The sequence below is a fragment of the Triticum aestivum genome, chromosome 5B, assembly GCF_018294505.1.
Source record: "Triticum aestivum cultivar Chinese Spring chromosome 5B, IWGSC CS RefSeq v2.1, whole genome shotgun sequence".
NCBI classification, from domain to species: domain Eukaryota; kingdom Viridiplantae; phylum Streptophyta; class Magnoliopsida; order Poales; family Poaceae; genus Triticum; species Triticum aestivum.
This window is the reverse complement of record NC_057807.1, coordinates 594,954,328-595,026,030: the sequence shown is the minus strand read 5'-3', so window position 1 is coordinate 595,026,030 and position 71,703 is coordinate 594,954,328. Positions and strand designations below refer to the sequence as shown.

Genomic DNA, 71,703 nt, shown 5'->3' with positions numbered 1-71,703 from the left:
CCATATACTCCCTCCGTTCGGAATTACTTGTCTCGGAAATGGATGTAACTAGAACTAAAATACGTCTAGATACATCCATTTTCGCGACAAGTAATTCCGAACGGAGGGAGTATTTAGGAAGAACAAATCCATGACTCATGAATATAACTTGATAACCTGAACCTGAAATAGTACTATGCTTATCAAGTATTCGTTTCCAAAAATATGAGCTGTTATGCTGCCAACAGCAATCTTGCCAATTAGGCATAGCGATGGCTGTTTAGTTCTTATCAGAGGATAAAATTGGCAGTTCCCAGAAAAGCAAACCAGGACTTGAATTATTACTCTCCTTAGTTTTCTGATGAAATGTGGCATTTCCTATATTCGGACATCTCAATTCTGGCATAGACACATGTGCTTGCAAAATACTACTCCCTCCGTTCCTAAATATTTGTCTTTTTAGAGATTCAAATGGACTACCACATACGGATGTATATAGACATATTTTAGAATGTAGATTCACTCATTTTGCTTCGTATGTAGTCACTTGTTGAAATCTCTAGAAAGACAAATAGGAACGGAGGGAGTACAAATATTATGTACTCCTACCTGTGAAGAGCATCAAACTGCTGCGCCAACAATGTCTGGACTATGTTGGGGAGGTCGAGGAGAAGCCTCTCCATGGAGCCAAGCCGCGCGACGAGCACCATGAGAAGCATAAACAGTTTGGCCATATCCAGTTGCGCCTGTCGCACCGAAACAATTCAAAACCCACCAGACTTTCAGTTACCGCTCCCCACAGCACCAAACGCACAGCAAGGAGGACAGAAATAAAATATCGAAATGCGGAGAGGGGGGAACCGGCCTCACCTGGCTAACCATGTGCTCCATCTGGCCGACGGTGACCGCCCTCGCCCTCCTCCTCTCCCTGCGGCGGGCAGGCGCAACCGGTGAGTTCAAATCAAGGAAGGAAGCGAGAGAAGGAGGCTGGGCAGGGGAGGGTACTCACAGCCACATCATGAGGAGCACCGTCCGGCGCAGCCGCTTCCTCGGGGACCGCGGCGCCTCCTGCTCCGGCGGGGCGGCCTCCAGCGGCCGCTTCTGCGCCATCACGCGCTTCCGCGGCGGTTCCGTGTGGCGGGGCGGCAGTGCAGTAGGCAGCAGCGAGTGGGGAATGGCGATGGCGCGGGTGGGTCTGGGGGTTTGGGAGACTTCGGCTGCTTCTATATAGAAAAATGGGAGGGAAGAGGAGGAGCGATCGAGGGCCCGCGGCCCGCTGGGGGCTCGGCTGCGAGACCCGACCGCGTTGCGTGCGAGGGTGGGGGACTGCTCGGGGTGGCCCCCGCGAGGGATTTGAGCACGGCCGGCCCGGCTGCCTCCGCCCCCTCCATCGCCATGGCAACGGAGATTACCAACGCGCTAGCTCCACCAAAAGATTCCACTCAAGTTTATTCTTTCTTTTTCTTTTCGGTTTAATATACTACTAATTGACAAGGACATTTATCTCTCTCTCTCTCTTACTCGTCATTTTGACTTTGTAGACACTGGGTTACTTTACATAGAAACTTCACAGGTCAACTTTAAATTAAATAAAGTCAACCGGATGAATGATACATGAAGGTGTTGTTGAAGATACCGCCTTAGGGAATCTCCAAAGCTAACCCACAAATGGATCCGGTATATCTATGTCTATTTTTATGTCCGGACATGGTTCACGGACATGATGCGAGAGAGAGAGCCATGCAGCGCTTTTTCATAAATTAATTCTTATTTGTCTGGATGGGAGAAAGAGAGGGTAGGAGACGCGGAGAGATAAAAGAGACAAGGACCACGTGATGGCTTTTTGTTGGTCAAGTGGATATCCGGACACTGGTATAACTTCCTCGCGTTTGTCTCGGATTTGCCAGAAACGAACGTCCAGACCACTTCGTGGACTGATGATGTCCCAATTGGATGACAAAAGTCGAAACAAATGGTCCGGACCCCACAATCTAGACATATGCCAGAGCTTTGAGGGTCTCCTTTGGAGATGCCCTTACGAAAAGGGATCAAGGAACAATACAAATAGAAGAAAGCGCGACACACCAACAATGAACCCAACATCACTCCGCTACTAGTTGAAGGCACCGGACACGACTCGTGGGGCATCCCTACGCACCCGATGTGTGATCACAACAAGGGTGCCCACCTGTGGGACCAACCCTCGGTCATCACAAATAGGGGACAACCTTGACATCCAACAAGACTTTATTAAAATGAAGAATCCTTAGAGACTAGATAGGACCCATGTCCTCTAGCTTTAGATCAAGGGAGGGCCAACCATGCCCCACATGCTCAACCTATGAGCCCACCAACCGCCGGTGACTAATAAGGGCTAGGCAGCCACCACTTATCTCCGCGATCACATAAAAGCTTCATTTTGCCATCGACCATAGTCACAAAGAAGCCAAGACAACAAAAAAAATTATGGCCAATGCCTCCAACAAGGACACGACACCGAACCTAGCCATCACCCGAACCACAAAGCAAACCAAGATTTTTCACCTCTAACATGAAGGGGAAAGAGGTCGAACCACGTCATTGCCTCCATGGGAGGAGAGAGGGACGACATTTATGGACGCTGACGGCAGGCATGAGAAGCATCTGGCGGAGTTTTCACTAGACTCCACCACCGTCCCACACCGAGGGAAAGCGGATGTGGCCCCAACTGCAGAGGAGAGTACCACTATGAGCCATATGGCCTCCAAATCTGGATATACACAACGAACATCGTCGTGCCTAAACCTCGCCATGAACTGTAGTTGCCGCCCCAGATGGGAAAATTGTTGCTTCTAAGCCTACATGCGAGTGAGGGCACCTATTGCCACGAGTTGAACGGTGTGTCTTGGAAACTAGAGTCTTCGGCTTGTCCTAGAAGCCCCTAGAGGTATGCATGACCGTTGACATAAAAGAAACAAAGGAAGCATGCGGTCAACCATCTAGAAAAGCCCATGTGATGGGATGGCATTTTATTACAATTTACAAGGTCCAAGCTACACCCCAATCATGTCCTCTGCTATGCCCAACAGACAGCTCATTACCCCTTTGACATTGATCAACCTCTTGACTATGGTCGTTACTACCTCGACGTGCAATCTTCATTTCTCACTCATCCTTCTTTCTTTTCATCCATTTTCTCCTCCCTTTTTCTTCCTCTGCCCTGGTTCCTTCTCCCCTTCATTCGTCTCCTTGCATCGGATACTGTCAAATGGCTCACTTCACAAGACTATGTACCAACTAGTGGCGATTTAAGGGTTTTGTAATAATGTACTTCCTTTTTAGACTATCTGATGGATTTACAATGATGTTTAACCCCAAGTATCCTACTGTAGTGTAATTTCCCTAACTTCTGTACGTCCTTTGTTCTATGATATAATGCATATATATATTCTGGAAAGTCAAACATTACTAACTTTGATCAAATTTATAGAGAAAACTATGCATATCTATAGTATCAAATTTATACAATATGAAAATATGTCATATGATTATCTAATGATATGTATTTGGTATTTTATATGAATATATTTTCTCTATAAACTTGGTCAAACTTTATAAAGTTTGACTTTTCAAAAAATATCCATATGCAATACATTGTGGAACGGAGGAAGTACCAATGTATTGATGTTTGGCACCCCAAATACTTAAGTCCTAGGTCCACCACTAGTATACCAACAAAAGTTTATAGGAAAATGTCATTTTTACTAATATTGGTTATGACACTTAATTAAGCGTAAAAAAGTGCAAACATTGGTTCATGAGCTATGAGACTACATATAGGTCATGGCATTTGAAACGTAATATTTGGACCAGAGCACACTTTTGTTAGTGCACATGGAACTACTACCTCCGTTCATCAATGTATGACGTTTTGGCAATTTAATTTAAAGTTTTAAACTGCCCAAATGTCCTACATTAGTGCACGGATGGTGTAGGTGTCAGATTTTGGTTATTGGCATGAATCCTTCCCACCGGTATATATCTGTTTGTAGAAAATTTGCAGCCCATAATGCCTGAAAATGTTTTTTAGCAACCATTTCCTTTTTCTTTCCTGGACCTCTACTCCCACCCTCCACCATGCATGATTGGTACTAGGTTGGGAGCATCTTCCTCCTCTTTCAAGCCACAACTACCATTGATGAAGTGCCATGAGTGCCATTTGGAATTTTAAACAAAAGGACAATCTCAACAAAGTTAAAAGCCCAAATCACCATGTAAGTTTGGCTATTAGATCTGTTATTCGCTTGCTAAGGCCAATTCCAGATTATCGAACTGTTTTCCATAGCAGGGTCGTCAGCCGTGAGCTCGGCGATCCTCTTGCTCGAGAGAAATCATGCAGTGCTAGAAGCAACTTGTCATGATCAATCATGTATACAATCTCTGTACTCTGTTATATTGCTGGCAGTGGCAGGCCGTCTAATACAATAATGCCCCTGCGTCGAGAAAATGCAGAGGCCGTCAATTAACCAGCATAAGAGCTACAAAATGCATAGGAACTTACAGAAGTAACCAGCTACTGATACGAACCAGGTTGATGCCTCTGAAGCAAACGGCAATGGAATGAGAGGCTGCAGCGTGGGTAAAAAAAAGAAAGAAAAAAAAAAGCAGCTAGCACGCGCGAACATGAAGAAGAGGAGATGGCGGGAGGCCGTCTATATAGCTAGCACAAGCCGCCATTAGCGGAAGAAGTGGTGCGTGTGAAGGATGGAGGCGCTGCGTCGCCCGCGCGCGCGCGTGGATCGGACGCGGTAATCCCTGCGATGCTCCCGTCCGCGAAAACAAAATTCAGGGAAACTAAAGCGAACCGCGTAGGCAGGGAGCGGAGACTTGACTTGGCGGCGTAGGACGGGGTGTTTTTCTGTGCCTTTTCCATCCATTTTCCATGGGGTTTCAGGGGATCTTCTGGGCATTTTGGTCCCACTTTGCAGCACTGCATTTCATCGAGATTACCGGTGGAGCACTAGAACTATAGTCTCCAAATCGCCCTAGGTACGAACACTGCATATGCACTCTGCTTCTTCCTGGAAAGCTGAACGCGGTTTTGAGCGTGTTTTTTTAACGCTCGAGACTTTTCTTCTCTAGCTTGGGCGGATTGTAATACACGAGTTCTCTGCAGCAGTAAAAAATTAATATGCACCTGGATGAATTAGTTTTGTCCGTGCTAATTGCCATAAACAAGTTTCAAGTATAAGTTGTTGAGTAAATAGGCAATTTCTCGATTAAATTAATCCACGAATAAATCACTAGCATGGCATTAACTAAGTTGATGACGTACTGATTTTGATCTAAACATGCACGTACTAAGCAAACAGTAGACAAATCTACACATACTGCTAGTACTGCTAATATGAAAATAATCAGGAGCGGGATAAACGAGTTATACCCTCCAGTAGGCTACGCAGAGGCCGCGGCTTTGGTGGCAGCAGCGGCGTCCTCGGCGGCCTTCTTGTCGGCTTCAGCTTTCTCGGTGGCGGCACGGTCGGCGTCGGTGGACATGGTGATGATGAAGGCGACGCGGACGTAGAGGAAGTAGACGATCGGAAGCGAGCAGTCGCGTAATCGCTGCCCAAAAACCTATTTGCCCCTCACCCCATACAGGAACCAGAAGGGCGTGGTTTCGGAGACCTGCTCTCCCGTCGACCGTGTACGCGGCGGACGGGATGGAGTCACCGGCGGCAGCAGCAGCAAAGGAACGACGGTGGGCGTGCGCGTGAGCAGATGTGATCTGTTCGTGACGGCAAGGGTTAGGGGTAACAACACACTTATATAAACGCAGCCGCGTGGAGAGACGTGGGCTTGACCCACGTCCGAGTCCGTGACAGCCCACGATCCGACGTCTCAGATCCTGGCCCTGCTGTCAGAACCTCTCCGTTAGTGACTGGCAAAAATAAGCGCATAGCTGTGAGCTCGGCTCATTCCCGCGGCGCGTCGTGGCGTGGCGGACGGCGGAGGAGGAGCGCGCGAGGGCCTCTTCTCTTCTCAAACTCCAATAGCATGTAGAAGAGCCACCCTTATAAACCACTCCAACTTCTCTTCCACTAGCATGGTGGGACTAAACTTCCCACCACCTTGCCATGCCACCTACATGGGCCCTTAGAGATCAAATCTGAAATTGTCATATGGGCTCTAGGCCCATCTCACATTTCAACAATCCCCCACCGGATCTCAGGGGCCCACTTTGTCCTTTGTTCCAAACGCTGTTTTGATATACTAGTGTTTCAGTGAAGACCTGTTAAGGTTGAGCTTCACCTAGAGCAAGTGGCTATACTCCTTCACAACTGAACAATGGACTATGCCTTGAATTGTCAGTTTGGCGTAAAGAAGTTTCACCACATGTCTTACTAGTACTGGGCTGCCGAAGGCTGACCCCTCGGGTGGAGCATATAAGTCACACTCCTGGCCTATTCATGAGCTTACTAGAGATCACCCCAATCTCATAGACCGTGACTAGCAGTCGGGCTCACATAGGTATGTTCCTCCAAAGATCGCTCTGTAGGATAGCATCTTGCTTATACATATAAGGCCTGGAACATATTAAGACAATAGTCATCCTTCCATACAGTTTCCGAGAGTATTGCATCTCCAACGGAGTGGGTTAGTAAAGTTACTCTCCTCAGTTCACCACTGGCTTGTTTCCCCAGGTCCTACTTCACGGGATCTCCGATCACATAGGTTGGGTTACCATCATGGTAACTCATGTGGGTCTCATACCCATCTTCCTCGATGCACTATCTATCACTACACGTGATAGCCCTTTCGTAAAGGGATCTGCCAGATTCTTAGCCGTATGGACATAGTCCAACGCTATCACTCCGGAGTTTCTTAATTTTCTGTCAGCTTTTAATCTCATTCTTATGTGTTTGTTGGACTTCATGTTGTCCTTTGAACTCTTCACCTTGGTGATGACAGTCTGATTATCACAGTTCATAAGGATAGCCGGAACCGGTTTATCAACCAGTGGTGAGTCCATCAAAAGATCTCGAAGCCATCCTGCTTCAACACTAGAAGTGTCTAATGCTGTTAATTCTGCTTCAATTGTCGATCTCGTTAAGATCGTTTGCTTGCAAGACTTCCACGAAACAGCGCCACCTCCAAGAGTAAACATATACCCACCCCAGTTGTGGCCTTCATCTCATCAGCATCAGATATCCAATTCGCATCACTATACCCTTCAAGTACCGACGGGTCTCCGGTATAGTGAAGTCCATAGTACATAGTACCTTTCAGATAGCGCATAACTCTTTCAACAGCATGCCAATGTACATCACCCGGTTTGGAAACAAAACGGCTAAGTTTGCTCACAGCAAATGCGATGTCAGGCCTCGTTGCGCTCGCTAGGTACATCAGTGAACCAATGATTTGAGAATATCTCAATTGATCTTTAGCCATGCCTTTGGACTTTCGAATCAACACGCTAGGATCATGTGGTGTTTGAGATGGTGTGCAGTCCGAATATCCAAAACGACTCAACACCTTCTCAACATAATGGGATTGCAGAAGTGTGATCCCACCCTCATTATCTCTCAGTAGCTTGATGTTCAAGATAACATCAGCCACACCAAGATCCTTCATCTCAAAGTTCTGAGACAGAAACGACTTAACCTCCTCAATGACTTTGAGGTTGGTTCCGAATATCAGTATGTCATCAACATACAAGCACAGTATAACTCCTTCGCCCCCACCATGGCGATAGTATACACATTTGTCAGCTTCATTAACAACGAAGCCAACAGATGTCAGAGTTGTATTAAACTTATCATGCCATTGCTTAGGTGCTTGCTTCGGGCCATATAAAGATTTCAGCAACCTACACACCTTTCTTTCCTGACCATCTATCACAAAGCCATCTGGCTGTTGCATGTAGATTTCCTCATTCAGCTCTCCATTCAGAAAAGCCGTCTTAACATCCATTTGATGGACGAGAAGACCATGTGAGGCCGCCAACGAGAGTAATACTCGAATGGTAGTCAGTCTAGCCACAGGTGAATAAGTATCGAAGAAATCTTCCTCTTCTTTCTGGTCATAGCCCTTGGCCACAAGTCTAGCCTTGTACTTTTCAATCGTACCGTCGGGCCTAAGCTTCTTTTTGAACACCCACTTACATCCCAATGGTTTGCAACCATAGGGACGCTCAGTGATCTCCCATGTCCCGTTAGCCATGATGGAATCCATCTTGCTACGGACCGCATCCTTCCAGTAGTCAGCTTCTTGAGAGGCATACGCTTCTGAGATAGAAGTGGGAGTATCATCCACGAGGTACACAAAGAAATCATCACCAAAGGTCTTTGCAGTCCTTTGTCTCTTGCCCCTACCAAGGGTTTCCTTGTCATCCTCCTCAGGATTTTCATCATGTGTTCGTTCATAATATTCCATAGGAATGGCAGGCTTAGGAGTCTCCTCAGATTCCTGTCTAGAAGTGCTTTGCATATCTCTCATGGGAAAAATATCCTCAAAGAATGTAGCATCCTTAGACTCCATAATTGTACCGACCTTCTGGTCAGGTACCTCAGATTTCACTACTAGAAATCTATAGCCAACGCTGTTCTTAGCGTAGCCCAAATTAACGCAGTCCACAGTCTTGGGTCCAAGCTTACGCTTTTTGGGGATCGGCACATTGACTTTCGCCAAACAGCCCCAAGTGCGCAAGTACGAGAGTGTTGTCCTTCTCTTTGCCCATTTCTCATAGGGAGTGATCTCATTATCCTTTGTCGGAACTTTATTCAGGACATGACATGCCGTCAATATAGCCTCCCCCCACCATGCCTTGGATAAACCTGATGTATCTAACATGGCGTTAACCAGATCAGTTAGAGTACGGTTTTTCCGCTCGGCAACCCTGTTTGACTGGGGAGAATAGGGAGGCGTCCTCTCATGAATAATGTCGTGTTCCGCACAGAAGGAATCAAACTCACTCGAGAAGTACTCTCCACCGCGATCTGACCGGATTCGTTTAATTTTCCTTTCAAGTTGATTCTCAACTTCTGCCTTATAGATTTTAAAGTAGTGTAGAGCCTCATCTTTAGTATTTAACAGATATACAGAGCAATATCTAGTGGAATCATCTATCAATGTCATGAAGTATTTCTTTCCGCCTTTTAGTCAACACACCATTCATCTCACAAAGATCAGAATGTATGAGTTCTAATGGTGCCAAGTGCCTCTCCTCCGCGGCCTTGTGAGGCTTGCGAGGTTGCTTAGCTTGCACACATGATAGGCACTTAGAACCTTTGGCTAAAGTGAAACTCGGGATTAAATCCAACTTGGCTAGCCGCGTCATAACACCGAAACTAATGTGACAAAGACGTGAATGCCAAACTTCAGATTCATTAACATTCGAATGAATATGGTTCATGACTTTATTACAAAAATCTGCGAGGGAAAGGCAGAACATCCCTCCGCTCTCATAACCTTTTCCAACAAAGAGTCCATATTTCGTAACAACTAATTTATTAGACTCAAAAACCAACTTAAACCCTTCTCTACATAGAAGGGAGCCACTAACGAGGTTCTTCTTGATGGCGGGGACATGCTGCACGTTCTTCAGCTGCACGATCCTTCCCGAAGTAAACTTCAGATCGACCGTGCCAACACCATGAACAGAAGCACTCGCTCCATTCCCCATCAATACGGACCCGTGACCTGTGACCTGGTAAGAAGTGAACAATTGTAAGGGCATATTTATTCCCCAGTGGTTTTGGTGATTGATGACAATGCTTTTGCGGACTAATCGTGTGCATTAAGTTCTTTCAGAGAATCATCCATTGGCACAAGACGATTTCCTCCCCTCGGTGTTTTATTCAAGACGGTGTAACTCATGCGCTTCGTTGTTGGTCGACTAGTTTCGTAGGAGGCACCGTACTATTAAGAGGGGATCCGCTTTGGTAAGACTAGGGTGGAATCAACACGTACACATCCCTATCACACCTGTCGTCTTCCCTTCGCATCATTGGAGCTGCACTTCTCTTCCGTTATCTGCTTCGCCCTGTGCCAGCGGTAGTACCGCGATCTACAGCGGTAGTACCACCGAAGCCCCACAGCGGTAGTACCGCTCCTCCGAGTGGTAGTACCGCTCCGTTGAGCGGTAGTACCGCTCGAGGGTTCAGCCATAGTACCGCAGTAGTACCGCGCCTACTACCGCCTCGATTCGAGACGGTGTTTTCTCGTGTCGGGTTTTGCGGCACTACAAGCGGTAGTAGAAGCGGTAGTACCGCTCCAAGTGGTAGTACCGCTCCTACTCCCGCGGTACCGCTCTAGGGCCAGTGGCCTGGCTTCCCCCTACCGCGCGGTAGTACCGCTGGGCAGGGAGCGGTAGTACCGCTCTCAGCGGTAGTACCGCCCTGCCCCAGCGGTAGTACCGCTCTCTGCGGGGCTGCTCAGTGGGGTAACGGTTGGATGTGTTCCCCCACTATATAAAGGGGTCTTCTTCCTCCTAGTTGACCTACCTCTTTCCCCCAAAGCTCCATTGTTGCTCAAAGCTTCATTTTCGCCCGATCTCTCTCCCTAGCCAATCAAACTTGTTGATTTGCTCGGGATTGGTTGAGAAGGCCCAGATCTACACTTCCACCAAGAGAAATTTGATTCCCCCCACTTATCCCTTGCGGATCTTGTTACTCTTGGGTGTTGAGCACCCTAGACGGTTGAGGTCACCTCGAAGCCATACTCCATTGTGGTGAAGCTTTGTGGTGTTGTTGTTGTTGTTGGGAGCCTCCGATTGTTGTGGAGATAGCCCCAACCTTGCTTGTAAAGGTTCGGTCGCCGCCTTCAAGGGCACCAATAGTGGAATCACGGCATCTCGCATTGTGTGAGGGCGTGAGGAGAATACGGTGGCCCTAGTGGCTTCTTGGGGAGCATTGTGCCTCCACACCGCTCTAACGGAGACGTACTTCCCTTTAAAAGGAAGGAACTCCGGTAACACATCCTCGTCTCCACCGGCTCCACTCTTGGTTATTTCGCGCCTTTACTCTTGCAAGCTTACTTGTTGTTACATCCCTTGCTTGCTTGTGTACTAGTTGTTATTGCATCATATAGGTTGCTCACCTAGTTGCACATCTAGACAACCTATTTTGTTGCAAAGTTTAATTTGGTAAAGAAAAGGTTAAAAATTGTTAGTTGCCTATTCACCCCCCCCTCTAGTCAACCATATCGATCCTTTCAATTGGTATCAGAGCCTCGTCTCTTTATTAAGGACTTTGCCGTCCGAAGAGTATGGTTGACACCAACGATGGTGCGGAGGAACACTCCGGTGTGAATCCCATCTCGTCTTCGGCCGAAGGGGGAACCTCGGTCTCTCGTGAGGAATTCAATGTGGCTTTAGACACATTGAAAACCTCCATGACGGCCGAGGTTAAAAGCATGTTTAATGATTTCTAGAGGGACTTAAACTATCTACCGCGCCTATGAAAGTGGGTGATCCTACTAACAAGGTGACGGATGCTATCTCCGACAAGGGGGAAGCTAACAATGAAAAGAGTCCTTCTACTAGTGGTAGAAATGGCACCGGCATCTTTGCCCATGTGGAACCCCCGGTTTATGGAGGGCCAATCCCCTCCACTCATTTGAATCATGCCGGTCCACCTCCTAAATATGAGAAACATGAAGATTTTGATAATTGGGTCTATCGCTTTAAGCGTCATTTGAAACATGTGAACACTAACCTTTGGAGAATCATTGAAGAAGGTTTTTATCCTCATGACCCAAGCAACTTCACCCCTCGAGAAGCCGTGGACAATCAATTCAATGAGAGTGCTCTCTTCATCATCCAAGATGCAATCCTTCCCGAAGATCTCCCTCACCTTCGACCCCATGTCGTGGCTAAAGAAGCATGGAAATGTGTCGAGGGTCTCTATCGTGGAAGTGCTAGCATTCAACGCTCCAACTATGAAGTGGTGCAAGATGAAGCCGATGAGTTTGCAATGAAAGAAGATGAAGAACCTCGTGAGCTCTTTCGAAGAGTGACCAAACTCGCGGTGGCACTTCGAGATCATGGAAGCAAGGACACGGATGACAATTGGATCAAGCGGAAGTTCCTCAAGGCCATGATGCCCTACAACAAGGCCATGTCCTCCGTCATTCGTCAACGACCGGACTTCCACACCATGACCTCAAGTGAAGTGTTGGATGAGTTCGTTGCAATGAGCATCTTGGACAAGACCGCCGACAATGCGGTGCTCCGTTCTCAAAGAGCAAAGAAGCCTAACCTTGCTTTGAAGGCCAAGGTTACTATGGAAGAAGAGGAAGAAGTGGAAGATGAGGAAAGCAACCCCGAAGACACCAAGTTTGACTACCATGAGCACATGGCCCTTGCTTCAAGACAATTTTGGAGCAAGAAGAGCTCAAGACCCAACTTCAACAAGAACAACTCAAGTGGCGTCAAGGGCAAGCAACGAGTTAGAACTTGCTTCAACTGTGGCAATGTGAGCCATTTCGTTGCGGATTGTCCTTACGAGAAGCGGGAAGACAATGGTGGCAAGTTCATTCGGAAAGACAAAGCCAAGTCCTTCCCCAACAAGAACAACTTCGCCAAGAAGACTCCCACTCGTGGGTTGGTGGTTCAAGAAGAATACCAAGAGGATGACGATGATGATGAAAATGAAGAAGCAACGGCCATGGCGTCCATTGCCATTGCTACTCCCCGGGTGTCTCTCTTCGAATCACCCAACGAAAACATCACCGCTAGATGCCTCATGGCTAAAGCTTCAAACAAGGTAACCCCCAACATCACAACCACCATCATTACTAATCCCTCCTTGGAGGATTGCATTGATGGACATGTTGAGTCTAATGAGGAAGTGAATGAATTTGAGTCTTTTATGAGTAAGCTCAAGGGAAAGTCCAAGAAGCACTTTGTTGCTCTCTTGGAACAACTTGGTGAGGCCAATGACATGATCGAGGCTCACGAAGAAACCATCTCCAAGATGGAAGGTCATAGTCGTGACTATGCCGATGAGATATCGGATCTCTCTAATGCTCTTGAGGAAGAGCGTGTGCATCGTTTGACTCTTGAGGAGTCACACAATGATGACCATGCTAAGTTAAAGAAAGATCTTGATCATGCTCTTGTCATGTCTCGTGTGCTAACCTCCGAGAAGGCTAAACTTGGGGTTGATCATGCTAGACTCAAAGAGGAGTTTGAGATACTTGACAAGGCCCACAAGGTCTTGAAGGGTACTCATGCTAGTCTCAAAGAGTCTCATGCTCAACTCCAAGTCAAGCTAATCAAGGAAAAGGCCACCTTTCCTCATATGGTATTAATTGATAATGCATGTGCTACTAACCCTTGTTGTGAGCATGTGCATCTTGTGGAGGAAAATGCCAAGTTGAAGGATCAACTTGAGAAAGGCCTTGTGTCTTGCATTCAAGGTGAGAAAAACCTCAACGACCTTTTGAGCAATCAAAAGGAAGTTGTGGCCAAAGAAGGAATTGGGTTTGCACCCAAGTCCAAGAGCAAGAAGAAGAAGAACAACAAGGCCAATCGTCCCCCTCCTCTCAAACAAACGTTCGTGAAAGAGGGAGAGGGTGCTTCTAAGAAGAAGAAGGAGAAAGTGAAGGAAGTTGATGTCCAAAAGGGCAAAGGCATTTCCTCAAACAAAGCCGGCGACTTTAACCCTTCATATGTGTTGTGCCGTGCTAGTGATGGACATGTTTATGCTAGATTTGTTGGTTCTTCTTATGAGTACATTGAATGGTCTATTTGGGTTCCCAAGACCCTTGTTACTAACATCAAAGGACCCATTACTAAATGGGTACCTAAAACCAAGCATTGATCTTGTGTAGGTGTTTGCTTCTGGTGGGGGATCATGGTTGCTCGATAGTGGAGCAACAAATCATATGACCGGGAGCAAGGACTTGGTGGTGGACGTGCAAGAGATTCCATCTATGCCCACCAATGTCGAGTGGGGTGATGCATCACATTCTAAGGTATTGGGCCTCGGCAAGGTTGTCATTTCTCATGATCTAACGATCGAGAAAGTCATGCTTGTTGAGTCCCTTGCATTCAATTTACTTTCCGTTCGTCAACTTGCACTCATGGGCTTTGCTACATTCTTTGATATTGATACCGTGGCCCTCTTGTGGAGCAAGACTCTTAAAGTAGCCTTTGTTGGGCATGTCGAGAACGGTCTCTATGTGGTTAACTTTTCGGAGCGACCCACTAAGACCGCGACATGCCTAATGGCTAAAGTTGACGTGGGATGGCTTTGGCATCGCCGTTTAGCCCACGTCAATATGAGATCTTTGCAAAATCTTCTCAAGGGGGACCATGTTCGTGGACTAACAAATGTTAGTTTTGCCAAAGATCGTGCTTGCAGTGCTTGTATCGAAGGAAAGCTTCATGAAAAGGCTCACCCTCCTTCAACCATCATCTACTCGAAGAGACCCTTGGAGCTCCTTCACATGGATCTCTTCGGGCCTCCATCTTTTGATAGTCTTGGAGGAAGAAAGTATTGCTTGGTGATTGTGGATGATTATTCAAGGTACACTTGGGTATACTTCTTCAAGAGGAAGAGTGGGACTGAACAAACCATCATCGACTTTGCAAATGAATCTCAACGCCAACATGATGCAAAGATCTTGACAATAAGAAGTGACAACGGCACCGAGTTCAAGAACTACACCTTGGATGAGTTTCTTAGTGATGAGGGGATCAAGCATCAATATGCGGCACCTTATACCCCTCAACAAAATGGTGTTGCGGAGAGGAAGAACCGGACGTTGATGGATGCGGCAAGGACCATGATGGCGGAGTTCAAGTCTCCGTACAACTTTTGGGCCGAAGCCATCAACACCGCATGTCATGCATCCAATCGGCTCTATCTTCGCAAAGGCTTGAACAAGACTCCTTATGAGATACTCATCGGCAACAAGCCCAACCTCAAGTACTTCCGGGTGTTCAGTTGTAAGTGTTTCATTCTCAAGAAAGGTGTTCGTTTGTCTAAATTTGAGACTAGAGCTCATGAGGGCATATTTGTTGGTTATGCTACAAACTCTCGTGCTTAGCGTGTCCTCAACAAGTCCACCGGACTCATTGAGGAGACGTGTAACGTGGAGTTTGATGAAAATAACGGCTCCCAAGTGGAGCAAAGTGGTACTTGTGATGTAGGTGATGAAATTCCTCCCCAAGCCATAAGAAGAATGGGTATTGGTCAAATTCTACCCATTGAGGAACCCTTTGTGGCCGAAGGAGAAGGACAATGCTCTACTCAAGTAGAGTCATCACCTCATCAAGACCCACACGCTTCCGAAGAACAAAGTGAAGGCCCTCAACCTTGCGAACAAGACCAAGGGCAAGATCAACCTCAAGATGGTGGAGAACCTCTAAATGATGCCCAAGGTCAAGTTCTCCCCCTCGAGCAAGTTCGAGATCAAGAGCAAACTCAAGATCAAGAACAAGCTCAAGACGGCGCTCAAGATGATCAAGTCAACCCTCCTCCCTCCACATCCGAGGAGGAATTAGAGCGTCACACCGCGAAGATTGCTTCCAAGCTCACCACTCAAGGCCATCTCATGGAAAATGTAGTTGGAAGCCTAAGAAAGGGGGTAAGCACTCGTAGACAAGTAGCAAACTATTGTGAACATCACGCGTTTGTCTCTTGTGTTGAACCCCAAAAGGTCTATGAGGCGCTCGAAGACTCGGATTGGCTCAATGCCATGCATGAAGAACTCAACAACTTCGAGTACAACAAAGTATGGAGATTGGTGCCAAGGCCATCGGGAAACCACAATGTCATTGGAACCAAGTGGATCTTTAAGAACAAGCAAGATGCTCATGGGAACATCATTCGCAACAAGGCAAGATTGGTAGCACAAGGCTACTCCCAAGTCGAGGGTATCGACTACGGTGAAACCTTTGCTCCCGTTGCTCGTCTTGAATCCATACGTTTGTTGATTGCCTATGCTTCTCATCACAACTTTAAGTTGCAACAAATGGATGTGAAAAGTGCTTTTCTTAATGGTCCTATTAATGAGTTGGTTTATGTCAAGCAACCCCCCGGGTTCGAGGATCCCTACTTCCCGGATCATGTGTACCAACTCGATAAGGCACTCTATGGCCTTAAACAAGCCCCACGTGCGTGGTATGACCACCTTACCGAGTTGCTACAAGATCGTGGATTTGAAGTAGGGCTAATCGATCCCACTCTTTTTACTAAGAAGGTCAATGGGGAGTTGTTTGTATGCCAACTATATGTTGATGATATTATCTTTGGTTCTCCTAACAAAGCTTTCAATGAGGAATTTGCCGCTCTCATGACCTCCAAGTTTAAGATGTCATCGATGGGAGAGTTGAAGTTCTTCCTTGGTTTTGACATCAAACAAAGAAGAGAAAGAACCTTCATCAACCAAGCCAAATACACTCAAGACATGCTTAAAAGATTCAAGCTAAGTGATGTCAAGCCGGCATCTACTCCAATGCCTACCAAGTGCCAACTTGACATCGATCCCAATGGTAAAGCGGTGGATCAAAAGGTATATCGCTCCATGATTGGCTCCTTGCTTTACCTTTGTGCATCTAGACCGGATATCATGTTGAGTGTGGGGATGTGTGCACGTTTTCAAGCCGCACCAAAGGAAAGTCACTTTGTGGCGGTCAAGCGAATCTTTCGATATTTGGCTCATACCCCAAACTTTGGCTTATGGTACCCAAGAGGAGCAAACTTCAAGCTTGAAGGTTTCACGGATTCCGATTGGGCGGGAGACAAAGTGGATAGGAAGTCCACTTCCGGAGGGTGCCAATTTCTTGGTTGCTCTTTGGTAAGTTGGTCTTCCAAGAAGCAAAGTTGTGTGTCTCTCTCGTCCACCGAAGCAGAGTATGTGGCGGCCGGTAGTTGTTGTGCTCAACTCCTATGGATGAGGCAAACTTTAAAGGAGTACGGTGTCATTTGTGACAAAGTGCCTCTTTGGTGTGATAATGAAAGTGCCATCAAGATTTCTCTCAACCCGGTGCAACACTTCAAGACGAAGCACATTGAGATTCGGTATCACTTCATCCGGGATCACATTAGGCGAGGGGAGATCGAGCTCAAGTATGTCAACACTCATGATAACCTTGCAGATATTTTCACGAAGCCCTTGGATGAAGCAAGATTTCGCGAGTTAAGGCATGAGCTAAATATCATTGATTTGAGCAATGTGACTTGAACCCGTGCACCCCCACCACACTCAACTTGTTGTCTAGTTTAGATGTAGGCATGGACATAGGGGGAGTGTTGTTCTCTCAATGAACTCTCCCTCCCCCCATTATGCATAAAACGATCAACTCTTTCACATTAGCCATTTTTGATGGTACTTGTGCTTCAAAGACGAGTTTTGGTCATGGGCCCAAGGATAATTCTTCGCGGTGCCATACCAATTGACTCAAACATAGGTGGCTCCGGCCACCGCCCTCTCTTGAGAGAGACCAGAGCCCGCTTCTCTTTTGTTTGGTTGCCTTGAAGGAGTGGGTTCCGGTTCGTTACTCGTGTTTTTGGTATCTTGTTGATCTTTGTTTTTAGTTTCTTTGCTTTCCCGTCTTTTTCGTGCGTCTTTTTGGTCTAGTAGCAGTGTTTGGTTGCTGGCGGTACTACCGCCGCTGGCGAGCGGTACTACCGCTCTAAGCGGTACTACCGCCCGCCAGCGTGGTACTACCGCTGAGAGGCGCGAGCGCGGGTTATATCGGGGGCAGGGGGAGTTTCTTCTCCCCCATACCCATTCGCACGCCCCCTCGCCTGTTTCTTCTCTCTCTGCAGCAACCGGCGCCGCGGGAGGGCTCCAGCGGATCTCCCTCTCCGGGCCGTCCCTCTCCATTCCCTTCGGTGGAAACGATCCCCACCTCGTCCTCTTGCCATGGATGCCGGTATTGCCCCCGTTCTCTTGTTCTTTTTGTCTAGGTTTCCAATCTAGCATCTTAGGGGCAGTAGCAGTTGCATCTTTAGATTTTTGGCCAAATCTAGGCTTGAGTAGGATGGAGAATGCTTCTAGGCAGTGTGGATTGATGTTTGGTTGGAGTATTTTTGAATTTGGTAGGACGGTAGTGCCGGATCTGTCCACGGTAGTAGGAAACTGCTGTTTCCCCGCCCCGAGCGGTACTACCGCCCTCTCCAGGGCGGTACTACCGCTCCCTGTGGAGCGGTACTACCGCTAGCATGTCGCGGTACTACCACCCTCTACCACATTCCACTCCACTTCTACCTTTCATTGATCTTTTGCTCGTGTTTTGTGGCTTATGCTTGTGCTTTGTGGTTGTTTGCGTGTTCTTGTGTGTGGTTCCAGGTGATGAGGTCCCTGAGCATCAGGCTCGTCGTGTCAATCCCGGACGTGCCACGTCCAAGAGCTACCGTACCATCGAGCCTGCCAGAGGATCCTCAAGTGCTGCACCTCCACCTCCACCTCAACTCCAGAAGAAGTCAGGGGTCAAGCCCAAGCCCGGCAAGACTGTGCCAGAGATGCCTCAAAAGGAGTTCTGGGCAAGGCGCCGCCGCAATCCGTATGAAAATGCCCAAGAACCCACTTTGGTCAACCGTCCGTTCTGGTCCAAGTTCCAGTTTGCCATCTTCTTCGATGTTCTCAAAGCCAAGAAGAACTTCTTTGTCAACGTGCACTCCATCGACACTGACCATATGGAGCAAGATCCTGACTACTTTGGTGAAGCTCTTCAGATGTGCACTCAACTGAACATTCTTGGGGTCATGAAATTCAACAAGGACTTTGATGCTGATATTGTGGCCCAATTCTATGCCACGGTTCACCTTGGGACTGATGACGACAGGACTCTCACCTGGATGACCAATGGCAAGTTGCTTTCCGTCAAGTGGAAAGCGTTTATGCAGTTGATTGGGGTGCAAGATCTTGGACTTGAGTCTCCTGTTGGCTTTCGCCCTCACGCCCGCGCCTATTGCACCCACAACCAAGCTCTCTGTCCCTACTGCACTCTGAAGGTCAACCAGGAGACAAAGAAGGAAACCTATGAGCTGCCTGCCTTTCTGGATATCCTTCACCGCATCTTCAGAGAGACTCTTTTCCCTCGCATTGGGAATCTGGACCAGGTTCACTCTTATCTTGTGGACATGCTCCTTTTCTGCCAGCGTGAGAAGGAAAATCCCACCGGAGAGTCTTTGGATATTTCTCATGTGATGTGGTCTGAGCTGTTGTCTGCTATCTCCGAGCGCAAGTGCCCGATCTATGGTCCCTTCATCATGCTGTTGATTGAGCGAGCCTGGGATCATATATATCCTAATGTGCCACTGGAGAAGAAGGATAACTGGGGCACTCATGCTCCTAAGACTGGAGTCCCTTCGTCTGCTGCTGCCATGGAGACAGAGGAGGAGCCTGCAGCTGATGATGATGAGGATGATGACTACATGCCTTCTGAGGCAGAGCCCTCTTGGGCCAAGAAGCTCAAGTCTAAGATGAAGAAGCTGTTCTGCATGGAGGCTCACGGTCAGTACATGACTCATGTGGCTGAGAAGAAGGCTCGAGGTCGTCACAAGGAGCTCATGCGCCAGTTGGGTGCTACTGTCCAGAGTGGATCTGAGGACCAGCTTACTGAGGAGGAGGAGTGGATTCAGCAGCACTGCCCATGGACTGATTCTGAGGCCGAGCACTTCCAGACTGACGACGGTGGTGCCGATGATTCCGCTGGGCTCTGATGCATGTGTTCCTCATTTGCTCTCACCTGGAGCCGTAGCAACACTCCCTCTCCTTTTTGGTGTCTCGTTGCCAAAGGGGGAGAGAGTTTAGGGATTTGCGAGTGTGTCTTTCATCTCCTATTCGTGTCTTGTTCGTGTTTTCCTCGCATTTTCTTTGGTTGGTTTGTCTGTGAGACCTAAGTTCGAGTGAGACTTAAGTTCGAGTCATATGGTGTAAGACATATGCTACCTTCATTTCCAGTATCATTATCTATGTCTATCTAGCTTATGAGTTGCGTACTTATCTTGTTATATCATCTATGCTGCTCTCATACACCATGCTTAGATTATTGGTCTCTAAAATGTAGGGGGAGCTTTGATCCTAGTATGTGTACTGTGCAGTCCAAAGCACTTATCTAAACTAGCACACATCTAGGGGGAGCCCATCTACATGTTAGGACCGTGGGGTTTGTATACTTACTATATATATCGTGTTTATGCAAATCCCGTGTTGTCATCAATCCACCAAAAAGGGGGAGATTGTAAGGGCATATTTATTCCCCAGTGGTTTTGGTGATTGATGACAATGCTTTTGCGGACTAATCGTGTGCGTTAAGTTCTTTCAGAGAATCATCCATTGGCACGAGACGATTTCCTCCCCTCGGTGTTTTATTCGAGACGGTGTAACTCCTGCGCTTCGTTGTTGGTGGACTAGTTTCGTAGGAGTCACCGTACTATTAAGAGGGGATCCGCTTTGGTAAGACTAGGGTGGAATCAACACGTACACATCCCTATCACACCCGTCGTCTTCCCTTCGCATCATTGGAGCTGCACTTCTCTTCCGTTATCTGCTTCGCCCTGTGCCAGCGGTAGTACCGCGATCTACAGCGGTAGTACGGCCGAAGCCCCACAGTGGTAGTACCGCTCCTCCGAGCGGTAGTACCGCTCTCAGCGGTAGCACCGCTCCGTTGAGCGGTAGTACCGCTCGAGGGTTCGGCCGTAGTACCGCAGTAGTACCGCGCCTACTACCGCCTCGATTCGAGACGGTGTTTTCTCGTGTCGGGTTTTGCGGCACTACAAGCGGTAGTAGAAGCGGTAGTACCGCTCCAAGCGCTAGTACCGCTCCTACTCCCGCGGTAGTACCGCTCTAGGGCCAGTGGCCTGGCTTCCCCCTACCGCGCGGTAGTACCGCTGGGCAGGGAGCGGTAGTACCGCTCTCAGCGGTAGTACCGCCCTGCCCCAGCGGTAGTACCGCTCTCTGCGGGGCTGCTCAGTGGGGTAACGGTTGGATGTGTTCCCCCACTATATAAAGGGGTCTTCTTCCTCCTAGTTGACCTACCTCTTTCCCCCAAAGCTCCATTGTTGCTCAAAGCTTCATTTTCGCCCGATCTCTCTCCCTAGCCAATCAAACTTGTTGATTTGCTCGGGATTGGTTGAGAAGGCCCAGATCTACACTTCCACCAAGAGAAATTTGATTCCCCCCACTTATCCCTTGCGGATCTTATTACTCTTGGGTGTTGAGCACCCTAGACGGTTGAGGTCACCTCGAAGCCATACTCCATTGTGGTGAAGCTTCGTGTGTGTTGTTGTTGTTGTTGGGAGCCTCCGATTGTTGTGGAGATAGCCCCAACCTTGCTTGTAAAGGTTCGGTCGCCGCCTTCAAGGGCACCAATAGTGGAATCACGGCATCTCGCATTGTGTGAGGGCGTGAGGAGAATATGGTGGCCCTAGTGGCTTCTTGGGGAGCATTGTGCCTCCACACCGCTCTAACGGAGACGTACTTTCCTTTAAAAGGAAGGAACTCCGGTAACACATCCTCGTCTCCACCGGCTCCACTCTTGGTTATTTCGCGCCTTTACTCTTGCAAGCTTACTTGTTGTTACATCCCTTGCTTGCTTGTGTACTAGTTGTTATTGCATCATATAGGTTGCTCACCTAGTTGCACATCTAGACAACCTATTTTGTTGCAAAGTTTAATTTGGTAAAGAAAAGGTTAAAAATTGTTAGTTGCCTATTCACCCCCCCTCTAGTCAACCATATCGATCCTTTCAACAATGAAATGTCAGCACACACATGAACACCTGCACCTGTGTCCACCCACCAATCGTTGGGTTGAAACACTGAAAAAACAGTAAATAAATTACCATACCCAGATGCACCATTCTCATTGTTCCCCACAATCATGTTGACAGACTTGGATTCCTGTCCTGTCTTCTTGTACTTGTTTGGGCACTTGTTGGCCCAATGTTCAACCGAACCACAAGTAAAGCAGCCCTCATCCTTCTTGTTCTTCTTGAAGGTCTTCTTACCCTTCTTCTTAAAGTCGGTATTGTGTTGGACACCGTTCTTTCCCTTGGGCTTGTGGAAATTGAAGTTCTTCTGGTTCACCATGTTGGCGACAGAAGTCCCTTCGGCCCCTTTTCCGTGCGAGTCCTTTGCCCTCGAATTCTGCTCAACACTCAGATGGCCAATGACATCCTCCATAGAGAATTCACGCCTCTGATGTTTCAGAGTGGTGGCAAAGTTCCTCCAGGAATTGGGGAGCTTAGCGATTATGCAGCCCGCGACAAACTTGCCCGGTAACTCACACTTCAGAAGCTCAAGCTCCTTAACAATGCATATTATCTCATGAGCCTGCTCCAGTACAGGACGGTTCTCAACCATCTTGTAATCGTGGAACTGCTCCATAATATACATCTCGCTCCCTGCATCGGCGGCCCCGAACTTAGATTTGAGCGCCTCCCACAAGTCCTTGGCGACATGCACATGTAAATATGCGTCGACCAGTTTATCTCCGATCACGCTAAGAACTGCTCCGAGAAACACAATGGTTGCCTCCCTGAACGCCTTCTCCTGTTCAGGAGCAATCATTTCCGTGGACACACCGGTGATCCAGAACACGTTCATAGCCGTGAGCCATAAAGTGGTCTTTGTCTGCCAACGCTTAAAACACGTACCGGTGAACTTATCCGGTTTCAGTGCAGCGGCAAAGCCACTTGCCGAAAAATTCCTACACATATTAGGTTTTTGGATTGTGAGTAAATAGGCAATTTCTCGATTAAATTAATCCACGAGTAAATCACTAGCATGGCATTGACTAAGTTGATGACGTACTGACTTTGATCTAAACATGCACGTACTAAGCAAACAGTAGACAAATCTACACATACTGCTAGTACTGCTAATATGAAAATAATCAGGAGCGGGATAAACGAGTTATACCCTCCAGTAGGCCACACAGAGGCTGCGGCTTTGGTGGCAGCAGCGGCGTCCTCGGCGGCCTTCTTGTCGGCTTCAGCTTTCTCGGTGGCGGCACGGTCGGCATCGGTGGACATGGTGATGATGAAGGCGACGCGGACGTAGAGGAAGTAGACGATCGGAAGCGAGCAGTCGCGTAATCGCTGCCCAAAAACCTATTCGCCCCTCACCCCGTACAGGAACCAGAAGGGCGTGGTTTCGGAGACCTGCTCTCCCGTCGACCGTGTACGCGACGGACAGGATGGAGTCACCGGCGGCAGCAGCAACAAAGGAACGACGGTGGGCGTGCGCGTGAGCAGATGTGATCTGTTCGTGGCGGCAAGGGTTAGGGGACACAACACACTTATATAGACGTAGCCGCGTGGAGAGACGTGGGCTTGACCCACGTCCGAGTCCGTGACAGCCCACGATCCGACGTCTCAGATCGTGGCCCTGCTGTCAGAACCTCTCCGTTAGTGACTGGCAAAAATAAGCGCATAGGTGTGAGCTCGGCTCATTCCCGCGTGGCGTGGCCACGGCGTGGCGTGGCGGGCGGCGGAGGAGGAGCTCGCGAGGGCCTCTTCTCTTCTCAAGCTCCAATAGCATGTAGAAGAGCCACCCTTATAAACCACTCCAACTTCTCTTCCACTAGCATGGTGGGACTAAACTTTCCACCACCTTGCCATGCCACCTACATGTGCCCTTAGAGATCAAATCTGAAATTGTCATATGGGCTCTAGGCCCATCTCACATTTCAACATAAGTATCTCAAAAAGAAACAAGTTTCAAGTGTCTGGGAACAGCCTCAAAACGGACGTCAAAGCAGAGAAAATAATGTTCAGAGAATGAAACTGACTGATCAAAAAGATTGAACTCTGCAGCCAATTGAATATCAACATCCCGCAAAATAAAAGGATATCAACATTCGGGCCTCACTGTTTATGAAGGCCAATGGACGACGTGGGCTCTTTATCGTCCTTACGATTCTGGAAGAAAAAATAACTACAGATGATTATGTAATGAAAAATTGAATAATCCATTTTCGATATATTTGAGCAATCAAGTCCCTAAAACTTTTCGAGAGATCTTGTAAACTTTAACTAGGAGGGTGATATTCGCAAATATTTTTCTAGATATCCTAACAACAATATGTGTTCTCACATCTTGCTAGACCAAAACCAAAAGTACAAATTTTAGCTATATTGCTTTCCTTTTTTCCTTTTTACCAACTTAGGACTGCCGTCTCTTATGTTTGATCACAACTTTAGTTCCTGTATGAAGATGTCCTCGTGATTGAAGATAATTTAGACAACAACAACTACTACCTCCATTTCAAAATAATTGAAGTATGGGGTTTTTCCCAAGTCAAATTTGATTAAGTTCGACCATGTCTATAGAAAAATATATTAACATCAGAAACACCAATTAGTCCTAAAGGAAATTTATGCAATATATTTTCATGGTGTTGTAGATCTTAGCACATTCCTTTATAAGGTCGGTCAAGCTTAAGCAAGTTTGACTTGGGACATATCAAGAACTTCAATTATTTCGAACCGAGAAAGTACAATGGTAGTAAACCTCGTGCATTCTGCGGTAAAGAGAAGGCTATTGATCGTGTCTTATTTGATTTGCCACTTTGCGTTATGGCTTTGGTTTATGCTGCAGATAAGGCTGCGGAGGACATCGTGGTGTATCTTGAAGTCGGGGTGGCGACCCTACAAATGTTTTTGGGTGTAGTTTAACTAGGCAGGTCTAGTTTCTCTTGTGGATTTTCGGATTGAATTTCCATATTGACCAATCAATTGTTTTTCTTAGTAAATATACTACTAGTAGAGCTCTTGGTGGTTCCTCAAAAATGTTATTATTGAAGGTTTGGGTGTTCTGTCGTTCCAGAGCTCCAGCCTCCAGCAAATAAACAAGTACTCCCTCCGTCCCAAAATAAGTGTCTTGAACTTAGTACAAATTTGTACTAGAGGTAGTACAAAGTTGAGATACTTATTTTGGGACGGAGGAAGTATGATTAAGATACGAAGTCAATAACATGACGCATGACACTTTCTACTACTCTCGACAACGTGTAGCCAGATGCTTGGAGCGGAATAAGTTCTGGGTGGTCTATTGACGTGCCAAGGCCTACCACACATAGAGTATTAACATTTGAACAAAATGTGAGTAGATTCATATGCCATATTGAGAAGATGGTGTAACTCATAGTGAGGCCATCCTCTTTTGGCAAGTCTATCAGATGGTATAGGGCCGACCATTTTCCAATTATTTTTGCAAATCGGTCATCGTTTTAACTAAAAACCCACCCCCACTGTTTACTAAGGGCATCTCCAGCCGTTGGCCCCCCAGGGGGCGTCTAAAAGCGCCGCCTGGGGGTAAGCCGGCGCAAAAAATGGCCCTGGGGGCGAGTCGGTCCCCAGCCGTCGGTCCCCAGGGCCGCCCCCAGGCGCGTATTAAAAAAAGGGCCGTTCGGCGAAGTTATGATAAAAAGTAGTTAAATTTCGGTTAAACATGGCAAATTTCGGCGAAATACACGCATTTTCATTACACTAACCTAATCTAAAAAAGAAAGGGGCTGAAGTCGTCGCCGCCATCGTCGTCGTCGGCCTTCTCTTCCTTGACGCGGGCGCCCTGCTGGACCCGGCGTCGCCATGGCGGACTGGCGGCGGCGCGTCGTCGTCGTCGTCGCTGTCGCATAGGACGACGACCCCGTCTTCATCGCGGTCGCGTCGGCGCTCGTCGAAGCGGCGCAGGGCGGCGCGCTGCCGCTCCTTTACCTTCTCCCGGCGCGCCTTCTTCATCGCAATGGAGTCCTGGCGCGCCCATTCTAGGGCCGCGTCCTCGTCGTCAAGCTCCGCCTTCACCGGCGCCTGCCCCGGCTCCGTCTTTGGCTTGACGAAGCGCGGAGGAGCCGACGAGGAGGAGGCGCGCCGGCCGCCCTCGATGACGATGCCGGCGCTGCGAGTGCGCCGGCCGAGCGGCGACTCCGCCGCGGGCTCGGCCTTGACGCCGAGCAGGGCCGGAGTGCCGGAGGAGTGCGATGAGGATCGGGAGGAGGAAGAGGAGGAGGACCCGAACCTCCTTGGCGCCCATGGCCCGACGCGTCGGTGCTGCGCCGGGGGGTACGCTAACGGCGGGTCGTTGCCGCCCTCGAGGTACGTGAGCATGCCCTCGAGTGTGCGGCCGGGGACGCCCCACCAGAGGCGGCGCCCCTCGCTGTTCTTCCGGCCGTCGACCACCGGCGCGCCGTTGGTGGACGCCAATCGGTGCTGCTGGCGGCGCTCGAAATACGCCGCCCAGGCCGCGTGGTTGTCGGCGGCGTACTAGGGGAGGGAGAGTTGGGCGTCGGTGAGGGACGCGCGCACGATCTCGACCTCCTCGGCGAAGTACTTTGGCTTCGCCACGGCGTCGGGCAACGGGGGAATGGGCACTCCCCCGGCGCTGAGTCTCCACCCCGTTGGCCGGCGCGCATGTCCGGCGGCGCCGAGATGTTCGCCTGGAACAGGAGCCAGGACTACTGTTCGCGGAGCGAACGGCGGCTGAAGCCGTTGGCCGCCGCCTCGTCTCCGGGGAAGCGTTCTGCCATGGCGACAGCGCTCGGGAGAGGCAGGGAGAGGGAGGGGCTGGACGGCGGCGAGGGGCGGGGCTGGTGTGGGCACAGGCGAGTGGAGGCCGCCGGCTTTTATAGCTGGGCCGCGCCCGTGTGTACGCATGCGAGGGAGGGGAGGCGTCGGCGCGCCGTCCCGTGAAGCGCCGCCCGTGAAGGAATCAATGGCAAGGCTGACCGGCGGCAGCCTTCCCATTGATTCCACGCGGGAACCGAGGCCGTTGGGGGGAGACAAGGCGCCGAGTCGTTGACGCGGCTGGCCCGTGTCTTTTTCGCGCCAAAACAGCTCGCCCCGGCGCCCCAGGGCGCCCCCCAGCGCGCCGGGTCCGCCGGCGCTGTTTTCGGCCCAAGCTGGCGAAAATCGGGCTCCTGGGGGCGCAACTGAACCGTTTTTTCGGCGCCGGCGCGAAAAAATCGTCTAGGGAGGCCTTCCTGGGGTGCGGCTGGAATCTCCCTAACAACTAACTCCACCGCATGACTGTATACTCATATATTAAAAGTCTAGATGGAAAAGGGTGCGGAGGTCCTCAGATATATCTATATTTTTTGTGTGTGCCCAAAGATGCTTTAAGGTTCATGTTGCTCTAGAGTAGTCATGCAAGCAATGAAACAACTGACCGGCCCTTCGCATAGCTTGACCGCGGCTATTTAAGCCGTGCTCCGGCACCGTCCACATCGCAATCTCTTCGCTATTCCCCCTCCTCCTCCACTCCCCGCCCCTCTTCCTCCACAACTCCGATGATGGGCAAGTCGTGGGCCTCGGCGCCAGCAGCAGCAGTTCCGAGACGGGCTCCGGAGGATCGTGGCGACGGCGACCTCGAACTCCGGGGTTGCCGTCCTCATCTGCGGGCGACTCCTCAACGAAGGAGGAGATCATCATCTCCTCCGGAAACAAGGAGGACCAGCCGCCGCGGCCGCAGCAGCATGCCGCCCATTTTTTCAATTTTCAGGCCCAGCCTGGCCAGTTTTACCTTGTGTCATGCCATGGTGTGGGCTGTACCGTGCCGGTCGGGTTTCTTGCCAGCCCGAAAAAGCTCGGCCCAAGTCCCTAGTTTAGTTGGCGGATTGTATGAGTTCATCTGCAGTAGTAAAAACTAAAGATGCTGCTGGATGAATTAGTTTTGGGACAGGAACTTGTGGCTCTCGGGTGTAATTACACTCAAATATTTTAAAATTTTAGTAATTTGTAAGAAAGTCAAAAAAATCCGTAACTTTTTGCGAACAAATTAGATTTATTGTTGCACTCGTATAAAATCGTTCGTGAAGAAATGACTTTCATATTGTTGTGGACATAAAAAAATGTCACTATATACGAGGTACTATTCATGCTATATTCCTCTGACAATTTGTCATCTTTGTCAAAAAGTTTGGAAGCATATTTCGTTACAGAATATTTTTGTACGATAGAAACGACAACTTAAGTTTGTTGGGAAAAAGTTTTGGAATGTTTTGACTTTTTCTGAAATTTTTAAAAAATAAAATCATGTATCATGTGTAATTACCATCATGTTCCAAAGGGTATTTCCCATTAGTTTTGTCCCTTCTTGCTATTAACAAGTTTTAAGTGTCACGGAACAGTCTCAAGACGGACGTCAAGGCGGAGAATGAAACAATTTTTTTAGTGGAGCGAAAAATGAAATTGACGAATCAAAAAGATTGAAATCTCCAGGCAGTGTTGGCATTGTACTTTGCAATGTGAATGATGGATACCGGGACGGTGGCTCATGCCTCATGAAGGTGGTGTCGGAATGCTGAGTAGGGTATCATGGTGTATCTGGAAGTCAGGGTGGCATCCCTGCAAATGTTGTTGTGTTTCTGGTGTAGTTTGACTGGGAAAATCTAGCTTGTTTTGTGTATTTTTGGCCGACTTCTCATATTGATCAATCAATTATGAAGGGGAATAAGTTCCGAGTTGTCTTAATATATGATGGGTACATACACGCAACCAAACAGCCATAGCTTGCATGTGACATGCCTGATTGGTTGATGCAGCCTACCTATCATATGCCCAAAGTCTCTCCTAAAGTTTTGACGGAGCAGAACCATCAATTATTTATGTGCAGCTAGGCTCTTAAATGTTTCTACCTCTCATAATTTTCCTTGCTTTTTTTTTTGCAACGGGCTATAAATGCTTCTCTTTTTTAGTCATGTGACACCACGGGCTCAATCCTCTCTCGGCGAGAACGCATGAGTGTCCTAGATGCCCAAGCGGAGGCAGAAAATTGTTTTGCTTTTGCTTCTTCGGAACGAGTGGCATCGAGAAGCATGTTAACAATCTGTGACACATGCACAGTGTCTTGAGATGCACTTCCACATATTGTACATGCCTACCCATTTCCGTGGTAGGTTCTAGCTAACCGACTGCTCCTATCTCAAGAAAAGGCAGACATCATTATCTAGTATAAGGAATACGAGATGCACCCAATAGGTACTGCCTAGAAAAGATGATGATCGTCACCGACCCCAACCAGCTCGGTGCATCATCCCTCCCGGAACAGACATCACTAGTGGCAGCCACGAGTGAGAGCCGGCAGTGTGTCTCCTCGTTGCATCAGTGTATTATTATTGCTCAAGAAGACAGGAAATGTAATCCAAAAAGGAAATAGCATGCAGAGATCCAAAATAAGAGATATAAAACAGACCAAGGTAGCAAGTTACAACACGAAAAAGTAAAGACAATAGCCATATCATGCCGGAAATGAATACCCGAGCATTATTAAACGCAAATCAAAAGTATTTAAGTTTAATATCCGCAGTTGAAATAGCACACACGAATAGCAGTACATACTTCAGGGATGGTATCGTGAAAATGCAATTAGTCTGAATATGGAAAGAAGACTCAATCTCAGTCTTACAGTAAGTGTCGCCTTATTTGGAAGGGAAAATAACTTACAGCAATATTATCATACTTGACAACAAGCACACGAACAACAGCAGGATGTGGGACTGGCAGCAAGCATTGCGCTAGTCTGAATATGAAACACAACTCACTCGCAGTCTTAACAATCACAGCCTGAATTAAACAACAGGCAACATTGTCACACCTGACAACCGAGCACACGATCAACACTAGCATTACCAAATGCAGGCGGTTGCAGCAGAAGTGAAGCACCATAAGTAGAAGTGGAACTAACAGCAGAAAGTGCAGTAGTCCATGTTGAAGAAACAGAGGAAACCCAAAAGTGGAAGCATCTCCCTTCCGGCCGGTGACACCTACATAACCAACATCGTATCACATCAATATCTTAAAAGAGAAACAAAAAATAGGGGTACTAGTTGGCTGGTTTGTGGCTAGCTTACATACCCACACATTTCCAGAGCAATGGCAGCTCAATCTCGCAGAGAGTACCTCAACCTCGTCCCTCGAATCGCAGAACAATGGCGCAGCAGAGACAAGAAGTCGCCGGTGATTTCGTGGAAGCCTAGATACTCGAGGGGCATGACGAACTCAATGCCAGGTGGGACCTCGGTCATGCTGCTGAGTCTGATTAGGAATAAATGTTCCAGGGACCCCATGGCACCTTGCTGTATCTCTAGACGCTTCAAATTAGGCAGGTCTGTCAGAGAGAGAACCTTTAGCTTGGGAAACCACTCCGTGAGAAATGACAGATGCTCTCCGGTGTATGCTCTAGTGAAATGTAGACGTGTCAAGCTTGACAACCGAGAAAGGGACGGCAAGGGGTCTTTTGTCAGCTGTGACCAAGATAGAACTAATTCATACAAATTCTGCCCTCCGACAGCTTGGAAGAGAGGAGACTCATCCAACGCACCTTCCAGTAGCCGTCCTCTCAATCTTAGCTTTTGCAGGCTTGGCAGGAGAACATTCAACAAGAGAACCTCGTTCCCGTCACTTGCATTCACAGATAGCAAGGACAAATGCCGCATTTGAACTAGAGATTCACTGATGCATTCGCAGTAGATTCCCTTCACATTCAATAACCTCAAGCTTTTCAGTTGCCTCAGCTCCCCTAGATGTCTAAGGGACTCATCCTGTACTTCTAATGCTTGTAGCGTTTGCAGGTTTGTTAGATTTCTGAGTCCATTGGGGATACACATACCACCGAGATGATTGATATTTCTCCAATCTGGATCCATTATTTTCTCAACAAATAAGTGCCTGAGCTTCTTAAGTTTCACAATCCCACTAGGCAACTCATGTATGTCAGATTTACAAAGGTCTAGTGTCAACAAATTTGAAAGCTTCTCAACAGACCTCGGGAGCATTTTCACCTTTGAATTACGCAAACCCAAATGGCGGAGATTAAAGAGATATCCAATAGCATCTGGAATCTTCTTGATGGGTATACCACTTAATTCTAGCACTGTCATATATCTTGACTCCTTGCATAGCAGGGGTAGTAGAGTGAATGGTGACTTACTATCGCCTGATGTAATTACACTTCGAAGTTGGTGTAAACCAGAAAATGACTGTTGAACATCATTGTTTATTTTGTCAAGCATCAATCGGCGTCCATCCATCTCAAGAGACCCCTCACATTTAGCCTCTTGTGAAACACCAAAATAGTTCTTCTGGCACAAATCAACTGCCAATTCACGTAATATATCGTGCATTTTGAATTCTTTTATCCTACCAAATGAGTTCATCTTGACAAGTTGTAGCATGTTTCTATCAACCAACTCCTTCAGATAGCCTTCTGCTACTTCTTCTAATGTGCTTTCACCCCTCCCCTCGATGAACCCCTCTGCTATCCATAACCTTACAAGTTGTTTCCTTTTGAGAAGATAGTCTTCTGGAAATAAGCTGCAGTATAAAAAACAACTTTTCAAGTGTGTTGGAAGGTAGATGAAGCTCAGATGCAAAACATTCCTTATGTGGTCGAGCCTCGAATTATTCATTATCTCCCAGATCAGTTGGTTATTTAATTCTTCCACAGTTTTCTCACGCACACGCAAGAGGCTAGCAACTGACACAATAGCAAGAGGCAAGCCTTTACACCTGCTAACTATTTCCCTGGACAAAGGCTTTAACTCCGCATGACAATCATGATTTGTTTCTTTTGCAAATGTTTTTTTGCAAAAGAGATCCCATGACTTATCTTCTCGTAAAGCTTCTAGTGTTAAGATATGTCCTGGAGAGGCAAGTGCAGCAACATCGCCTTCCCTTGTTGTGATTATCAGTCTACTTCCCTTATCATTATGAATAAGCATCCTAGACAAATCATCAAATGTTTCTGGAGTCCAAACATCGTCCAATATGATCAAGTACTTTCGTTGCTCCAGAAAACTCTTCAGTGTCTCTTCAAGGCATGTGATATCCATAGCTGCAGATTTAGATAGAACACTGACATCATCTTTGAAAAGTTCCTTACATATATTCCTCAAGACATCTTCTCTAGAATAAGATTGAGAGATGGAGACCCAGGCATGGCATTGGAATTTCTTTCTCTCATTCCTGTAGACATTTGCAGCTAAAGTTGTTTTACCAAGTCCTCCCATTCCAAGAAGTGCTATGACCGAGCATTCCAAATCATCATCTGCCAACCACTGCCCAAGTTTTTCTCTGTTTTCAGCCACCCCCACAAGATCTTCTTCATCAAGGGAACGTGAAATGTTTGCTAGATCTTGGCCCCTCTTGACAATGTAATCACAGCTGCTGGTGGCCCCGCTGACCCCACTGATTGTCATGGGAACCCAACGTTTGTTTGTCTCTGATAGGTGACTAAGGTCTTTCTCTATTTCCTTCACCTTGAAAGCCAACTGGTTCATAGAAAGCAGAGATCTGGATTTTCTGAAGCCCCTTTTCAGGTAAAAACATGACCCAATATCATGTTCCTGACCAACTAGATATAAGTACTCATCCACCATGTCCTCCATCACATGTGCTACTTTCTATACCTCCTCCAACCAGCCGTCATATACTTGATTGTTGCGGTTTCGAATATCCATGTGACAGAGCACATCATGCATTATGCGAAGCTCCCTCGCAACACGACCCACACTGCCATGTAGCTCTTGTAGTTGTGCTTTGTACTTTCCAAACTGAACTTTGGCTTGGTTTGCCCTTCTACTTGCCAAGGCGATTCCGATCTTTTTAATGGCTAGAAGAATTACAATCTCTGCCATTATTTCTCAGAATTGCTAATGTCTTTGCTGGTGGCCTTCACAAATATTATTAGAATGGCCACTGCAAAATGAATAAGTGATGTATTATTAGTTAAACTGTTAGTCCACTCAGCTAGTGGGGGGAAGTTGCCATCTGACTGTGGCAAATTTAGTGTTACTAACAGATAAGAAAAAATGACAATCGACCAAATAACTGAACATACATGCTCTGCCGTAAAGTGACATCTCAGGTTTAAGAATAAATGCCCCAAAGATGAAAATTTGAGGCAAGTAAGACGGAAGGAACTTATTTGACATGTTCTACTTTCAGAATATTGGCTAAGGTGGCAGTTCCAGGTAACTTGGTTCCATGGGAATCTTTAGGAAACGTCAACATATAATTTCCCTAACTAAGAGACCTAGTCAACGACGTCCACTTCAGGATTTCCTCACATAACAAGAATGCTGACTCTAGAAGGCTAAAACTTTGTGTGGTGCCGTATCTTCTATTACCTCCGTCCCAAAAAACTTGTCTTAGATTTGTCTACGTACAGATATCTGTACCTTACGGACATCCGTATTTAGATAAATGTAAGACAAGATTTTTGGGACACTACATCTGTATCTTAACAAATCTAAGACAAGCTTTTTGGGACGGAGGGAGTATGAAAGAGCATATGCGAAGTCTGTCACCACGAACAAGCATTGTCAACAACTACACTGCAGACTGATTCCAGATATTTGTCGGAAACAATGAAGGGTGGCGATTGTGGGAAATCAATTGGGTGGTAGTAATTGCCGTAATTAAAGGCGAATATGCATAACTAATACTCAGCTAGGCACAACCAGAGTAACAAGATGCAAGGACCATAAATCGTGCAAATGTCTTGTAATTTGACATTTTGACTGCTACTCTGCTAGGCACAACCAGAATGAGAATATATCTGATATCTGGGCAGCAGCACCACACTTGACATCTCGACATTTCGTCAGAGGAAGCAAGCAAGCAGACATCAGATCAAATCAAGCAATTCCAAACCCATGGCCTCATGATGGCAATGCTTAGTTAAGTCTCGACCTCATTCATATATACTACAGAGAATAAATCATACGTACTTGGCTGGCTGCCTTACATTGTAGTCGCCGCCGACAGTCCACGGCGAGCGAGGGGCGCCGTCGCCGCGCGGGCCGCCGGGTGTGGGGTGTGGGGTGTGGGAGGGGTGGAAGGGGGCTGGCTCCCCAGTTGTGGGCAGAACAGTAGCCAGAAGAGCAGAATGGTTGACGAGGTCTTTGGAGCAAGCGGAACCTCTCATTCTGCTTTTCTCGTTCGTCATCTCTGCGTGCTTGGTTGGTCTCACTACGAGAGAGATAGAGAGGCCACGCAGGTCCACGGGTTTCATTTTAGCTTTTCTTTTCGGGTGATTTTCATTTTAGCTTTTTGATTTTCTAACTTATGTATCCTGTAAACAAAAAGTTCAAATTATCGTACTAGTGTTTCTTGTGACCAGCGTTTTAAAATAAGATTCTTTTTGAATATGTTTCGATGACTTAAATAAAATGTTCATGCATTTGGTTCAAAGAAATGGAGCAAAGTAAAATTGAAGATTTTTTTCTTTAGTGTCTCTTTCAAAGAAAAGATATGTTTATTCTTTTTTTTAACTTTGTTTCCTTTTCTTGAGAAGCATAACCGTGTATTTCATGGAAATATGCTTCTCGTGGAAGCATATAATTTTTTCTTTCCAAAAGGCACAATTGTGTTTATCACTGATGCAAATTTGTACTTCTCGTGAAAGCATAAATATTTTCTCTCTTTCCAAGAATCTCGCAGAAGCAAATCTCTGCTTCTCATGGAAGCACATTTTTTTTCCTTTCCGAGAAGCACAATTGTGCCTCCATGAAAAGCAAATGTGTTATTCTTCGTGGGAGCACATATTTTTTCCGCGCAAAAGAAGAAAAACCCACGAATGTTTTATCTCTAAAACCTAGGGAAAACCAGGCAAAAATGAAAAATAGAAGAGAAAAATAAAAATATATATTTTAAACCTGAAACACCCGACACGTGACATGTGGTGGCGTCTAGACGCCTATATGACATACTCCCCGAGAATCAAAATACAAAGTGACCCCCGGAGGTCCTCTGCAGAGAGTAACCCTATTTAGTTGCTCTCCCAATTAGTTAATCTCCTAGGGGAGCCACCCCTGCGTCTAGGTGGGCTACCGTAGGATCGTGTGGATCTTTGTTACCTTTACTTCGGCTGTTTACGGCCATATATCGAGTCCTTTCCGTTTCTGTTTTGAACTTTTAGTTGTAAGTGCCACACGTGTGGCATGAACACATGGCAACTTCGAACATTTTTTATGGCGGGTTTAGTGATAACTTTCTTTTCGAATGGCAAGTTTCAGTTTTTTTTTGTTTTTCCTTTTTGATAACAACTTTAGTTGTATAAAAATGTCAGGACTAGAGTGCTTCGTGCCACACGGGTGGCACCTATTATTTGGTTTATTTTTTTGAATAGTTGTAAATTGTTTTAAGACCGGGCAAAAGGCTCTTGTCTCATCTTTTCCACCGCGAGGGATACCACCATCAATCAATGGCCACATGCGCCCCATGGAGATCACATGACATTAATTTCAGTGTTGACTCCATTCCGTGACAAATTAGTGTCACACCTCTTATATATGAGACTCTTGCTCTTGTTGCATCAGATTCGATTAGTCATGCACTCGTCCGCTATACCTCTATGGGGGAGAGCTTGTAGGATGGAGTTAAAATAGATCACTTTTCAACCAATTAGTTAAACCATGCCATGCGTCCTCCATTTCTTCCATTGATTCTCCTTGGGAACAAGTGGCATCGGGAAGAGTGACACGATGCATGCCCTTACCTCACCTGTGTGTCATGTGGCATCAGCCAAATCCTCTATAAATGGTACGACGATGAAGAGGAGGAACCGTACAAAGACCAGTCACGCAATTACGAACTCGAGATATGACATCAATAGCGTTCCTAGTGTCACTGCAACGAATCTTGTCTCCATAGCGACCCTTTGGTCTGGCTTCACTGTACTGCATCATAGTGGGATTATCTAGAGCTAGCTAGTCTGAGACTCCTATAATGCTAGAATACTGATCAGTCCAGAGATATGCATTCTTTCTAGAAATCTAAACAGTGCTTCAAATGTTTTTACGCTCTGACCCATTTTTTCACCAGTCAAAATTAAGAAGATTGATGCGGCTAGATGATGTGGTCGTCCCTTCTTGCAGAAAAATGTTATAAGTTCACCAGAGCAATATCAAAACTGGCGCAGTAGGAAGAATACTTACAAAACATAACTGACTAGTAAAAAAAACTAAACTCTACAACAAATTGAACATCAACAACTAGGTCAATTTCTCTGCATGTCAACGGCTAATTACAGAAGTCCTGGATAGTAAACTCCCAGTTAACTCACGTCGTGCCTACATCAGAGTTCGTGTGTGTCATGATTGTTGACACCAGATTTTGGCATGGTCAAAAACACAATTAAGATGGCCTCAACTGAAAAAGTACTCAAAGTGAGAAAGTTCTGTATCGTCGAAAGGAGAAACTTTGATATTTGGGCCGTAGCCATCCGATCTCATCTCTAAGGCCAAATTTGTGTTTGAAGTACTGAGATTTTGTATTCAGAACACTATTCGGTTGATTATGCCCCCAAGAGGGCCTCGTATGGAAAAATGATGTACACGGATTGTCTTCGTCTCGTCGAAATGATCGATTTTGATATACAAGTCTTTCCAATTCAAGTTCGTATGCAAAAGTTAGAGCCATAGAAATGCAGCTCTGTCAGGAGGCAAAAAATCGCGCCCCCACCAGACACCCTGTCTGATGGGTAGCGCAAATAATAATCTGTTTTGCGCAACCGATTGACCCTTAAGATGACCTCTGATTAAAAACCGTTCAACACGAAAGTTGTTCGTCTTGTTGAATCGGTCAAGATTTCTTTTGGACTCATTTCTATCCGAGGTCGTTTAAATCGAACAGTTTTGAAAAGTTCGGACAAAACCAATCCGAATTTGACTAGGGTTTTGGACGTGAATCCAAGCCTTTTCCTTGCACGGGAAGTCCAGCCGCCTCTTATATACCTAAGGGGTGACGGCCGATTGAACAACAACACACAATCACAAAACCCATCTACTTTTTACCCTAGTTTTACATCTCTCCCTGGTTCTTGCTCTTTCGTTCTTCATGTTGAAGGGTAGCAATCCTCGAGGCTCTAGGGGCGGGCGAACCAACCTAGGGCAGCCCATAGCCGCCGCGCGTCCAGACGGGGTCCCTCTCGGGCGCGTGGGGTTTTGGGTCCTGAAAAGCACCTGCCGGATTGCTTGCGTACCGCGCTTCCGGACGACTCTCCTTCGACGTGAGCTATAGTGCATCACGCTCGGCGTTGGAGGTACACAGTGACGTGTTCGTGTGCGAACACACTTTTTGGTGACTCCGCTGGGGACGAAAGATCAAGAATTATCATCAACCATGTCTAATCTCTCCAAGCCCTTAGAAGTTGACGCCGATAACATCATTAAGCCAAGACTTGATAAACTATCGGGGGAACATCGCCAAGCCTATGAAACGCGCAAGAAGAAGCGTGAAGAGGCTTTTGAAGCGCTCAAGAAGAAGCACGCGGAGGACGATTTGGAGGCGTTTCTTGCAAGTTTCAAGAAGGACCGTCAAGGCAACATCACTCCGGTTGGAAACGTCAATTTTTCTCCTCTCATTGACGAACAAGATTTAATCACTGTGAGTAAAGTTTTTTCTCCAGAGCAAGTGGCTGTGATTGAAAGTCTTGCTAGTAAGGGTAATGTGATGACATACAATTCTTTTGTGGCAAATACTAATGCTAAGAAAAATATGCCTCTGTCATCTAGTGATACTGTTGGTGTATCTGAAAACCCTAGTCCAACTTTACTTATTTCATCGGCACCTCCTATGCAACAACAATATAGTATATGCCGTTGAATTTCTACCCTAGTCAAACCAACCAGCTTGTGGCTGCACCTACATATCCTAATCCTATTATGAGTGTGCCCAATTCGGCGTCAATGCCGAATCACCTTGTCGCACCACCCATAGGCGCAAGCATGTTTGGTCTTCCGCTGAATTATGGTTCGGCGTCCATCCCACAAGTTGCATCACTAGCTAGTACTCAGGTTGCTCCGATGTCATTGCCACAAACATCTTCATCTACCTCAGATCCAATTTTAGCTAAATTAAGGGAGGGTTTGCATAAGATGTTTCTAGAAACTTTCGGAAACGAGCCGAAAGTAAAGAGTCGTGTGTACCAAAAGCCTTATCCTGAGCACTTTGATGCAGTTTTGTACCCTCAAGGTTACAAGGTTCCTGATTTTGTTAAATTTAGTGGATAGGGCACAAAAACAACATGGGAGCATGTTAGTCAGTATCTAGCGCAGTTATGTGAAGCAGGTTCCATAGAAGAATTGAAAGTGTGTTTATTTTCATTATCTTTAACTGGCACCGCATTTTCATGGTTTGCTGCTTTACCACATGGTTCAATTCTCTTATGGTTCATAGAAAGCAGAGATCTGAATTTTCTAAAGCCCCGTTTCAGGTAAAAACAAAAGCCTGTATCATGTTCCTGACCAACTAGATATAGGTACTCATCCACCGTATCCTCCACATGTGCTACTTTCTGTACCTCCTCCAACCAGCCATCATATACTTGATTGTTGCGATTTCGAATATCCATGTGACAGAGCACATCATGCATTATGCGAAGCTCCCTCGCAACACGACCCATACTGCCATGTAGCTCTTGTAGTTGTGCTTTGTACTTTTCAAACTGCACGTTGGCCTGGTTTGCCGCTCTACTTGCCAAGGCGATTCCGATCTTTTTAATGGCTAGAAGAATTACAATCTCTACCATTATTTCTGAAAATTGCTAATGTTCTCTACCACTATTTCTGAAAATTGCTAATGTCTTTGGTGGTGGTCTTCCCACATATTATTAGAATGGCCACTGCAAAATGAATAAGTGATGTATTAGTTAAACTGTTAGTCCACTCAGCTAGTGGCGAGCAGTTGCCATCGACTGTGGCAAATTTAGTGTTATTAACAGATAAGAACAAATGACACTCGACAAAATAACTAAACGTACATGCTCTGCCATAAAGTGACATCTCAGGTTCAAGAATAAATGCCCCAAAGATCAAAATCTGAGGCAAGCAAGACAGAAGGAACTTATTTGACATGTCCTACTTTCACAATATTGGCTAAGGTGGCAGTTACAGGTAACTTGGTTCCATGGGAGTCGCTAGGAAACGTCAACATATAATTGCCGTAACTAAGAGACCTCGGCAACGATGTCCACTTCAGGATTTCCTCACGTAACAAGAATACTGACTCTAGAAGGCTAAAGATTTGTGTGTATCTTCTAGTATTACCTTCGTCCCAAAAAGCTTGTCTTACATTTATCTAAATATGGATGTCTGTATCATTAAAACGTGTCTAGATACATCTGTATGTAAACAAATCTAAGACAAACTTTTTGGGACGGTACATCCTTATCTTGACAAATCTAAGACAAGCTTTTTGGCACAGAGATAGTACGAAAGAGCATATCTGCATATGCTAAGTATGTCACCATGAACAAGCATTATCAACAACTACACTGCGGACTGATTCCAGATATTTGTCAGAAACAATGAAGGGTGGCAGTTGGGGCAAATCAATTGGGTGGTAGTAATTGCCGTAATGAATACTATTTGAGAATAAATCATACTCTAGTAATTGGCTGGCTTCCTTACATCGTCGCCGCCGCCGGACAAGTATACTTTTTGTCCCTTAATTTTTGTCCCTTAATTTTTGGCAGAGTCTTGTCCCTTAATTTTTGGCGGAGTCTAGATTTGGTCCCTTAATTTTTGGCGGAGTCTAGATTTGGTCCCAACTTCAAAACCGGACAACTTGCACCTTAACTACTGACACCCTTGAATATGTTTTGACGACTTAAAAAAATATGTTCATGCATTTGGTTCAAAAGAATGGAGCAAATTAAAATTGATTTTTTTGTATGTCTCTTTCAAAGATAAAGTATGTTCATTTTTTTACTTTTTTTTGAGAAGCACAACCATACCTTTCACGAAAATAAGCTTCTCGTGAAAGCATATTTTTTTTCCTTTCCAAGAAGCACAATTGTGTTTCTCACTGCAGCAAATTTGTACTTCTCATGAAAGCATAAATATTTTTTCTTTCCAAGAAGCACAGTGCTTCTCTCTCACGGAAACAAATATTTGCCTCCACGAGAAGATGCAAATATGTGCTTCTTGTGAAAGAGAAGCAAACGAGAAGAAGCAAATATGTGCTTCTCGTGAAAGAGAAGCAAATATGTTTTCACTTTCCAAGAATCTCACGGAAGCAAATCTCTGCTTCTCATGGAAGCATTTTTTTTCTTTCCGAGAAGCACAATTGTGCCTCCATGAAAAGCAAATATGTGATTCTTTGTGGGAGCACATATTTTTTCCGCATAAAAAAAGAAAAACCCACGAATGTTTTCTCTCCAAAACCTAGGGAAAACCAGGCAAAAATAAAAAATACAAAAAAACTAAAAAAATACATTTTAAACGCGAAACACCCTACATGTGACATGTGGTGGCGTCTAGACACCCATATAACATACTCCCCGGGCATCAAAATATAAAGTGACCCCCGGAGGTCCTTTGCAAAGAGTAACCCTAGTTAGTTGCTCTCCCAATTAGTTAATCTCCTAGGGGAGCCACCTCTGCGTCTAGGTGGGCTACAGGTCCATGCGCTACCGTAGGATCATGTGGATCTTTGTTACCTCTACGTCAATCGTTTACGTCCATGTATCAAGTCCTTTCCATTTCTGTTTTGAACTTTTAGTTGTAAGTGCTACACATGTGGCACGAGCACATGGCAACTCCGAACGTTTTTTATGACAGGTTTAGTGATAACTTTCTTTTCGGATGGCAAGTTTCAGATTTTTTTTGTATGTTTTTTTCTTTTTGATAACAACTTTAGTCGTAAAAAAATGTCGGGACCAGAGTGCTTCGTGCCACATGTGTGGCACCTATCATTGGTATATATTTTTAAAATAGTTGTAAACTGTTTTAAGACCGGGCAAAAGGCTCTGTCTCATCTTTTCCACCGTGAGGGATACCACCATCAATCAATGGCCACATGCACCCCATGGAGATCACATGGCATTAATTCCAGTGCTGACTCTATCTCGTGACAAATTAGCGTCACACCTTTTATATATGAGACTCTTGTTGCATCCCCATCCATCTCTTATTCGATTAGTCATTCACTCGTCTGCTATGCTCTATGGGGGAGAGCTTGTAGGATGGAGTTATAATAGATCAGTCTCCAACCAATTAGTTAAGCCTTGACACTAAAGCCTAAACCATGCCATGCATCCTCCATTTCTTCCATTGATTCTCCTTGGGAACGAGTGGCATCAGGAAGAGAGCCATAATGCACGCCCTTACCTCGCCCGTGTGTCACGTGGCATCAGCCAGATCCTCTATAAATGGTAGGGCGGACAGGAGGAGATGCCGTGCAAAGACCAGTCACGCAATTATGAACTCTAGATATGACATCCATGGCGTGTCTAGTGTCACCGCCATGAATCTTGTCTCTGTAGCGACCCTTTGGTCTGGCTTTACTGGACTGCATCAATGGGATTGCCTAGAGCTAGCTAGTCTGAGACTCCTATAATGTTGGAATACTGATCAGCCCAAATATATGCATTCTTTCTAGAAATCTAAACACTGCTCCAAACGTTTTTATTCTCTGACCCATTTTTTCACCAGTCCAAATTAAGAAGATTGATGTGGCTAGATGAAGTGGTCGTGCCTTCTTGCAAAAAAAATGTTATAAGTTCATCCGAGCAATATCAAAACGGACGCAGTAGGAAGAATACTTACAAAACATAACTGACTAGTTGAAAAAACTAAACTCTACAACAAATTGAACATCAACAACTAGGTTAATTTCTTTGCATGTCAACGGCTAATTACAGAAGTCCTGGATATTAAACTCTCAGGTAACTCATGTCGTGACTACATCAGAGTTCGTGTGTGTCACGATGTCTGTAAGCCTTTGATAAAACTGGTTAGTATGTCACAAAACTTATATTCTTGGATTCGTATTTGAAAGAAATTCCCAATGATATTACTTTTGTAGTGTATAAATTATTTTTTTGTCAATCTAATCGAATGTCAAAGTTTGACCCAAAGGACGAGGAGGACCGCAAAATGTTTTATTTTTCTTCCTTTCTTTCTCTGCTTCTACTCCCATTCTCCACCATGATCAATAGCTTGTGAGCATATTTTGCTTCATCCTCTTTCAAGCGACAATTGCCACTATCACAGCGTCAAAAAACACCTTATATTAAGTTGGGATGCAGCTGGATGAATTAGTTTTGTCCCTGCTTGCCAAGAATAATTTTCAAATATCTCGGAATAGCCTCAGAACGGACGTCAAAGCAGAGAAAATAATGTTCAGAGAATGAAATTGATTGATCAAAAAGATTGAACTCTGCAGCCAATTCAACATCAACATTCGGAGCCTCGGTGCCTTTGAACGTCAATGGACGTAGGCTCTTTATTGCCCTTTTCGATTCTGGAAGGAACAAGGAATGGTATGTAATTAAAAAATTAATAATCCAATTTCGACGTATTTGAGCAATCAAATCCCTTGACACATAGTTTTTGAGAGATCTTGTAAATTTCAACTAATATGGTGATAATCGCAAATGTTTTACTAGATAACAACAATAATGTGTTCATATATCTAAACAGGCTTTGGCCTCGCTTTATTTATAGATAAAGTAGAAACCAAAGTAGATGGCATAACTACTAGTGAGGTCATCCCTTTTTGGCAAGTCTATCAGATGGTATATGGACGGTCATTTTCTTTTGCAAAGCGGTCATCTTTTTAACTAATAAAAAAACCAATGTTTACTACTCCCTCCATTCCATAATGTAGTACACATAAATTTTCTAAAAAGTCAAACCTCCCAAGGTTTGACTAAGTTTGTGGAGGAAGACATTGACATATAGAGTGCCAAAAATATATCATTAGATTCATCATAAGATGTAGTTTCGTATTTTATATATTTTATATTATAGATATAAATAGCTTTTTGGTCAAAGTTTGCAAAGTTTGAGTTTTTAGAAAATCTATACGCTACATTTCCAAATAGAGGGAGTAATTAACTACAAACCCACTGTATGTACGACTGTATATTTTTTATGTTAAAGTCTAGATGAAAAAAGGTTGCACGAGTCCTTGGATATGTCTATATTTATTACGCGTGCCCAAAGATGCTTTAAGGTTCATGTTGGTCTAGATTGGTCATGTAGGCAATGGAGAACTCGTATTAACATACGGTCGTCTAGAGTAGTCATGTAAGCAATGAAGCAACTCCTATTAACATATGGTGGGCGCATACAGATAACCAGACAGTCATAGCTTGTGTGTAACATGCCTGATCGGTTGATGCATGCAGCCTACCTATCATGCCCAAAGTCTCTCGTAATTGGAGCAGTACCTCCAATTATTTATGTGCATCTAGGTTCTTAAATGTTTCAACCTCATAATTTTCCTCACTCTTTTTGCGACTCTTTCTTACTATTCTACATCTATAAATATCTACATACTCAATCCTCTCTCGACAAGAACACATGCGTGTCTTAGATGCCCAAGGGGAGGCAGGAATTTGTTTGGCTTTGCTTCTTCGGAACGGGGGACGTCAAGAAGCATGTTAACAGTCCTTGACTCTAGTCCAGTGCAGTGAGATAAACTTCCATATGAATGTTGTCGTTGGTCCAAGCTAACCCACTGCTCCTGCATCGAGAAAATGCACAAACCATTAGCTAGTGCAAGGAATACGAGGTGCATAATTTCCAAAAGGTACTGCCTACAAAAGGCGATGATCGACACCGACCCCATCCAGCTTGGTGCATCATCCCTTCCAGAACAAACATCGATGGTGGCGGGCACAAGTGAGAGCCGGCAATCTGTCTCCTCGTTGCATCGATGTATTATCATTGCTCAAGAAGACAGGGGATGTAGCATGCATAGATCCAAAATCAGAGTTAGAACAGAGTAAGGTAGCAAGTTACAACAGCAAACACTGAAAACAGTAACCATATGATAAAGAAAATGAGCTAGACAGAATGGCGCGCTCCGTTGCGCCATGCTATATTCATGATCTTTGGATGCGATTTTGCAGGTTCGACAACCAAGGCACCGCCCCCAACCAAACCAGCACAAACAACCACACGTAGTCCAGGGTACCGCCCACCATGCAACGACCGAACGCAACACCCAAAACGTCGCCAAGTACCAAGGAACATCACTGAAAGAGCAGCAACGGGGCACCAGAGCTAAGCGCAGCTAAATCCCAGCCTACGTGCGCAAATAGAGCATCAACACAGGAGCAAACCCCCAAAAGGAATCAACTACCAGTGAGTAACAGGGTTGCTACAGGACACATGCATCGAACAGTCCACCGGTCTGGCCAAATATAAGACGTTCTAACTGCTTTCTGATTCAAATGTATATAGACGCGTTCTAGTGTATTCGTCTACTCATTTCAGTTTGTATGTAATCCATATTGAAATATCTAAAACGTCTTACATTGGTGGTAGTAGATGCTTCTGGTTTGGGTTTCTCTTCTTCTTTCTTTCTGCATGTTTCTGCCGGATTTTTCTATCTTTTTTGTTCGTTTTTTCCTTTATTCTTCTGGGTTTCTTCTTCTCCTCCTATTTTGTTTCCTCTTTTGAACATTTTTAAATTCATGCAATTTTTTCAAATCCATGAACTTTTCCAGATTTTGTTTACGTTTTTCCAAATGATGAAATTTTTCTCAGATTTACGAACATTCTTCAAATTCATGAATTTTTTTTAATACCTGAACTTTTGCAAATTCGTGAAAGTATTTTAATTCAATAATTTTTTTTCAAATGCAAATTCACAATTTTTTCAAATTCATGGTTTTTTAAATGTATGAACTTTTGAAATTAACATTTTTTTAAATTCATTAACTTTTTTGAAATTCATGATTTTGTTTTCAATTTGATGACCTTTTTTCTTTGAAAGGTTAAATGTTCAGTGGGTCAATGGTCAACTGCAGAGAACCTATCAACCAAGCAAGCGAACATGCACGACCAATGGAGCGAACAGGGATGAACTTTTTCTTAGCTGTGTGAATGGGATGTGTTGGAATAATTATGCATCTCTAGGATGCCATTAGCAGGAACAGATTGCATCTAGATCACCTAAAACATGAACAGAGAAGGGTTTAGGGGATCATTACGTGTCACGGCAGTGGACATGATCGCCTGCTTGGTGCAGGCTTGATGCAGAGGTGATGTAGTCGAGGTAGAAGTCCTCCTCAACGTCCTGATGCCCTCAGGACGCCACCGGCACTGCCCGGGAACGGGAGCGGCGGCTGGAGTAGGTCTTCCCGTCGCTGCAGCGCCCCCCCTGATCGGATGGGGTGAGAGAATATCGGGAGGGGAGTGAAACCGTACGAGAATTGTGATCACGCAGGCTGCCAACCCTCTCCCATTCCCTTTTATGTAGCGCTGGCGACAGGGGACCTAAACCATCAGTTGGTTTGGGTGCCCCCGATCAGGGCGCCTTAGTTGGGATAAAAACCTCACGTACGTTGGTGCGTGGGGCCTTTTCATTAACGTTATCTTTCTCTTTTTTTCTGTTAAACTAATAGATCTAACTGGCCTGTTTAAGCCGTCAGATCAAAACCAACATTCTCCCCCTTGATTGTTAGGCTTAACTTCATTCGCCCATTCTACATAGGAATGATGTACCAAAGTGAGGTGTTACAACAGCTTGAAACGCCACAGAACCTCAACACTTATAGTACACCCGCCTATTTCGAAATGGAAAACATTTTGCTAATTGGGGAGTGGTTTATTTTAATGGTCCTCTTATTCCAGAATCATCAGGCCTCCAGTAGTCCCATGCCGGCAACATGCTCACGAAAAATACTGGGTGGTAAGCCTTTTGTTAGCGGATCCGCAAGCATATGCTTCGTTCTTATATGTTTAACATCAACTGTTTGATCCTGGATTCTATCTTTCACAACACGATACTTTATGTCAATGTGTCTGGCAGCATTACTTGACCTGTTGTTACTCGTATAGAAAACTGCTGGTTCATTATCGCAGTACAATAAAATTGGTTTAGATATGCTGTCAACCACTTTAAGTCCGGGTATAAAATTCTTTAGCCATACAGCCTGCCCGGTGGCCTCATAACATGCTACAAATTCTGCCTGCATCGTAGATCCAGCAGTTAACGTTTGTTTGGAGCTTTTCCACGATATAGCTCCTCCCGCGAGTGTGAATATATAACCTGACGTGGATCTCATACTATCCACGCACCCGGCAAAATCAGAGTCTGAATAACCAACAATTTCTAGGTTATCAGTTCTTTTATATGTAAGCATGAAATCCTTAGTTCCTTGCATATAACGCAAGACTTTCTTTGCGGCCTTCCAGTGGTCCGGTCCTGGATTGGATTGGTATCTGCCAAGCACCCCGGTTACAAAACATAAGTCTGGGCGTGTACATACTTGAGCATACATGATGCTTCCAACAGCTGAAGCATAAGGAACCGACTTCATCTGATCAGTTTCGCATTGGTTCCTCGGACATTGAAATGTCCCAAACTTATCGCCCTTAACTATAGGAGCAGGTGAGGGTGAGCACTTATGCATATTGAATTTTTTCAGTACTCTCTCAAAGTATGCCTTTTGAGATAGTCCTAACGTTCCTCTGGACCTATCTCGATGAATCTCGATGCCGAGGACATACGAGGCTTCACCAAGATCTTTCATATCAAAACTGGATGACAGAAAATTCTTGGTCTCATGTAGCATATCCTTATCGCTACATGCCAATAATATGTCATCAACGTATAGGACTAAAAATGTGAACCTACTGCCTTTAAACTTAACGTATATGCAGTTGTCCACAACATTTTCGGTGAAACCAAAAGTTTTGATAATTTTATCAAACTTGAGGTACCACTCTCTTGAAGCTTGCTTCAAGCCATAAATTGATTTCTTTAGACGACATGCTAAATGTTCCTTTCCTTCCACAACAAAGCCTTCTGGCTGAGCCATGTAAACATCTTCTTTTAAGTCACCATTTAGAAATGCCGTTTTAACATCCATTTGGTGTAGTTCTAGGTCGTAATGAGCTACTAATGCCATTATGATTCTGAAAGAATCCTTGGTTGACACAGGGGAGAAGGTTTGCTTATAATCAATGCCTTCTCTCTGTGTATACCCTTTTGCCACTAGCCTTGCCTTGAACCGTTCGACATTCCCTTTGGAATCATACTTGGTTTTGTAGACCCACTTGCAGCCTACTTTCTTAGCTCCATCGGGAACTTCTACTAAGTCCCATACGTCGTTTGAGCCCATAGATTTCAACTCGTCTTCCATGGCAACCAACCATTTGGACGAATTTTCGCTTTTAATGGCTTCCTTATATGAGGTTGGATCCTCCACCTTTCCCATATCATTCATGTCCTCCATCAAAAAAGTGATATAATCATCTGATATGGCTTTCTTCCTCTCACGCCGTGGTCTACCCATGGGCGGAGGTGGTGGTGGAACATCATCATTTTCATTATTTTCTCGGAGATCCTCATTTGTGTTTGGATTCTCATTATTAGTTTCTGGATCACCATTTGACTGAGAGACTGAACCGTGAGATTCAGGATCATCAGATGTCACATTTCTTCGTATTGGAAAAACAATCTCTTGGATAGTCGGGGATGGTACACAAACCCGCTTCTCCTCAAGATTGATCTCCCTTAAATTTGTGACCTCATTATCCTCAAAAAATACCGCTTGTCTAGTCTCCACAAACTTGGTGGTGTGTCTTGGACAATAAAAACGATATCCCTTTCCCCTATGAGGGTATCCAACGAAGAAACAGCTAACTGTTTTTGGATCCAGTTTCTTAAGTTGTGGATTGAAAACTTTAGCTTCAGCAGGGCAACCCCACACCCGTAAGTAATTCAAGCTCGGTTTCTTTCCCGCCCACATCTCGTAAGGTGTGTTCGGTGCTGACTTAGTTGGAGCAAGATTTAGTATGTGTGCAGCTGTCTTTAATGCCTCTATCCAAAGGCTTACTGGTAAACTAGAGTGACTAAGCATGCTTCGCACCATATCCATAAGGGTGCGGTTGCGGCGCTCGGCCACACCATTTTGTTGTGGTTCACCAGGCATTGAGTACTGAGCAATGATTCCATTTTCAGATAAGAACTTGGCAAAAGGTCCAGGAATCTGCCCATAAGGAGCATGCCTACCATAATACTCTCCCCCGCGATCAGACCGTACAACTTTGATTTTTGCGTTCAGTTGATTTTCAACCTCCGCTTTATAGACTTTGAATTTCTCCAAAGCTTCCGATCGGTCACGTATGGGATAAATATATCCATAGCGGGAAAAATCGTCTGTGAATGTAATGAATGAATCAAAACCATCTACAGACTTAACATTAAGGGGTCCACATATGTCGGTGTGAATTAATTCTAAAACCCCTGTGGCTCTTACTGCTCCTTTCTTAATTGTTTTTGCGAATTTTCCTTTAATGCAGTCGACACATTTGTCTGCATCTGAGAAGTCTAATGGGAGGAGTATTTCATTTTTAACTAAGCGTTCCATTCTCCCCCTCGAAATGTGGCCCAAACGACAATGCCACAATTTCGAAGAATTACTAACTCCTTTCCATTTCTTCTCAACATTAATTGCATCACTCACATGCATAACTGAATCATTATTAAGAGATAACATGTATAGTTGGCCTCGTCTAACACCGATGCCTACATTCTTATTACATTTGATCAAAACAAATTGTTTCTTGCCAAAATGGCACTCATACATATCATCATCTAAACAAGAAACTGAAATCAAATTCCTACTTAAGGTAGGCACATAAAGAACATTATTCAATCTAAGAGTGTGGCCAGTGTGTAGCTCCAACGTGAGAGATCCCACAGCTTCAACATCGGCCTCAACTCCGTTCGCAACCTTAAGCTTTCTTGTTCCTCCTCTTATAGTTTGGATCGTATCGAATCCCTGCATAGAGTTGGCAACGTGAGTGGTTGCCCCTGAATCAATCCACCATGACTTTATAGAAAAATCGACATAAAGAGATTCATCTACAAAAGTAATTTCATCAATACCTCTTTTGTTCATCCATTTTAGAAAGCCTGGGCAGTCCCTTTGATAGTGTCCCTCCTCTTTGCAGAAGTTACAAGCATTTTCTCCAGCAGTGGAGCTGCTAGGAGCAGAAGAAGAACCACCGGCTTCTTTACCCTTGAATGCCTTAGGGTTGAATGGCTTAGTGCCTTCTTTCTTGACTTGCCTTTTCTGAGGCTTAGGGAAACCTTGTCCGTCATGCTTTCTCTTGTTAGAGCCAACATGAAAGACATGGTCTTTCTTCTGCCTCATGATCCTTTCTTCCTCCTGGACGATCCTTGCGGTCATCTCAGAGAGTGGCCATTTTTCCTTTAGAGAGTTATAGTTGACCTTAAATTGTTCAAACTCTTCAGGAAGAGACTCAAGAATAATTATGACAAGAAGGGCTTCACTTAAAGAACACTCCAAAGCCTTAAGCTTGGTGAAAGCATTTACCACCCTCAATATGTGCTGCCTAACATTTCCGTCAATAGTGTATTTCTGAAGAAGTTTAGCAAAAAGCTCATGAGCATACACTTTGTCGGAGCCTTTAAATTGCTCCTCCATTTCAGTGAGGAAATCTTTAGCAGTATCTTTCTTAGGGAGTGCTTCAGAAATGTCCGGCGATATTGTCGCTTTCATGATGAGAAGCGCAATATGGTTGGACTTATTCCACTTTTCCATCTTAACATCATACTCCTTCTTGAGTTCTGCATACCCTGTGACACCTGCCACAGGTGCCACAGGTTTTTCTTCCCTCAAGGCATAGTCAAATTCATTACAACCCAAACATAATTCGACTTGGGACTTCCAACGAGGGAAGTTACTCCCCGTAAGTGGTTCGATCGTGTCGGACCGGAATGGAGCGGAAGCTGAAATCATCATAAAAGTTCATAAGTAAACTTGCATGATTATAAATTTACGTTGGTAAATAAACAAACATGCCAAGTATTTAATTTCAACTCCATGTCAAAACACCGTTGGGCAGAAAAAACATGGAATTAAAATATCATAAGTGATGACTCATAATAATAAAACAACGTTGGTCCGAAATAAAATTAGGGTCATGTCATTATTAATTTAAGCATCAACATAAAAAAACAATATCATTATTTGATGCTTAAATAAGTTCATCATGCAAAACACATAATAAATCCTGAATAAAATATCTCGTTGGTTCAATTTTACCCAGAATAATAATGTGTTCATTATATTTTTTATGCATTTTTTTGTTTTAAACAGTGCAAAAACATAATAACTATTAACTTAAACGCACTGGAAAAACAAAAAAAATGGCGACAGTGATTTTGGCCCAAGAATCCCACGGCTGTGCGAAATGCGGATCAGTCCAGTGGCGTATTTTTTTTTTGGCTGGACTGAGACAACCTGGGCTGAAGCCCGCGGCCGGATATGGCCCGTTAAACCCCCGAAGGCCCGAAGCAGTGCTCCGCGTCGCTGTGAGCCGCTCGATCGAATCGGACGGCCGGCGCGGCTTGGAGCCCGAACAAAAATGCCGACCGGCCTAACCCTAGTCACTTTCTCCCCTGACCCCTCCGCCCCCGCGTTTATCGCTACAGAGGGCGGCGACGGCGGACAACGGTGGCCCGAGGCGCACCGGCCAAGGCGGCGATGCGGCTGCGCTCGCCGGAGCAGCGTACCGCGGACTTAGTCCGGCGCGCTCCTCCGTCAAGCATGGCTGCTGACGCCGCGCGCGAGGGGCGGGGTATGCTCGCCCGGGATTCCATTTTGGGGTGACGGCGGCGAGCACGACCACAAGGCCGAGCTGGCGTTCGTCCATAAGCACGGCGGCAGCGGCTCAAGTTCTTTTCGCGCGTCGTCCCGAGGACGGCGGCGTCACGGCGTCTCCGCCCTCGCACCGCGGTGGACGCGATGCGGGCCCCGAAGGGAAGAGGCGGCTACACAGCGCATTAGGTGAGGATTCTCCTCATTTCTTCTCCAATTCGTTTTCATCAGTGCTTGATTTGGGGAAAAAAAGTCCTAATTGCAGAATTAGGGTTCTTACGAATTGGGGAAAAGATCTAGGGTTCTTAAACATGAGGGGTTCCTACTGTTGACGTGCGTGTATCCCTCTGCCTTGTGTGTCGATAATGCATACGGAAACAGGACTTAAACATGATCAATTTTAATCAACTTAACATGAAGGTGAGCATTAGATCTTAACTTAGATTAATTAGAATTGATGAACGTAGGTGGGAGTACTGATCCGTAGCATATGAGAATTAAAACATGATGATTTACAGAGGGCATCAAGACAGTAGCATGCATCTTAGGGCTAACCAGGGGCTAAAACTTTCAATCTTTGATCATGAATCCTAAACCTGACTTGATCTAAACTTGATGTTGATGTACAGATCAATAATATAGGGACCTATTGCAATCAAACTTGGCGACTGATACCATTGTTGGAATAATTATGCATCTCTAGGATGCCATTAGTAGGAACAGATTGCATCTAGATCACCTAAAACATGAACGGAGAAGGGTTTAGGGGATCATTACGTGTCACGGCAGTGGACATGATCGCCTGCTTGGTGCAGGCTTGATGCAGAGGTGATGTAGTCGAGGTAGAAGTCCTCCTCAACGTCCTGATGCCCTCAGGACGCCACCGGCACTGCCCGGGGACGGGAGCGGCGGCTGGAGTAGGTCTTCCCGTCGCTGCAGCGCCCCCCCTGATCGGATGGGGTGAGAGAATATTGGGAGGGGAGTGAAACTGTACGAGAATTGTGATCACGCAGGCTGCCAACCCTCTCCCGTTCCCTTTTATGTAGCGCTGGCGACAGGGGACCTAAACCATCAGTTGGTTTGGGTGTCCCCGATCAGGGCGCCTTAGTTGGGATAAAAACCTCACGTACGTTGGTGCGTGGGGCCTTTTCATTAACGTTATCTTTCTCTTTTTTTTCTGTTAAACTAATAGATCTAACTGGCCTGTTTAAGCCGTCAGATCAAAACCAACAGGATGAGCTAGTGAGCTAGGAAAGAAGGCTGCGTTCTTGGGCTACGCTACCTTGTGTGTTTCTAAGAAAAATGTAAAACTCAAAAAAACCATGTAAAACCCAAGAACGCATATAGAAAAAAATCAGAAGAAAAAAAATCACCGGTTAGGGACATGTGGCGGCGGTTGGACGCACCACTTGGTGTGCTCCTAGGCCACCAGAAGTGACCCTTGGAGTTCCCGGCAAAGGGTAACCTCCAGTTAATAGAAGTCATGAGTTAAGGGTTAACATTTGCAAAGGTCACTCCCACCTTCTCAAAAGCTCACAATTGGCGCATTGTATGTGCGCCACTTGTCGCAACCTAACAGCTTTTACTTTTCCGTAGATTCATTTATTCAAAATGTTTTATCTCTTGAATTGTGTGTCTAGATCCCGAACCGTTTTCACCATTGGATTTTCACGTCGGGGTCTTCAAAACTAGATCCCGTGTTAGTAGGTTTCAATGAATTTTTGTGCAGAAAAAAAACAGAAAAAGAAGACCGGAAAACACTAAAAAAGAAAAAAGAAAAAATGACAACCAAAAAAAGAATGACTTGAAAAATATTAAAAAAGAAATAATTTTTCACATTTTTTCCTTTTTCGAGAAGCACAACCGTGCCTTTCACGGAAATAAGCTTCTCGTGGAATCATTTTTTTCCTTTTCAGGAAGCACGTCTGTGTTTCTCACTGAAGAAATTTTGTGCTTCTCATGGAGGCACAAATATTTTCTCTTTCCAAGAAGTACAGATGTGCTTCTCACGGAAGCAAATTTTTGCCTCCACGAGAAGCAAATATGTGCTTCTCGTGGAAGGGACGCAATTTTTTTACTCTTTCCGAGAATCTCGCGGAAGCAAATCTGTGCTTCCCATGGAAGCATAAATTTTCTTTCTTTCCGAGAAGCACAATTGTGTCTCCATGAAAAGTAAATATGTGATTCTTCGTGGGAGCACATATTTTTTCCCGCGCATAAAAAGAAAAACCCACGAATGTTAGAAAAAACCGGGCAAAAATGAAAAAAGAAACAAAAAACACATTTTAAACCTAAAACACCCGATACGTGACATGTAGTGGCGGCTAGACGCCCATATAACGTACTCCCCCGGCATCAAAATACAAAGTGACCCTCGGAGGTCCTCTACAAAGAGTAATCTCTAGTTAGTTGCTCTCCCAATTAGTTGGTCTTCTAGGGGAGCCACTTCTGCGTCTAGGTGGGCTACCAGTCCATGGGCTACCGTAGGATCGTGTGTATCTTTGTTACCTTTACTTCAGCCGTTTCCGGCCTTGTATCGAGCCCTTTCTGTTTCTGTTTTGAACTTTTAGTTGCAGATTTATTTTTGGACCTTGATAAGTGTCACACATGTGGCATGAACACATGGCAACTCCAAACGTTTTAATGTCAAGTTTAATGATAACTTTAGTTGTTAAGCATGGCAACTTTCTTTTTGGATAGCAAGATTCAGTTTTTCTTGGATTACATCTTTAGTTGTAAAAACATCAGGACCAGATTGTTTCGTGTCACACGTGTGACACCTATGATTTGTTTTTTTTAGAATAGTTGTAAAAAATATTAAGACCGGGCAAAAGGCTCTTGTCTCATCTTTTCCACCGCGAGGGATACCACCATCAATCAATGGCCACATGTGCCCCATGGAGATCACATGACATAATTCCAGTGCTGACTCCATCCCATGACAAATTAGCGTCACGCCTCTTATATATGAGGCTCTTGCTCTTGTTGCATCCCCATCCATCTCTTATTCGATTAGTCATCACTCGTCCGCTATACCTCTACGAGGGGAGAGCTTGTAGGATGGAGTTAAAATAGATCAGTTTCCAACCAATTGGTTAAGCCTTGACACTAAAGCCTAAACCATGCCACACGTCCTCCATTTCTTCCATTGATTCTCCTTGGGAACGAGTGGCATCAGGAAGAGAGACATGATGCACGCCCTTACCTCACCCGTGTGTCATGTGGCATTAGCCAGATCCTCTATAAATGGTAGGACGTTCAGGAGGAGATAACGTACAAACACCAGTCACACAATTATGAACTCAGGATATGACATCCATAGTGTGTCTAGTGTCACTGCCACGAATCTCGTCTCCCTATCACCCGTCTGGCTTCACTGGACTGCATCAGTGGGATTACCTAGAAATAGCTAGTCTGAGACTCCTATAATGTTGGAATACCGATCAGCCCCAAGATGTGCATTCTAAACATTGCTTCAAACGTTTTTACGCTCTGGGTTATTTTTTTCACTAGCCTGGCAAGATTGTAAGACCCTACTTCCCTTCACTAGTCCAAATTAAGAAGATTGACGCGGCTAGATGAAGTGGTCGTCCCTTCTTGCAAAAAATGTTATAAGTTCATTGGAGCAACATCAAAACTGATGCACTAGGAAGAATATTTACAAAACATGACTGACTAGTCAAAAAACCAAAACTCTACAAGAAATTGAATACCAGCATCTAGGTCCGTTAGATAATAACGAGAAATAAACGAGACAGAGAGACACGTATTTTTACGTGGAAACCCTTGCGGGAGAAAACCACGGACGCATGAAGGCGCAATCACTATGAGGAGGAGTATTACAAGCACGAGACGACAGACCGTCTGAGGTGCGACTACATGGGGTATATAAGAGGGCAATACATGAGAGTCCTTGGAGGACAAGTAAACGAGTTGTACTCATACGCGTCGGTACCAACGCAAAGGCCCACACCGTATGTACTACGTCTAGTCCAATACGGTACTAGAATTTAGATCATAATTTAACAATCTCCACCTTGATCCAAATTCCCTCCAGTAGTCGAAGAAAGTGAATAACTCCATCCAAATCAGCATAAACACCTTGTGCGTCAAAGTCCATAGGACTAATGAGAAATACCAACTAAGCCTGAGCAAAGCTCAAACTTATTGGTCGGAACTGGCTTTGTCATCATATCAGCAGGATTATCATGAGTATTTATCTTGCATACCTTCAAATCACCTTCAGCAACAACATCTCGAATATAATGATATCTTACATCAATGTGCTTTGTCCTCTCATGATACATTGGATTCTTGGTAAGATATATGACACTTTGATTGTCAGAAAATATGGTAGGGCAAGATGAATCTCCACAAAGCTCAGTGTACAAACCTCTCAACCAGATAGCTTCTTTGCAAGCCTCAGAAATAGCCATATACTCAGCATCAGTAGTGGAACAAGCCACAATAGACTGCAAAGTTGCTCTCCAACTCACAGCACAACCACCAATGGTGAAAACATAACCTGTGAGCGATCTTCTCTTATCCAAATCACCAGCAAAATCAGAATCAACAAAACCAACAAGTCCATCTCCAGTTTTCCCAAACTTTAAGTAAGCATTAGAAGTACCACGCAGGTATCTGAAAATCCACTGAACTGCTCTCCAATGCTCTTTTCCAGGATTAGCCATGTATCTACTAACAACACTCAATGCATATGATAAGTCAGGACGAGAACAAACCATGGCGTACATAAGTGAACCAACTACACTTGAATAGGGAACTCTAGACATGTACTCAATATCTGAATCTGACTTAGGACATAAAGCTGATGATAATTTGAAGTGTGCAGCTAATGGAGTACTCACCGGCTTGGCATTATGCATATTAAAACGACGAAGAACTTTATCAATATATCCCTTCTGACTTAGATATACTTTTCCAGACGGTCTATCTCTGGATATTTCCATGCCAAGTATTTTCTTTGCTGCACCCAAATCCTTCATCTCAAATTCATTACTCAATTGCTTCTTTACTTCATCAATATCTGACATACTCTTTGCAGCAATAAGCATATCATCAACATAAAGAAGCAAATAAATAGTTGAACCATTGACAGTTCTCAAATAAACACAACTATCATAATTAGACCTTCTGAAACCTTGAGAGGGCATAAAGGTGTCAAATCTCTTGTACCACTGTCTAGGGGATTGCTTCAATCCATAAAGAGATTTGTTTAACTTGCAGACAAGCTTTTCTTTTCCAGGAATAAAAAAACCTTCAGGTTGTTCCATATAAATATCCTCTTCTAATTCTCCATGTAAGAATGCAGTTTTAACATCCAATTGTTCAAGCTCAAGATCATGCATGGCAACAATACTGAGTAAAGTGCGAATAGAGATATGCTTCACAACAGGAGAAAAGACTTCGTTATAGTCAATACCTGGAATCTGGCTATAACCTTTAGCAACTAACCTTGCTTTATATCTTGTCTCATCGTTAGGAGAAACACCTTCTTTCCTCTTGAAAACCCACTTGCAACGAATATGTTTCTTCTCTCTAGGTAATCTTACTAAATCCCAAGTGCCATTCTTTTCAAGTGATTCCATCTCATCATGCATAGCGGTCATCCACTTATTACTATCATAGAAATAATAGCCTCGGAATATGAAGAAGGCTCAGAATTACCTTTAATTTCTTCTGCAACAGATAAAGCAAAAGAAACAATATTGCACTCTTCAATTAACCTGTCAGGTTTATTAATACCCCATCTAACTCTGTCACGTGCAAGATTCCAACTGGGTGGAACAATAGGCTGAATTGGAGTGGGAGTGACATGATCATCATTAACAACGGGTTCATCATGTGCATCAACAATTTCATTACCAGATGTATCACCTGAATCAATAACATGCTCCACCTGAATAGTAGGCTGCTGAATAGTAGGCTACTAAATAGTAGGCTGCTGTTCACTCTCAACGGGAACATTAGTAGATGAAACATCATGTAACATAGCAGATTCATTAAAGATAACATTTCTGCTAATAACAACCTTCTGGGTTTCAGGATTCCACAATTTAAAACCTTTAACACCAGACTTATAACCAAGAAAGATGCACTTAACAGCCCTAGGCTCCAACTTTCCATTATCAACATGAGCATAAGCAGTGCAACCAAAAACTCTCAACTGTGAATAATCAGCAGGTGAACCAGACCATACCTCAATTGGAGTTTTCTTATTAAGAGCAATAGATGGTGAACGGTTAATGAGATAACAAGCAGTGGAAGCGGCCTCAGCCCAAAAACGCCTATGCAAACCTGCATTGGACAACATGCAACGGGCTCTGGAAATAATGGTCCTGTTCATACGCTCAGCAACACCGTTTTGTTGAGGAGTATAAGGAACGGTGTCGTGTCTGACAATGCCTTCAGACTTGCAATAATTTTTAAATTGCTTAGAACAGAATTCCATATCATTATCAGTGCGAAGTATCTTTACCTTCCTTTCAGTTTGTCTCTCAATCATAATCTTCCACTCCTTAAATGCTGAGAATGCTTCGTATTTATGCTTCAAGAAATAAGGCCAAACTTTTCTCGAATAATCATCAATAATAGTCAGCATATAACTTGCACCACCTAATGACTTCTTGCGAGATGGTCCCCATAAATCAGAATGCACATAATCAAGAATACCTTCAGTTGTATGGGTTGAAGTATTGAACTTCACCCTCTTGTGCTTGCCGAAGATACAGTGCTCACAAAATTTCAATTTACCAGGTTTATATCCATCAAGAAGACCTCTCTTGTTTAACTCTGCTAAACCAAGTTCACTCATATGTCCAAGACGCATATGCCAAAGGTTAGCAGCATCACAATCAGAATTCTTTGAAACAACTGGAGTAGCGTTACCTGAAACAGTAGAACCTCGAAGGTAATAAAGACCATTGGTCGAACTTAAGTCACCTTTCATCACAACAAGGGAACCTTTGGTGACCTTCAAAACACTATCTCCACCTGAATATTTGTTCCCCTTTGCATCAAGGGCACTCATAGAAATAAGATTTCTCTTCATCTTTGAAATATACCGAACATCTGTCAAAGTTCTGATTATGCCATCGAACATCTTGATTCGAATAGAACCTATGCCTTCAATCTTGCATGGTGAATTATCAAAACCCAAAACGGAACCAGCAGAAGTAGTGGAATCAAAAGTATTAAACCAATCTCTATGCGGGCACATATGAAAAGTGCATGCAGTGTCAAGTACCCACTCATCATTGGTCTCAGCACATCCAGCAATAACGACAAGAGCATCATCGGAACTATCATCACGAGCAACGTTAGCAGAATTTTCACCTTGTTTGTTACCTTTCCTCTTTTCCTTATTCAGCAACTTGAAACACTCAGAGATGTCATGCCCGTCTCTCTTGCAATATCTGCAATATTTCTTGTCTCTGGATTGCGACCGGCCTCTGTAGCCGTTCTTACTTTTGCCTCTGTTTCCATTATTGGAGTTCTTCTCCTTTGTCCTGCCACGAACAGATAATCCCTTGGCTTGGGATGAACTCGAACCATCATGAGGCACCATTAATTTCATCTTCTCCTTAGAGTTCAAAGCTTCATAAACTTCACTAAGTGTGAGAGTATCACGACTGTATAATATGGTGTCTCTAAAATTGGTATAAGAACTTGGCAGTGAACAAAGTAACATTAAAGCAGTATCTTCCTCTTCATATTTAACCTCCATTGCAGCTAGATCGGATATAATCTCCTTAAATTCTGAAATATGATTCAAAACATTACCTCCCTCGGGTAACCTGTGCAGGAATAATTTTTGCTTCAGATGCATCTTGCTGGTGAGATCTTTAGTCATGCAAATCCCTTCCAGCTTTAACCATAGAGCGGCGACAGTTTTTTCGCTCAAAACTTCCTGCAAAATATTATTATGCAAATGGAGTTGAATTTTTGACAAAGCCTTACGATCAATTCTTTTCTCCTCATCAGTCCAGTCCCCAATTCTATTCTTTCCAAAACTATCCAGTGCTTCATCATAGTCGGTCTGTGCCAACAACGCCCGCATCTTGACTTGTCATAGGGTAAACCTTGTGTCACGGTCCAGCGGCGGAAGATCATACTTCATGGACGCCATGAGTAGATAAATCTGTGTTCACAAAGTAGTACAAGCCAGTAGAAAAGTTCTTAACAGACTTTAATATGCGGAGCAAATAGAACGGAGTAAATAGCACCTGGTAGTATTAGGCAGTGGATGTAGCAGACGAACGGAGAACAAAAAACTAGCAGTACTAGTAATCAGACGCCACACTGTAGCTTCTCGTAAGGAAGTAGTACTAGTAATCCGGTTGAACCAAAGTAGCAGAGGCAACTGGGTAGCAGCCTCGAAACTTGAAGCCTTGAGATTTGACGTGAGCAAAGCAACTTTGGTTGAAGGATGCTGCGGACGTAGCGGCAGCAGCGGTAGACTAATCACCTCGGGGCTTGGAGCGTGTACCCGATCGATCCCGGACACAACCGGACAGCGGACAACCTGGTCGAACTCGGCGTTCAGGTCGGTGCAGCAGCGGAAATCAATCCGGCCACGGATCGCGCGGGTGGCGGCGCGCGCAACCCTAATATCTCGATCTCAAATCTCGTATCTGAAATTTGGCTCTGTATATCACTTGTTAGATAATAACGAGAAATAAACGAGACAGAGAGACACGGATTTTTACATGAAAACCCTTGCGGGAGAAAACCACGGACGCACGAAGGCGCAATCACTATGAGGAGGAGTATTACAAGCACGAGACGACAGACCGTCTGAGGTGCGACTACATGGGGTATATAAGAGGGCAATACATGAGAGTCCTTGTACACGTCGGTACCAACGCAAAGGCCCACACCGTATGTACTACGTCTAGTCCAATACGGTACTAGAATTTAGATCATAATTTAACAAGGTCAATTTCTCTGAATGTCAATGGTTAATTACAGAAGTCCTGGATATTAAACTCTCAAATAACTCATGGTGTAACTACATCAGAGTTCGTGTGTGTCATGATGTTCGCGAGCCTTTGACTGAACTGGTTAGTATCATCAGAGCAAAATATAAGTTGTATGTCACAAAACCTATATTCTTGGATTCGTATTTAAAAGAAGTTTTCAATGATATTATTTCTGCAGTATATAACATTATTTTTTGTCAATCAAATCGAAGGTCGAAGTTTGACCCAAAGTACGAGGAGGACCACAAAATCTTTTTTTTTCTTCATTTCTTTCTCTGGCTTCTACTCCCATTCTCTACCATGATCAATAGCTTGTGAGCATATTTTACGTCATCCTCTTTCAAGCGACAACTGCCATTATAACACTAGGACAGCGCCAAAAAACACCTTATATTAAGTTAGGATGCAGCTCGATGAATTAGTTTTGTCCCTGTGTGCGAAAAATAATTTCCAACTATCTTGGAGCAGCCTCAGAATGGACGTCAAAGCGGAGAAAATAATGTCCAGAGAATGAAATTGATCAATCAAAAAGATTGAACTCTGCAGCCAAATCAACATCAACATTCAGGCCTCAGTGTCTTTGAACGTCAATGCACGTAGGCTATTTATTGCCCTTTCCGATTCTGGGAGAAGAAATAACTAGGAATGGTATATAATGAAAAAATGAATAATTCAATTTCAACGTATTTGAGCAATCAAATCCCTTGACACATAGTTTTTGAGAGATCTTGTAAATCTCAACTAATATGGTGATAATCGCAAATGTTTTACTAGATATCCTAACAACAATAATGTCTTCATATCTCGAAACAGGCTTTTGCCTCGCTTTATTTATAGATAAAGTGGACACCAAATTACATGGGATAAGTACTGGTGAGGTCATCCCTTTTTGGCAAGTCTATCAGATGGCATACAGCCGGTCATTTTCTTTAACTTTTCTTTCGCAAAGCAACGATCTTTTTAACTAATAAAACCCCCACTGTTTACTACTCCCTCCGTTTCATAATGTAGTGCATATAAATTTTCTTAAAAGTCAAACTCCCAAGGTTTGACTAAGTTTGTGGAAGAAGACATTTACATCTAAAATGCCAAAAATATATCATTAGATTCATCATAAGATGTAGTTTCGTATTTTATATATCTGATATTAATTATAGATATAAATAGTTTTATGGTCAAAGTTTAACTTTTCAAAAAATCTATATGCACTACGTTTTGAAACGGAGGGTAATTAACTACAAACCCCATTGTACGTACGACTGTATAACTTTTATGTTAAAGTTTAGATGAAAATATGTTGCGCGAGTCCTCGGATATGTCTATATTTATTGCACATGCCCAAAGATGCTTTAAGGTTCACGTCGGTCTAGAGTAGTCATGTAAGCAATGGAGCAGCTCCTATTAACATATGATGGGCGCATACAGATAACCAGACAGTCATAGCTTGTGTATGGCATGCCTGATTGGTTAATGCAGCCTACTACCTATCATGCCCAAAGTCTGTCGTAAAGTTTTGACTGAGCAGCACCTCCAATTATTTACGTGCAGCTAGCGCTGGGCTCTTAAACGTTTCCACCCCTCACAATTCTTTTTTCTTATTACTCTTCCTTGCTATTCTATACATCTATAAATGCCTACGTACACGCTTCTCTCTAGTCATGTGACACACAAGCTCAATCCTCTCTCAGCGAGAACGCACGAGTGTCTTAGATGCCCAAGCAGAGGCAGAAAGTTGTTTTGCTTTGCTTCTTCGGAACGGGTGGCATCGAGAAGCATGTTAACAGCATGTGACACCTGTGCGGTGTCATGATATACACTTCCATATGAATGCCTACCCATTTCCGTGGCAGGTCCTAGCTAACCCATTGCTCCTACATCAAGAAAGGAATGCGAGATGCATAATTTCCAAAAGGTGCTGCCTACAAAAGATGACGATCGACGCTGACTCGATCCAGCTTGGTGCGCCATCCCTTCTGGAAGAAACATCAATGGTGGCAGACACGAGTGAGAGCCGGAAGTGTGTCTCCTCATTGCATACCCAAACCTCTATATCCGGCAAGGTTTTTGCCCCCACGTCTCTCCACTTGGCCGATGGGGACTGGGAGGCCTATCAATTGTTGACACGTGCATTTGTCTGGGAGACTATGGGGTAGAAAATGTGTGTGGCCGTAGGCCTTTCATCAAAATTTTGTTAACTGATTCGCATTTTTCCGTGTGCACTTGGGGTGTCTTTAGCATTTTGGTTCAGATGATTGTTTGTTAATATACTAAACCTGACTAGGTTTTTTTACCTTTTTTTTTCTTTTTTCTATTAGTGAAAAACCGGCCAATCGGGTCATGCCACGTTGGGGATATGGCTAGGTACACTTTGGGGTGGCTCTAGCAATTTCACATTGGATGTGAGACATTGCTCCTGTCGGCACATGGGCTGCATTTTTTTTGTCTGCTTCCTATTTAGATGCATCTGTGAACCGCCATTCGGTTGCATGCTTTCTTGCTTTTTTGCTTTTATGAAGAGGTGTGTTGCATGGCTGCCCATTTATCCCCATCTCTCCCGAAGGATCCTATCGAATGTGTACACGGCTTAACCACCGCTTCGCCGCTGTTAGGAGCCTATAAAAACTCCGCGGCAGCATCGCCATTCAGTCTGTGGCAGAGCAGCAGTAGCCACCCCGACCCTTCTTCCCTACCCCGCTTTATCTTTCGTCTTGCCCGCCCCCTGCTCCACCGTCCAGAGGTGGCTCGCAGCCTGCCTGGAAGCGGCCCCATTCTTTCTCTGCCTGGCGGACAACACCTCGCACGCAGACGGGCCGCCGCCATCGTCGATAAATCACTAGCCGAATCTTGTGCCGCTAAGCTATGCTGCTTTACTTGCCTATAAAAGGTATTCACCTCTCCTGACGTTCGCTACCTCGCCTTCCTCCCCATTCTCCTCGAGACCTTGACCCACCTCCTCTTCCTGTGGCACAATCTCTCGAATGATCTTGTGCGGGTATTGTCTTGGAGGAGATGCCCTCATGGTGGTGATGGCCTGTGCGCGTGGCGTGGCGGTGCTGGCCACGATCAGCGTGCGGAAGAGATGGCTCCCACGGCTACCGGCCAGATCTCCCGTCAAGCCGTCTACCAAGCTCATGGGTCGTTTCCTACAACGGTGGCGGTAGCCACAACACCGGTCTGGGGCACGGGCTCCGCCGCGAGGTGTACCTCGCCGTTGGTTGTTGCTGGGCTTCTCCACCTAGCTATGAACAACGCATCGGCGATCACCGAGCCCGGCCTCAGAGGCGGTCTACACGTGCGGCGGTGGACAGATGAAAGAGGTCCAGTGTCGGCTGGTGGACTACATGTGCCACCATTGGAGGCACGCGATAGCTCCGGACGATGACGATGCAAGTACCGGGCTCCAGTGGCATGTGAAGGAGGGGCGCCGACAATCTGGGTGGGGCAGAAGATCGATGAGGGAGGTGGCTCGTGGCGTTGAGCATGAGGTACGATTGGACGATAGAGGACGAGCGGGACGCCCGCAGTCTCAACGGGCGCGAGTTTGAGGCATCAGCGACAAGCTGCTCCTCTCTCCGGCTAGCTTCCCTTTACACGCACTTCGCCCACAGCCGCCTCTGCTGCCACACGGTGGCCACACTCGCCTCCAACGCCTCGCTCCTCCGCCACGATCACAGCCTCACGCTCCTCGTGCCGACAAGGGACCCAAGGGATTAGGTCGCAATGGTGCTCCTGGAGGTGGCGCTACTGCAGGGCATGTTCCTCGTGCAGACCATGGCATTTGTGGTGGCTTGCATCATGACCCGATGATGGGCGAGGGAGGACGCTACCGCGGCAAGGAAACGTGAGAGGACGACGATGCGCTTTCAGGCTGAGTCAGCGGAGGCTGTCAGGCCGGTGTGGCGGCGGTGGATGAGGAGAAGGTGATGAACCTCCGGGTGAACTGTCTCCTCTTTGTTCTCTTCGGTCTTTTGGACGTGCACCCTGCAAAATCAGCGGTAAATCAGACCTAAATTGTGATGCGGGACGGAAAGTCTAACAATTTAGAATGATGTAGACAAAGTCCCTTTCATGCTTTTGAATGTGGCCTGACAATTTAGAATGATTACCATTATGGTCAATCTCTATGCAAGTTTTCTAGTTAGTATCAAGTACGCTACTGTAGGTGATCTTTTTAAAAGCAAAAACCCTAATGGATGTCGATGGACGCCCACCGTCTCATCTTATGTGAGGCCAGATAATGCGCCGCTAGATGGACCCCACTGCTCATGGCCATGTTAATCTTAACATAGATGGGACATATATCAAGGAGACGGGTGAAGCATGTGTTGGGATGATTCTACCAGACAACACTGGTGGCATAATCCTCTCGGCGTGCAGAAACATATTGCGTTGTGCGAGCCCAGTGCAAGCGGAGTTAGAGCATGTTTGGAGGGGCCAAACTTTGCATTGCTATGGTCTACATTGCCAATTGATGTTGAGATGGACTGTAAAGCTGTGATGCTCTCTATGCAGGCACAGTCCCCCGGATTGATCGTTGAATGCAATGTTGGTGAATGAAGTTAGGAAGCGTCTTGGTGAGAGGGAGTTCTATTATTGTTCATGTTAGTAGGAACCAAAATGTTGTAAGTCATAGATTAGTTTCTTTTGGTCGTGCTGAAGGGCATACGACACTAGCTATGGATCAGATCGGATCCTGCTAATATACCACAACTTTGTATGAAGGATCTCCCTCGAAGTTGAGCAATGAAACCCCTTTAACCCCAAAGAAAATAATTGTTTTCTCTAGCTTCTCTTTTTGTGCCCATAATTCCATATACTAATTCTCTTGCTTTAAATTAAGTCTTATAATAAACATTAAAAACACCATTACATATAAACATAACGTATAGTAAGAATCTTCGATAACATCTCAAGGAGAACCAGCCGAAATAGAAGACAAGCCAAAGAAAAGGCTGTCACTACGCACTTGAAGTCACAAAAGAAAGATTATTTACAGCACAAGAAAAGGCACGGATTAACAAGCAATGGCAATTCAACATGGCTTGCCAGCAAGTAGCTACCTAGCAGAATGAATTCACAAAGCAAACAATGATTTGAGCAAAACTACATGTCGGACGTGTCCAAGAATTTTGAAAAAGCTTTGTACCACTTTATCACTAGAACTAATCATAGAGAAGGCTATACCAAGATGATCTAATTCACGGAAAATCAGTTGCGAATTCTTTTCTTATTGCAGTACAGTTGTGTCATCGTATACACATCTCACTATGTAGGGTGGCTTAAAATTTCATATATATTGATATATTTTTCTTTACCAAATAGAAAAAGATACATATAAAGCTGCAATGCATATTTTGTTTAGCTCGTAACTGTAGTCAGTGTATTATTATTGTTCAAGAAGACATGGGATGTGGTCCAGAAAGGAGACAGCATTCACGGATCCAAAAACAGAGCAAGGTAGCAAGTCATGACAAACAGCAAAAAACTGAAGACACTAACCATATGATAACCAACCTCTTCTCCCCCTCGCCGTCGCCGGTGGCCTCCGGCAGGCAAAGCCTGCGCGGAGCCGGCGGCGGCGGGGCGGTCTCTGTAGCTGCTGCTCGCTCGAGAGAAGGGGCGCTCGCGTGCGGGTCGCGGCTGTCCGGCGCTCGGCCTCGTGGCGGCGTCGCTGCTCGCGGCGGAGGCGGTCTCCGGCGTGTGGCGAGGCGTCTGGTCGCGGCGGTGGGCGCGCCGTCGCGGTGCGCGCGGTCACGGTCGTCGGCCTCGTGCGGTCCCGATCCGATCTGGGACCCCGCTGGCGGCGGTTGGTGCGGACGGTGTGGGGCGCCGGGGCGGCGGCCTCGGTCCGAGCTCCTGATGTGGCCGGGGCGTGGACGGCGCGCGCTTGCGTGGTGGCGGCTCGGTTCCGGCTGTGCGCGTGGGGCGCAGCGACCGGCCGGGCGCGGTGGCTGCAGGCGCGTGTCGGGCGTGGTGACCGGCGGTGCGTGGCGTGTGTGCTTCTCTGGAGTGCGAGGTGTGCTGCAGAGGGGATCCTGCTGGTCTGGTCTGCTGCTTCGCATGTGCAGCTCTGATTGGATCTGGTGCGAGGTGCATCGATCTGGGTGCTGCGCTTCGCGATGCGGCGTGGGTTGCTGCGGTGGTGGTGGCCACGGTGGTGCTGCGGTGGTGGACGGCGGCTTCGGCCAGGGGGTGGTGCATGTCATGTCGTGGTGGATCGTGGGATCCCGTGGCCTGAATGAGGTCGGCCTCAGCAGGTGGTGGCTGGTGGGCGGTGGTCGGTGGTGGTAGGTGGTCGGCGCATCTCCAGGAGAAATCTTTGCTTCGGCCTTCTTCGGAGCCGGCGACGGCGGCGCCTGCGGGTGCCGTGATCTTTCTTGAAAGCGTTGTCGTGGAGGTGTGCTCCTCCTCCCCACGGCTTTGGCCCCGGAGGGAAACCTCAGATCCGCTGGGTCGGGCGATAAAGGCGTCTTCGCGTCTTTCTCCTCCTTGGGGGCATCGTCTCGGAGCCGGCTACGACTGGGAGACTGGTGGATTACGGCATCTTCGCTGTGGATGGCGGCATCTTCGCCGCGTGGTTTGCTGAGGCGGGGCGCTGGTTTCTGTTTGGCAACGATGATGGCATCGAGAGGAGCTCGGGTCGCGGCGTGGACTTCGGTAGTCGGTTCTTCCCGGCATGTCCGAGGTGCTCTTCTGTGGGCACGGTCAGCGCAAGTCTTGCATATTTCCCTGTGATGCTCGTCGTCAAAGTCGGAGTTGTCAGTTGCTTGCGCGTGTGGCCATCCGGTGGCATATGCCGTCGTGGCTCCTATACAGCTGTTTGCAGGTTGGCTTCGAGATTGGAGCTCTATAGTGAAGTCGGAGTCGCTCGTTCGAGGCAATCGGTGATGGCGATGACGTTTGCGACTCCTCGGCGAATGTCTTTCTTCTTTGCAGCTTTGTGTTCCATGTCGGTGGCCAGGTTGGCCGGTGGTGCCCATGTCATGTGGGTTGAGTTGTATCGGTTTTAGCCCGGTTTTCCGCGAATTAACCGGGCAATTCTCTCTTCTTCTTAATCAATGCAAATGGCAAACCTTTTGCCTCGTTTCAAAAAAAAAAACCATATGATAACGAAAATGAACTAGGCAGAATGGTGCGCTCCGCTGCGCCACGCTATATTCATGTCCTCTAGATCCGATTTTGCAGGTTCGACCACCAAGGCACCACCCGCAGCAACCAAACAACCGAACGCAACACCCAGAACGTCGCCAAGTACAAGGAACATCACTGAAAGAGCAGCAACCAACAGTCCACCGGTCTGGCCAAACGGAACGGAAGCACATTCAGCCCCACCCACACCACCGAATCCACAGGTCGGTGGCCACACCGATTAAACAACAGTTCCAACACACCAGACCAATCCTTGCATAGTGGTGGCCAAAGACTCGACATCCCCAATCCACTCAACTCCACCCAAATTCATAAATCCCATCAGTGTGATTGTAAATCCAACATCATTAGAGCATAGTGTGTGCATAGATAGTGTCCACAGCGTGCCTTCTACTACAACTTTATTACATGGCAACCGCTAAGTGTCTTGGTGACACCAGAAGGACAACAGCCCCCATACTCGAGCCGCTGAGGCGTTGTGAGTGGCAAGGACAGCAGCTTGGTTTATTGTGTGGGCTGGATGCTGCACCATGCATCCATGCGTGCTGTTGTTCTACAGGGAAGAACCGGCACGGCGACGCCTCGTCGCGTTCGATGTAGCGATCTGACCAAGTTCCTCGCCCTGGTTAGATGTCACTCGTTCCCTCACAGGGGTGTAATGCCTCAGCCAAACGCCCGTGTATACCTGAAGAAATAGCAATCAAGTTAACGCCGACAAAGTAATCGTTGCGCAAGTATGAGAATATCTGGCCGCCTGAGTAACCAACTACTGTGTCTTGGATGGTTTTGTTTTAGCAACTGCGTGACTCAAATAATGTTAACAGACTTATTTGTTCTACTAGTTTGAGAATATGACAGACAAAAAAGAAACAGGACACTCTAGGAAGACAAGATAAAGTGAAACATGACTAGAATTCATTGACTGACTTCTGCATAAGCAAAATCGTTTGCTCGTTTCAAGGTGCACACAGGAACATGTATCACCGTGATAAGAAGTCCTTGCTAAAGCACAGGGAAAACTAGATCCACCGACCAACACTCAACAGAACAAGAAGCATGCACAACATTATATTTCGCACTACAGATCAAAGAATAATGGTAACTCTCAAGCTGGTGCTCAGTATATATAGATTGACAAACAAAACGAAATGGTTGTCCCCGAATTCAGAACAAGCAAAAAGAAGTGCTCTACATAAAACTGTTGATAGCCACTAACCTGTTGGGGCCTCATAATTTTATTGTCAGGGTCATCAAGTGACTCCTTCCAGTGTGCTAGCCAACCAGCCATGCGAGGAATTGCAAATAACACAGGGAAAAATTCTGTAGGGAATCCCATTGCTCTGAAAATCAACGAGTCACAATGTAAGTATTCAATAACAGAAATAGGGTGCATGGGGGATAGAAAATAGACTCGTTTTCGAAGAAACAACTGACACACCTGTAAATCAGGCCAGAGTAAAAATCCACATTTGGATACAGCTTCCTCTTGATAAAATACTCGTCTGACAGTGCTGCCTTCTCCAAAGCAACAGCAACCTGGTATGGCATCAGAAAACATCATAAGGATGTGTTTGATTTGGTAACGCATGATTACAGTTGCACACAGATAGCCAAGCTGTTTAGGACCCTCATTTAAAGAACGCGGCATAATTATTAGGCCCTTGTTGATAGCATAACTCCAGGGTGTTAATAGAAAAATAAGTTAATTAGCAAAATGAACGATTATCAAACCCTGAAGTGTTAGCCGTTTGTGATATTGGCAAACAACAGTAGCATAAAACACACAGCTTTCGTTCGGTCATAAAAAGAACAGATGGCGAACAATCGGACAACTTAAGTCCACTATTTTTGTTCCTTTCAACTGTCATCAGATCCAAAGTGGAAATAATCTGAATTGCACTTCATCTATCTCACCGTTTTTCAGAGTCAATTTTCACCCAGTAGAAAAAGATATTTTTACTGTATTTTCTACTTTGCATGGTTAAACATAATGCTTCATAGACTAAGTTACTGACACTTAGTACCCACAGCATAAACAGCGCAACTCTGTTTCATTACATGAGAGCAATGATCAAACTCTCTCTACATAAATGGGGGTTTGGTAAAGTTCTCAGAAAACCTTCCTCTCTACAGTTAAACAGATCAGGAATAGCTGACCTCGATAAGAGGATCCCGTCCAACAATAGAGAAAACCTCCTCTGCTAACTTCCGGATGACTTTAGCACGAGGATCATAGTTCTTATACACACGGTGCCCAAAACCTGACATTTTCCGTTTCCTGAAAAAGGACAGACATCACTTATAAAACAAGTCCCACGGTACATCAAAAAGGTATCGAAGTAGAGATTCTATTGAAAAGACTATCACGGAGACAAGAAAAATATCAATCAAGCAGGAGTTGTGTATCACCTGTTCTTCACTCCCTCAATGAAATCTGGAATATTCTCCACAGCTCCAATCTCATTCAGCATTTTAAGTACCGCCTGACATACAGAACATAACGCTAAGTCCCATAGTAAGATGCAAATCATTGATCTCTTTTGGCCAGGATGCAGGTTTCTGAAATCAAAAGACTTCACGATACATACATTCCCTAAAAACTAACGTGGTGTGGGGCTGGAAGGATATTCCTGGGAGGATGGATCTACTTGCATGACGCCACGATGAGAAACAAAAACACGTAGAAATGTGTTGGTGGGCCTTCCTTCAGGAATTCATTTTCGTGAGTTTCAATGTGAATCGGGCAAAGATTAATCACCTTCGAATTATAATTAGTAATGGAGTCTGCTTTACATGGAGAAAATGACAGCCTGCCACTATGCATAAACACTTTACAGGTACCAAATCTAATAAAATCCACACACGGGTTAATAAGTTGCTCCTCATGGTCTAATATCTTGGTTATACTTTGTGCACTAGTTTTGATTGTTCCAACTTAAGGAGATATTGAGCAATGTAGATGAGGTCAGGGAGATATCGACATAAGACTCTCTTCATAAGAGAAATTGGAGGCATTGGTCGTCATGGTACCGTTGCAAGCTCCTGCCACCAACAAACTTAGGGTACATCGGATGAACTACAACTGCATGAGGTTCCTAGTAACATACATCAAATTTTGTTATGTTTCAATTTGGGTATTGAATGGGCCTGGTAGGGCCAGAGGTGTAATGCACGGTCTAAAACTGATTTAGGTAAGTTAATCATTATTTAAAGTACAAACTTCCTTACAAGTGGATGCAAGATTCATAAGGTTATCATGTAAGAGCTGCTGAAGCAAGGTCCTTGTTAGAGTACGTAATGGGCCTAATGGGCCCATTAGTCTTAGGGTTAATTAGAGATAAGGGTCGCTTGCTTAGGGGTCAAGTAAGCCTTGCTTGGGAGTCAAGTAAACCTCTATATATAAAGAGAGGAGATGTATCAATCTAATCAAGCAAGATTAAGAAGGAAATCCCTTCCCTCTTGCCCGGCCGTGGGCAAAAAGGCCCCCGGCCGGCCTTCTCGCGCCCTACTTCTAGCAGCGCCATAACAGTCCTGTTGTTTCTTAGATTATTTAATGAATTTCTAATGATGAGGATTGTTAAATATGTAGAAGCATTATAAGCATGAATGCATGAACCAGGAGGAGGCAGAGCTCGATATAATTTACCTCATTTGCGCCACCATGCAGTGGACCATATAGAGCTCCAACAGCACCAGAAAGAGCAGTGAAGACATCAACACCACTATATAGATATCATAGCTAATTAGGCATCGATTTACTACTCCCACTTGAGAAGAGAATGAAGGACATGATACCTTGAAGCAAGGTGCCTAACAGCAGCTGTTGAGCAGTTCATTTCGTGTTCAGCATGGAGAATGAAAAGGATATCTAGAACCCGTGCAAGTCGGGGATTTGGCTTATATTCTTTGTCACCCCTGCAACACATCAAAAGTAGAAAAATATGTACCAAATGAATTCTTTAGCCAATATATGTGGGAAAACAAATAAAAAGAATTATCAAGTAATGTGACTTACAAAGAGTCTAGCATATACAAGAAATTCTCCGAATAAGAAAGATTATTTGAAGGAAGGACGGCAGGCCTTCCTGCTAGTCTCAGGTAGGCTGCAGCTGCTATTGCTGGTGCCTAAACAAATGATCAGATATAGAAAGTTAAGCCATGTACATGACTAAAAACAGAAAGTACTGTTGTTGCAACTTTGATCATGAGGTTATGTGCAGAATCCACGGATATTTTTGGCATCACAAACATAATTTAATCAGTTGGATGTGTATCCTGAAAAACTACACTAACTGAAGATAATCAGATTATTAGCCATACCTTCCCAAGAACTCGTACAATTTGCTTATCCCTAACCTGCTTTGACTTGTACAGATCTTGCCCCTGCATGGGTAGAATATGTCAAAGATCAATTTCAAACTGTTAGACATAAAAGATAAAAAACAAAATTAAGTATGCATATACAATAAACTATCAAACAGACTAAACTTATAACAGAAAAAGTTCAAGGGTTTGACGGATACTATAACATTTCATAAGATATGTGAATAATCATCTGCCTAAATTGGTGCATTTAAAATGTGCTTACTCTAAGAGCAGGGTTTGCATCTGGGTGGAAGACAGAAAGTGTGCTCATTGCACTGGCAAGGACACCCATGGGGTGGGCATCGTGAGGCATTGATTGTATGATATCCTGCCAAAATTAGAAAGCACCATACATCACTTTGTAATCCGAACGAAGCCCGAAACCTACATGTAATTCCTAATATATAGCAATATCAAGACTCTAAAAGAAAAGGTAAGGGACAAAGCATACCAAGAGTCCTTGAGGAACAGCAGAGTGCTGTGAAATTGCAAATTCCCAGCCTGCCAGTTGACTCTGAGTTGGCAAATTCCCGTACACTGTGGACGCAGAAGTCATTAACCAACGATTACAACAACAAAAAGCGAATATGCTCTAGGAATACAAGTTGCAAAACACTTACTTAAGAGGTAGGCGACCTCAACAAATGAACTGCTTTCAGCCACCTCCTCAATTGGAT

The 71,703-nt window shown here is 45.2% G+C and overlaps 3 protein-coding genes and 1 long non-coding RNA gene across 6 annotated transcripts in view; all 4 read right to left on the bottom strand.

Moving 5' to 3' along the window:
• Nucleotides 1-1,199, bottom strand: part of LOC123113500 (calmodulin-binding protein 60 F) — a 5,435-nt gene extending 4,236 nt beyond the window's left edge. The window contains exons 1-3 of one of the 3 annotated variants that reach the window (XM_044534743.1): nt 989-1,199; nt 850-907; nt 589-725 (exon numbers count right to left, since the gene is read on the bottom strand). In XM_044534743.1, coding sequence (XP_044390678.1) covers nt 589-725; nt 850-907; nt 989-1,089 — 296 coding nt within the window. In that variant the 5' untranslated portion in view covers nt 1,090-1,199. The remainder of the gene's footprint in view (nt 1-588; nt 726-849; nt 908-988) is intronic. The other 2 variants (XM_044534742.1, XM_044534744.1) reach the window with 2 other exon arrangements.
• A 28,088-nt stretch (nt 1,200-29,287) lies between these two features.
• On the bottom strand, nt 29,288-33,828 carry LOC123113498 (disease resistance protein RPM1). The gene is made up of 3 exons (XM_044534738.1): nt 33,646-33,828; nt 29,771-32,611; nt 29,288-29,679 (listed from the first exon to the last, which is right to left on the bottom strand). The coding sequence occupies exon 2, from the start codon at nt 32,299-32,301 to the stop codon at nt 29,797-29,799; it is 2,505 nt and encodes an 834-aa protein (XP_044390673.1). The 5' UTR covers nt 32,302-32,611; nt 33,646-33,828; the 3' UTR covers nt 29,288-29,679; nt 29,771-29,796.
• A 9,327-nt stretch (nt 33,829-43,155) lies between these two features.
• Nucleotides 43,156-44,032, bottom strand: LOC123117070 (uncharacterized). Its single transcript, XR_006457277.1, has 2 exons — nt 43,491-44,032; nt 43,156-43,390 (listed from the first exon to the last, which is right to left on the bottom strand). It is a non-coding gene; the product is annotated as an uncharacterized lncRNA (long non-coding RNA).
• Nucleotides 44,033-66,949: 22,917 nt separating this feature from the next.
• Nucleotides 66,950-71,703, bottom strand: part of LOC123113497 (citrate synthase 3, peroxisomal) — a 5,935-nt gene continuing 1,181 nt past the window's right edge. Inside the window, exons 2-13 of the mRNA XM_044534737.1 lie at nt 71,647-71,703; nt 71,478-71,563; nt 71,250-71,354; nt 70,982-71,044; nt 70,677-70,786; nt 70,457-70,576; nt 70,308-70,383; nt 69,071-69,144; nt 68,819-68,939; nt 68,100-68,197; nt 67,878-68,001; nt 66,950-67,346 (exon numbers count right to left, since the gene is read on the bottom strand). The exon at nt 71,647-71,703 is cut by the window's right edge and continues 124 nt beyond it. Of these exons, the coding sequence (XP_044390672.1) occupies nt 67,215-67,346; nt 67,878-68,001; nt 68,100-68,197; nt 68,819-68,939; nt 69,071-69,144; nt 70,308-70,383; nt 70,457-70,576; nt 70,677-70,786; nt 70,982-71,044; nt 71,250-71,354; nt 71,478-71,563; nt 71,647-71,703 (1,166 nt within the window). The 3' untranslated portion in view covers nt 66,950-67,214. The remainder of the gene's footprint in view (nt 67,347-67,877; nt 68,002-68,099; nt 68,198-68,818; nt 68,940-69,070; nt 69,145-70,307; nt 70,384-70,456; nt 70,577-70,676; nt 70,787-70,981; nt 71,045-71,249; nt 71,355-71,477; nt 71,564-71,646) is intronic.

What these genes read in the sequence shown, in the direction of transcription:
- LOC123113498 (XM_044534738.1), bottom strand. Translation starts at nt 32,301, where the DNA reads ATGGAGGACATGGTGGATGAGTACTTATATCTAGTTGGTCAGGAACAT.